We start from the raw sequence: 68,931 nt of genomic DNA, 5'->3' as shown, positions 1-68,931 counted from the left end.
TGGGGCCTGAGTTTTCACAAGTCTCCGATGACGGCTAGGGCTATGTTTAGGGATGCTCGGAAACAGCGAACCCGGAGGGTCCAGTTGCATGTGGGGCTGCGTAAAGGCTCCCCTGGGGAGTTCACTTGTACCCAAAGCCTTCCTTTGGGGGCACTTTTGGATGGGCAAAAAGGGCTTGTAATGCATTTCCTGGGGCCTGATTTTTCAGTTGTCATCGATGCCGGCTAGGGATATGTTTAGGGATGCTCGGAACCAGCGAACCCGGAGGGTCCAGTTGCATGTGGGGCTGCGTAAAGGCTCCCCTGGGGAGTTCTCTTGTACCCAAAGTCTTCCTTTGGTGACACTTTTGGATGGTTCAAAGGGGCTTGTAATGCGTTTCCTGGGGCCTGATTTTTCAGTCGTCTTCGATGCCGGCTAGGGCTATGTTTAGGGATGCTCGGAAACAGCGAACCCGGAGGGTCCAGTTGCATGTGGGGCTGCCTAAAGGCTCCCCTAGGGAGTTCTTTTGTACCCAAAGCCTTCCTTTGGGGGCACTTTTGGATGGGCGAAAAGTGCTCGGAACGCATTTCCTGGGGCCTGATTTTTCAGTCGCCTTCGATGCCGGCTAGGGCTATGTTTAGGGATGCTCGGAACCAGCGAACCCGGAGGGTCCAGTTGCATGTGGGGCTGCGTAAAGGCTCCCCTGGGGAGTTCACTTGTACACAAACCCTTCCTTTGGGGGCACTTTTGGATGGTCCAAAGGGGCTTGCAACGCGTTTTGGGGGGCCCGGGTTTTCAGTCTTCTCCCATGCCGGCTAGGGATATATTTAGGGTTGATCGGAAAAATCGAACCCGGAGGGTCCAGTGTCATGTGGGGCTGCGTAAAGGCTCCCCTGGGGAGTTCACTTGTACCCAAAGCCTTCCTTTGGGGGCACTTTTGGATGGGCAAAAAGGGCTTGTAACGCAATTCCTGGGGCCTGATTTTTCAGTCGTCATCGATGCCGGCTAGGGCTATGTTTAGGGATGCTTGGAAACAGCGAACCCGGAGGGTCCAGTTGCATGTGGGGCTGCGTAAAGGCTCCCCTGGGGAGTTCTCTTGTACCCAAAGCCTTCCTTTGGGGGCTTATTTGGATGGGCGAAAAGGGCTAGTAACGCATTTCTTGGGGCATGATTTTTCAGTCGTCTTTGATGCCGGCAAGGGCTATATTTAGGGATGCTCGGAAACAGCGAACCCGGAGGGTCCAGTTGCATGTGGGGCTGCGTAAAGGCTCCCCTGAAGAGTTCTCTTGTACCCAAAGCCTTCCTTTGGTGACACTTTTGGATGGGCAAAAAGGGCTTGTAATGCATTTCCTGGGGCCTGATTTTTCAGTCGTCATCGATGCCGGCTAGGGCTATGTTTAGGGATGCTCGGAACCAGCGAACCCGGAGGGTCCAGTTGCATGTGGGGCTGCGTAAAGGCTCCCCTGGGGAGTTCTCTTGTACCCAAAGCCTTCCTTTGGGGGCATTTTTGGATGAGCGAAAAGGGCTCGTAACGCATTTCCTGGGGCCTGATTTTTCAATCGTCATCGATGCCGGCTAGGGCTATGTTTAGGGATGCTCGGAACCAGCGAACCCGGAGGGTCCAGTTGCATGTGGGGCTGCGTAAAGGCTCCCCTGCGGAGTTCACTTGTACCCGAAGCCTTCCTTTGGTGACACTTTTGGATGGGCAAAAAGGGCTTGTAATGCATTTCCTGGGGCCTGATTTTTCAGTCGTCATCGATGCCGGCTAGGGCTATGTTTAGGGATGCTCGGAACCAGCGAACCCGGAGGGTCCAGTTGCATGTGGGGCTGCGTAAAGGCTCCCCTGGGGAGTTCTCTTGTACCCAAAGTCTTCCTTTGGTGACACTTTTGGATGGTTCAAAGGGGCTTGTAATGCGTTTCCTGGGGCCTGATTTTTCAGTCGTCTTCGATGCCGGCTAGGGCTATGTTTAGGGATGCTCGGAACCAGCGAACCCGGAGGGTCCAGTTGCATGTGGGGCTGCGTAAAGGCTCCCCTGGTGAGTTCACTTGTACCCAAAGCCTTCCTTTGGTGACACTTTTGGATGGTCCAAAGGGGCTTGCAACGCGTTTTCGGGGGCCCGGGTTTTCAGTCTTCTCCCATGCCGGATGGGATATATTTAGGGTTGATCGGAAAAATCGAACCCGGAGGGTCCAGTTGCATGTGGGGCTGCGTAAAGGCTCCCCTGGGGAGTTCTCTTGTACCCAAAGCCTTCCTTTGGGGGCACTTTTGGATGGGCAAAAAGGGCTTGTAACGCATTTCCTGGGGTCTGATTTTTCAGTCGTCATCGATGCCGGCTAGTGCTATGTTTAGGGATGCTTGGAAACAGCGAACCCGGAGGGTCCAGTTGCATGTGGGGCTGCGTAAAGGCTCCTCTGGGGAGTTCTCTTGTACCCAAAGCCTTCCTTTGGGGGCATATTTGGATGGGCGAAAAGGGCTCGGAACGCATTTCTTGGGGCCTGATTTTTCAGTCGTCTTTGATGCCGGCAAGGGCTATATTTAGGGATGCTCGGAAACAGCGAACCCGGAGGGTCCAGTTGAATGTGGGGCTGCGTAAAGGCTCCCCTGGGGAGTTCTCTTGTACCCAAAGCCTTCCTTTGGGGGCACTTTTGGATGGGTGAGAACGGCTCGCAACTCATTTCCTGGGGCCTGATTTTTCAGTCGCCTTCGATGCCGGCAAGGGCTATGTTTAGGGATGCTCGGAAACAGCGAACCCGGAGGGTCCAGTTGCATGTGGGGCTGCGTAAAGGCTCCCCTGGGGAGTTCTCTTGTACCCAAAGTATTCTTTTGGGGGCACTTTTGGATGGTCCAAAGGGGCTCGGAATGTATTTCCTGGGGCCTGAGTTTTCACTCGTCTCCGATGACGGCTAGGGCTATGTTTAGGGATGCTCGGAAACAGCGAACCCGGAGGGTCCAGTTGCATGTGGGGCTGCGTAAAGGCTCCCCTGGGGAGTTCACTTGTACCCAAAGCCTTCCTTTGGTGACACTTTTGGATGGGCAAAAAGGGCTTGTAATGCATTTCCTGGGGCCTGATTTTTCAGTCGTCATCGATGCCGGCTAGGGCTATGTTTAGGGATGCTCGGAACCAGCGAACCCGGAGGGTCCAGTTGCATGTGGGGCTGCGTAAAGGCTCCCCTGGGGAGTTCTCTTGTACCCAAAGTCTTCCTTTGGTGACACTTTTGGATGGTTCAAAGGGGCTTGTAATGCGTTTCCTGGGGCCTGATTTTTCAGTCGTCTTCGATGCCGGCTAGGGCTATGTTTAGGGATGCTCGGAAACAGCGAACCCGGAGGGTCCAGTTGCATGTGGGGCTGCCTAAAGGCTCCCCTGGGGAGTTCTCTTGTACCCAAAGCCTTCCTTTGGGGGCACTTTTGGATGGGCGAAAAGGGCTCGCAACGCATTTCCTGGGGCCTGATTTTTCAGTCGCCTTCGATGCCGGCTAGGGCTATGTTTAGGGATGCTCGGAACCAGCGAACCCGGAGGGTCCAGTTGCATGTGGGGCTGCGTAAAGGCTCCCCTGGGGAGTTCACTTGTACCCAAAGCCTTCCTTTGGTGACACTTTTGGATGGTCTAAAGGGGATTGCAACGCATTTCCTGGGGCCTGATTTTTCAGTCGTCTTCGATGCCGGCTAGGGCTATGTTTAGGGATGCTCGGAAACAGCGAACCCGGAGGGTCCAGTTGCATGTGGGGCTGCCTAAAGGCTCCCCTGGGGAGTTCTCTTGTACCCAAAGCCTTCCTTTGGGGCACTTTTAGATGTGTGAAAAAGACTCGGAACGCAATGCGTGGGGCCTGATTTTTCAGTCGTCTACGATGACGGCTAGGGCTATGTTTAGGGATGCTCGGATCCAGCGAACCCGGAGGGTCCAGTTGCATGTGGGGCTGCGTAAAGGCTCCCCTGGGGAGTTCTCTTGTACCCAAAGCCTTCCTTTGGGGGCACTTTTGGATGGTCCAAAGGGGCTTGCAACGCGTTTTCGGGGGCCCGGGTTTTCAGTCTTCTCCCATGCCGGCAAGGGATATATTTAGGGTTGATCGGAAAAATCGAACCCGGAGGGTCCAGTTGCATGTGGGGCTGCGTAAATGCTCCCTAGGGGAGTTCACTTGTACCCAAAGCCTTCCTTTGAGGGCACTTTTGGATGGGCAAAAAGGGCTTGTAACGCATTTCCTGGGGCCTGATTTTTCAGTCGTCATCGATGCCGGCTAGGGCTATGTTTAGGGATGCTTGGAAACAGCGAACCCGGAGGGTCCAGTTGCATGTGGGGCTGCGTAAAGGCTCCCCTGGGGAGTTCTCTTGTACCCAAAGACTTCCTTTGGTGACACTTTTGTATGGTTCAAAGGGGCTTGTAATGCGTTTCCTCGGGCCTGATTTTTCAGTTGTCTTCGATGCCGGCTAGGGATATATTTAGGGATGATCGGAAACAGCGAACCCGGAGGGTCCAGTTGCATGTGGGGCTGCGTAAAGGCTCCCCTGGGGAGTTCTCTTGTACCCAAAGCCTTCCTTTGGGGGCACATTTGGATGGGCGAAAAGGGCTCGGAATGCATTTCCTGGGGCCTGATTTTTCAATCGTCTTTGATGCCGGCAAGGGCTATGTTTAGGGATGCTCGGAGACAGCGAAACCGGAGGGTCCAGTTGCATGTTGGGCTGCGTAAAGGCTCCCCTGGGGAGTTCACTTGTACCCAAAGCCTTCCTTTGGTGACACTTTTGGATGGTCCAAAGGGGCTTGCAACGCGTTTCCTGGGGCCTGATTTTTCAGTCGTCTCCGATGACGGCTAGGGCTATGTTTAGGGATGCTCGGAAACAGCGAACCCGGAGGGTCCAGTTGCATGTGGGGCTGCGTAAAGGCTCCCCTGGGGAGTTCTTTTGTACCCAAAGTCTTCCTTTTGGGGCACATTTGGATGGGCGAAAAGTGCTCGGAACGCATTTTTTGGGGCCTGATTTTTCAATCGTCTTTGATGCCGGCAAGGGCTATGTTTAGGGATGCTCGGAACCAGAGAACCCGGAGGGTCCAGTTGCATGTGGGGCTGCGTAAAGGCTCCCCTGTGGAGTTCACTTGTACCCAAAGCCTTCCTTTGGTGACACTTTTGAATGGTCCAAAGGGGCTTGCAACGCGTTTCCTGGGGCCTGATTTTTCAGTCGTCTTCGATGCCGGCTAGGGCTATATTTAGGGATGCTCGGAAACAGCGAACCCGGAGGGTCCAGTTGCATGTGGGGCTGCGTAAAGGCTCCTCTGGTAACTTCAGATGTACCCAAAGTCTTCCTTTGGGGGCACATTTGGATGGGCGAAAAGGGCTAGTAACGCATTTCCTCGGGCCTGAGTTTTCAGTCGTCATCGATGCCGGCTAGGGCTATGTTTAGGGATGCTCGGAAACAGCGAACCCGGAGGGTCCAGTTGCATGTGGGGCTGCGTAAAGGCTCCCCTGGGGAGTTCACTTGTACCCAAAGCCTTCCTTTGGGGGCACTTTTGGATGGTCCAAAGGGGCTTGCAACGCGTTTTCGGGGGCCCGGGTTTTCAGTCTTCTCCCATGCCGGCTAGAGATATATTTAGGGTTGATCGGAATAATCTAACCCGGAGGGTCCAGTTGCATGTGGGGCTGCGTAAAGGCTCCCCTGGGGAGTTCACTTGTACCCAAAGCCTTCCTTTGGTGACACTTTTGGATTGTCCAATGAGGCTTGAAACGCGTTTTCTGGGGCCCGGGTTTTCAGTCTTCTCCCATGCCGGCTAGTGATATATTTAGCGTTGCTCGGAAAAATCGAACCCGGAGGGTCCAGTTGCATGTGGGGCTGCGTAAAGGCTCCCCTGGGGAGTTCACTTGTACCCAAAGCCTTCCTTTGGTGACACTTTTGGATGGGTGAAAAGGGCTCGGAACGCATTTCCTGGGGCCTGGTTTTTCAGTCGTCTTCGATGTTGGCTAGGGATATGTTTAGGGATGCTCGGAAAAATCGAACCCGGAGGGTCCAGTTGCATGTGGGGCTGCGTAAAGGCTCCCCTGGGGAGTTCTCTTGTACCCAAAGTCTTCCTTTGGGGGCACATTTGGATGGGCGAAAAGTGCTCGGAACGCATTTCTTGGGGCCTGATTTTTCAGTCGTCTTTGATGCCGGCAAGGTCTATATTTCGGGACGCTCGGAAACAGCGAACCCGTAGGGTCCAGTTGCATGTGGGGCTGCCTAAAGGCTCCCCTGGGGTGTTCATTGTACCCAAAGCCTTCCTTTGGTGACACTTTTGGATGGTCCAAAGGGGCTTGCAACGCGTTTTCTGGGGCCAGGGTTTTCAGTCTTCTCCCATGCCGGCTAGTGATATATTTAGGGTTGCTCGAAAAAATCGAAACCGGAGGGTCCAGTTGCATGTGGGGCTGCGTAAAGGCTCCCCTGGGGAGTTCACTTGTACCCAAAGCCTTCCTTTGGGGGCACATTTGGATGGGCAAAAAGGTTTCGGAACGCATTTCCTGGAGCCTGATTTTTCAGTCGTCATCGATGCCGGCTAGGGCTATGTTTAGGGATGCTCGGAAACAGCGAACCCGGAGGGTCCAGTTGCATGTGGGGCTGCGTAAAGGCTCCCCTGGGGAGTTCACTTGTACCCAAAGCCTTCCTTTGGTGACACTTTTGGATGATCCAAAGGGGCTTGCAACGTGTTTTCTGGGGCCCGGGTTTTCAGTCTTCTCCCATGCCGGCTAGTGATATATTTAGGGTTGCTCGGAAAAATCGAACCCGGAGGGTCCAGTTGCATGTGGGGCTGCGTAAAGGCTCCCCTGGGGAGTTCACTTGTACCCAAAGCCTTCCTTTGGGGGCACTTTTGGATGGGTGAAAAGGGCTCGCAACGCATTTCCTGGGGCCTGATTTTTCAGTCTTCTTCGATGCCGCCAAGGGCTATATTTCGGGATGCTCGGAAACAGCGAACCCGGAGGGTCCAGTTGCATGTGGGGCTGCGTAAAGGCTCCCCTGGGGAGTTCACTTGTACCCAAAGCCTTCCTTTTGGGGCACTTTTGGAATGGAGAAAATGGGCTCGCAACACCTTTCCTGGGGCCTGATTTTTCAGTCGTCATCGATGCCGGCTAGGGCTATGTTTAGGGATGCTCGGAACCAGCGAACCCGGAGGGTCCAGTTGCATGTGGGGCTGCGTAAAGGCTCCCCTGGGGAGTTCACTTGTACCCAAAAGTCTTTCTTTGGGGGCACATTTGGATGGGCGAAAAGGGCTCGGAACGCATTTCTTGGGGCCTGATTTTTCAGTCGTCATCGATGCCGGCAAGGGCTATATTTCGGGATGCTCGGAAACAGCGAACCCGGAGGGTCCAGTTGCATGTGGGGCTGCGTAAAGGCTCCCCTGGGGAGTTCATTGTACCCAAAGCCTTCCTTTGGTGACACTTTTGGATGGTCCAAAGGGGCTTGCAACGCGTTTTCTGGGGCCAGGGTTTTCAGTCTTCTCCCATGCCGGCTAGTGATATATTTAGGGTTGCTCGGAAAAACCGTACTGGGAGGGTCCAGTTGCATGTGGGGCTGCGTAAAGGCTCCCCTGGGGAGTTCACTTGTACCCAAAGCCTTCCTTTGGGGGCACTTTTGGATGGGCAAAAAGGGCTTGTAACGCATTTCCTGGGGCCTGATTTTTCAGTCGTCATCGATGCCGGCTAGGGCTATGTTTAGGGATGATTGGAAACAGCGAACCCGGAGGGTCCATTTGCATGTGGTGCTGCGTAAAGGCTCCCCTGGGGAGTTCTCTTGTACCCAAAGTCTTCCTTTGGGGGCACATTTGGATGGGCGAAAAGGGCTCAAATCGCATTTCTTGGGGCCTGATTTTTCAATCGTCTTTGATGCCGGCAAGGGTTATGTTTAGGGATGCTCGGAGACAGCGAACCCGGAGGGTCCAGTTGCATGTGGGGCTGCGTAAAGGCTCCCCTGGGGAGTTCACTTGTACCCAAAGCCTTCCTTTGGGGGCACTTTTGGATGGGCAAAAAGGGCTTGTAACGCATTTCCTGGGGCCTGATTTTTCAGTCGTCATCGATGCCGGCTAGGGCTATGTTTAGGGATGATTGGAAACAGCGAACCCGGAGGGTCCATTTGCATGTGGTGCTGCGTAAAGGCTCCCCTGGGGAGTTCTCTTGTACCCAAAGTCTTCCTTTGGGGGCACATTTGGATGGGCGAAAAGGGCTCAAATCGCATTTCTTGGGGCCTGATTTTTCAATCGTCTTTGATGCCGGCAAGGGTTATGTTTAGGGATGCTCGGAGACAGCGAACCCGGAGGGTCCAGTTGCATGTGGGGCTACCTAAAGGCTCCCCTGGGGAGTTCTCTTGTACCCAAAGCCTTCCTTTGGGGGCACATTTGGATGGGCGAAAAGGGCTCGTAACGCATTTCCTGGGGCCTGATTTTTCAGTCGCCTTCGATGCCGGCTAGGGCTATGTTTAGGGATGCTCGGAACCAGCGAACCCGGAGGGTCCAGTTGCATGTGGGGCTGCGTAAAGGCTCCCCTGGGGAGTTCACTTGTACCCAAAGCCTTCCTTTGGGGGCACTTTTGGATGGTCAAAAGGGGCTTGCAACGCGTTTCCTGGGGCCCGGTTTTTCAGTCTTCTCCCATGCCGGCTAGTGATATATTTAGGGTTGATCGGAAAAATCGAACCCGGAGGGTCCAGTTGCATGTGGGGCTGCGTAAAGGCTCCCCTGGGGAGTTCACTTGTACCCAAAGCCTTCGTTTGGGGGCACTTTTGGATGGACGAAAAGGGCTCGGAACGCATTTCCTGGGGCCTGATTTTTCAGTCGTCATCGATGCCGGCAAGGGCTATGTTTAGGGATGCTCGGAATCAGCGAACCCGGAGGGTCCAGTTGCATGTGGGGCTGCCTAAAGGCTCCCCTGGGGAGTTCTCTTGTACCCAAAGCCTTCCTTTGGTGACAGTTTTGGATGGTCCAAAGGGGCTTGCAACGCGTTTTCTGGGGCCCGGGTTTTCAGTCTTCTCCCATGCTGGCTAGTGATATATTTAGGGTTGCTCGGAAAAATTGAACCCGGAGGGTCCAGTTGCATGTGGGGCTGCGTAAAGGCTCCCCTGGGGAGTTCACTTGTACCCAAAGCCTTCCTTTGGTGACACTTTTGGATGGTCCAAAGGGGCTTGAAACGTGTTTTCTGGGGCCCGGGTTTTCAGTCTTCTCCCATGCCGGCTAGTGATATATTTAGCGTTGCTCGGAAAAATCGAACCCGGAGGGTCCAGTTGCATGTGGGGCTGCGTAAAGGCTCCCCTGGGGAGTTCACTTGTACCCAAAGCCTTCCTTTGGTGACACTTTTGAATGGGTGAAAAGGGCTCGGAACGCATTTCCTGGGGCCTGATTTTTCAGTCGTCTTCGATGCCGGCTAGGGATATGTTTAGGGATGCTCGGAAACAGCGAACCCGGAGGGTCCAGTTGCATGTGGGGCTGCGTAAAGGCTCCCCTGGGGAGTTCACTTGTACCCAAAGCCTTCCTTTGGTGGCACTTTTGGATGGTCCAAAGGGGCTTGCAACGCGTTTTCTGGGGCCCGGGTTTTCAGTCTTCTCCCATGCCGGCTAGTGATATATTTAGGGTTGCTCGGAAAAATCGAACCCGGAGGGTCCAGTTGCATGTGGGGCTGCGTAAAGGCTCCCCTGGGGAGTTCTCTTGTACCCAAAGTCTTCCTTTGGGGGCACATTTGGATGGGCGAAAAGTGCTCGGAACGCATTTCTTGGGGCCTGATTTTTCAGTCGTCTTTGATGCCGGCAAGGGCTATATTTCGGGATGCTCGGAAACAGCGAACCCGGAGGGTCCAGTTGCATGTGGGGCTGCCTAAAGGCTCCCCTGGGGAGTTCATTGTACCCAAAGCCTTCCTTTGGTGACACTTTTGGATGGTCCAAAGGGGCTTGCAACGCGTTTTCTGGGGCCAGGGTTTTCAGTCTTCTCCCATGCCGGCTAGTGATATATTTAGGGTTGCTCGAAAAAATCGAAACCGGAGGGTGCAGTTGCATGTGGGGCTGCGTAAAGGCTCCCCTGGGGAGTTCACTTGTACCCAAAGCCTTCCTTTGGGGGCACTTTTGGATGGGTGAAAAGGGCTCGCAACTCATTTCCTGGGGCCTGATTTTTCAGTCTTCTTCGATGCCGCCAAGGGCTATGTTTAGGTATTCTCAGAAACAGCGAACCCGGAGGGTCCAGTTGGATGTGGGGCTGCGTAAAGGCTCCCCTGGGGAGTTCACTTGTACCCAAAGCCTTCCTTTTGGGGCACTTTTGGAATGGAGAAAATGGGTTCGCAACACCTTTCCTGGGGCCTGATCTTTCAGTCGTCATCGATGCCGGCTAGGGCTATGCTTAGGGATGCTCGGAACCAGCGAACCCGGAGGGTCCAGTTGCATGTGGGGCTGCGTAAAGGCTCCCCTGGGGAGTTCTCTTGTACCCAAAGTCTTCCCTTGGGGGCACATTTGGATGGGTGAGAACGGCTCGCAACTCATTTCCTGGGGCCGGTTTTTTAGTCGCCTTCGATGCCGGCTAGGGCTATGTTTAGGGATGCTCGGAAACAGCGAACCCGGAGGGTCCAGTTGCATGTGGGGCTGCGTAAAGGCTCCCCTGGGGAGTTCACTTGTACCCAAAGCCTTCCTTTGGTGACACTCTTGGATGGTCCAAAGGGTCTTGCACCGCGTTTTCTGGTGCACGGGTTTTCAGTCTTCTCCCATGCCGGCTAGTGATATATTTAGGGTTGCTCGGAAAAACCGTACTGGGAGGGTCCAGTTGCATGTGGGGCTGCGTAAAGGCTCCCCTGGGGAGTTCACTTGTACCCAAAGCCTTCCTTTGGGGGCACTTTTGGATGGTCCAAAGGGGCTTGCAACGCGTTTTCTGGGGCCCGGTTTTTCAGTCTTCTCCCATGCCGGCTAGGGATATATTTAGGGTTGATCGGAAAAATCGAACCCTTAGGGTCCAGTTGCATGTGGGGCTGCGTAAAGGCTCCCCTGAAGAATTCTCTTGTTCCCAAAGCCTTCCTTTGGGGGCAATTTTGGATGGGCGAAAAGGGCTCGTAACGCATTTCCTGGGGCCTGATTTTTCAGTCGTCATCGATGCCGGCTAGGGCTATGTTTAGGGATGCTCGGAAACAGCGAACCCGAAGGGTCCAGTTGCATGTGGGGCTGCCTAAAGGCTCCCCTGGGGAGTTCACTTGTACCCAAAGCCTTCCTTTGGTGACACTTTTGGATGGTCCAAAGGGGCTTGCAAAGCGTTTTCTGGGGCCCGGGTTTACAGTCTTCTCCCATGCTGGCTAGTGATATATTTAGGGTTGATCGGAAAAATCGAACCCTTAGGGTCCAGTTGCATGTGGGGCTGCGTAAAGGCTCCCCTGGGGAGTTCACTTGTACCCAAAGCCTTCCTTTGGGGGCACTTTCGATGGGCGAAAAGGGCTCGTAACGCATTTCCTGGGACCTGATTTTTCAGTCGTCATCGATGCCGGCTAGGGCTATGTTTAGGGATGCTCGGAACCAGCGAACCCGGAGGATCCAGTTGCATGTGGGGCTGCGTAAAGGCTCCCCTGGGGAGTTCTCTTGTACCCAAAGTCTTCCTTTGGGGGCACTTTTGGATGGGCGAAAAGGGCTCGGAACGCACTTCTTGGGGCCTGATTTTTCAATCGTCTTTGATGCCGGCAAGGGTTATGTTTAGGGATGCTCGGAAACAGCGAACCCGGAGGGTCCAGTTGCATGTGGGGCTGCCTAAAGGCTCCCCTGGGGAGTTCACTTGTACCCAAAGCCTTGTTTTGGTGACACTTTTGGATGTTTCAAAGCGTCTTGCAACGCGTTTCCTGGGGCCTGATTTTTCAGTCGTCTTCGATGCCGGCTAGGGCTATGTTTAGGGATGCTCGGAAACAGCGAACCCGGAGGGTCCAGTTGCATGTGGGGCTGCGTAAAGGCTCCCCTGGGGAGTTCACTTGTACCCAAAGCCTTCCTTTGGGGGCACTTTTGGATGGTCCAAAGGGCCTTGCAACGCGTTTCCTTGGGCCTGATTTTTCAGTCGTCTTCGATGCCGGCTAGGGCTATGTTTAGGGATGCTCGGAAACAGCGAACCCGGAGGGTCCAGTTGCATGTGGGGCTGCGTAAAGGCTCCCCTGGGGAGTTCTCTTGTACCCAAAGCCTTCCTTTGGGGGCACATTTGGATGGGCGAAAAGGGCTCGTAACGCATTTCCTGGGGCCTGATTTTTCAGTCGTCATCGATGCAGGCTAGGGCTATGTTTAGGGATGCTCGGAAACAGCGAACCCGGAGGGTCCAGTTGCATGTGGGGCTGTGTAAAGGCTCCCCTGGGGAGTTCACTTGTACCCTAAGCCTTCCTTTGGGGGCACTTTTGGATGGGTGAAAACGTCTCACAACTCCTTTCCTGGGGCCTGATTTTTCAGTCGCCTTCGATGCCGGCTAGGGCTATGTTTAGGGATGCTCAGAAACAGCGAACCCGGAGGGTCCAGTTGCATGTGGGGCTGCGTAAAGGCTCCCCTGCAGAGTTCTCTTGTTCCCAAAGCCTTCCTTTGGGGGCAATTTTGGATGGGCGAAAAGGGCTCGTAACGCATTTCCTGGGGCCTGATTTTTCAGTCGTCATCGATGCCGGCTAGGGCTATGTTTAGGGATGCTCGGAAACAGCGAACCCGGAGGGTCCAGTTGCATGTGGGGCTGCGTAAAGGCTCCCCTGGGGAGTTCACTTGTACCCAAAGCCTTCCTTTGGTGACACTTTTGGATGGTCCAAAGAGCCTTGGAACGCGTTTTCTGGGGCCCAGGTTTACAGACTTCTCCCATGCTGGCTAGTGATATATTTAGGGTTGATCGGAAAAATCGAACCCTTAGGGTCCAGTTGCATGTGGGGCTGCGTAAAGGCTCCCCTGGGGACTTCTCTTGTACCCAAAGTCTTCCTTTGGCGGCACATTTGGATGGGCGAAAAGGGCTCGGAATGCATTTCTTGGGGCCTGATTTTTCAGTCGTCTTTGATGCCGGCTAGGGCTATGTTTAGGGATTCTCAGAAACAGCGAACCCGGAGGGTCCAGTTGCATGTGGGGCTGCTTAAAGGCTCCCCTGGGGAGTTCAATTGTACCCAAAGCCTTCCTTTGGGGGCACTTTTGGAATGGAGAAAATGGGCTCGGAACGCATTTCTTGGGGCCTGATTTTTCAATTGTCTTTGTTGCCGGCAAGGGCTATGTTTAGGGATGCTCGGAAACAGCGAACCCGGAGGGTCCAGTTGCATGTGGGGCTGCCTAAAGGCTCCCCTGGGGAGTTCTCTTGTACCCAAAGCCTTCCTTCGGGGGCACTTTTGGATGGGAGAAAAGGGCTCGTAACGCATTTCTTGGGGCCTGATTTTTCACTCTTCATCGATGCCTGCTAGGGCTATGTTTAGGGACGCTCGGAAACAGCGAACCCGGAGGGTCCAGTTGCATGTGGGGCTGCGTAAAGGCTCCCCTGCGGTGTTCACTTGTACCCAAAGCCTTCCTTTGCAGGCACTTTTGGATGGGTGAAAAGGGCTCGGAACGCATTTCCTGGGGCCTGATTTTTCAGTCGTGTTCGATGCCTGCTAGGGATATGTTTAGGGATGCTCGGAAACAGCGAACCCGGAGGGTCCAGTTGCATGTGGGGCTGCCTAAAGGCTCCCCTGGGGAGTTCTCTTGTACCCAAAGTCTTCCTTTGGTGAAACTTTTGGATGGTCCAAAGGGGCTTGCAACGCGTTTTCTGGGGCCCGGGTTTTCAGTCTTCTCCCATGCCGGCTAGTGATATATTTAGGGTTGCTCGGAAAAATCGAACCCGGAGGGTCCAGTTGCATGTGGGGCTGCGTAAAGGCTCCCCTGGGGAGTTCACTTGTACCCAAAGCCTTCCTTTGGGGGCACTTTTGGATGGGTGAAAAGGGCTCGGAACGCATTTCCTGGGGCCTGATTTTTCAGTCGTCTTCGATGCTGGCTAGGGCTATGTTTAGGGATGCTCGGAAACAGCGAACCCGGAGGGTCTAGTTGCATGTGGGGCTGAGTAAAGGCTCCCCTGGGGAGTTCACTTGTACCCAAAGCCTTCCTTTGGTGACACTTTTGGATGGTCCAAAGGGGCTTGCAACGCGTTTCCTGGGGCCTGATTTTTCAGTCGTCTTCGATGCCGGCTAGGGCTATGTTTAGGGATGCTCGGAAACAGCGAACCCGGAGGGTCCAGTTGCATGTGGGGCTGCGTAAAGGCTCCCCTGGGGAGATCACTTGTACCCAAAGCCTTCCTTTGGTGACACTTTTGGATGGTCCAAAGGGACTCGCAACGGTTTTTCCAGGGCCTGATTTTTCAGTCGTCTTTGATGCCGGCTAGTGCTATGTTTAGGGATGCTCGGAAACAGCGAACCCGGAGAGACCAGTTGCATGTGGGGCTGCGTAAAGGCTCCCCTGGGGAGTTCGCTTGTACCTAAAGCCTTCCTTTGGCGGCACTTTTGGATGGTCCAAAGGGGCTTGCAATGCGTTTTCTGGGGCCTGGTTTTTCAGTCTTCTCCCATGCCGGGTAGGGATATATTCAGGGTTGCTAGGAAACAGCGAACCCGGAGGGTCCAGATGCATGTGGGGCTGCGTAAAGGCTCCCCTGGGGAGTTCTCTTGTACCCAATGCCTTCCTTTGGTGACACTTTTGGATGGTCCAAAGGGGCTTGCAATGCGTTTTCTGGGGCCCGTTTTTTCAGTCTTCTCCCATGCCGGCTAGGGATATATTCAGGGTTGCTCGGAAACAGCGAACCCGGAGGGTCCAGTTGCATGTGGGGCTGCGTAAAGGCTCCCCTGGGGAGTTCACTTGTATCCAAAGCCTTCCTTTGGCGGCACTTTTGGATGGTACAAAGGGGCTCGCAACGCATTTCCTGGGGCCTGATTTTTCACTCGTCTCCGATGACGGCTAGGGCTACGTTTAGGGATGCTCGGAAACAGCGAGCCCGGATGGTCCAGTTGCATGTGGGGCTGCGTAAAGGCTCCCCTGGGGAGTTCACTTGTACCCAAAGCCTTCCTTTGGGGGCACTTTTGGATGGTCCAAAGGGGCTTGCAACGTGTTTTCTGGGGCCCGGTTTTTCAGTCTTCTCCCATGCCGGCTAGGGATATATTTAGGGTTGCTCGGAAACAGCGAACCCGGAGGGTCCAGTTGCATGTGGGGCTGCGTAAAGGCTCCCCTGGGGAGTTCTCTTTTATCTAAAGCCTTTCTCGGGGGGCACTTTTGGATGGGCGAAAAGGGCTCGGAACGCATTTCCTGGGGCCTGATTTTTCACTCGTCTCCGATGACGGCTAGGGCTATGTTTAGGGATGCTCGGAAACAGCGAACCCGGAGGGTCCAGTTGCATGTGGGGCTGCGTAAAGGCTCCCCTGGGGAGTTCTCTTTTATCTAAAGCCTTTCTCGGGGGGCACTTTTGGATGGGCGAAAAGGGCTCGCAACGCATTTCCTGGGGCCTGATTTTTCACTCCTCTTCGAAGCCACCTAGGGCTATGTTTAGGGATGCTCGGAAACAGCGAACCCGGAGGGTCCAGTTGCATGTGGGGCTGCGAAAGGCTCCCCTGGGGAGTTCTCTTGTACCCAAAGCCTTTCTCGGGGGGCACTTTTGGATGGGCGAAAAGGGCTCGGAACGCATTTCCTGGGGCCTGATTTTTCACTTGTCTCCGATGACGGCTAGGGCTATGTTTAGCGATGCTCGGAAACAGCGAACCCGGAGGGTCCAGTTGAATGTGGGGCTGCGTAAAGGCTCCCCTGGGGAGTTGACTTGTATACAAAGCCTTCCTTTAGGGGCACATTTGGATGGGCGAAAACGGCTCGGAACGCATTTCCTGGGGCCTGATTTTTCACTTGTCTCCGATGACGGCTATGTCTACGTTTAGGTTTCCTCAGGAACAGCGAACCCGGAGGGTCTAGTTGCATGTGGGGCTGCCTAAAGGATCCCCTGGGGAGTTCACTTGTACCCAAAGCCTTCATTTGGTGACATTTTTGGATGGTCCAAAGGGGCTTGCAACACGTTTTCTGGGGCCCGGGTTTTCAGTTTTCTCCCATGCCGGCTAGTGATATATTTAGGGTTGCTCGGAAAAATCAAACCCGGAGGGTCCAGTTGCATGTGGGGCTGCGTAAAGGCTCCCCTGGGGAGTTCACTTGTACCCAAAGCCTTCCTTTGGGGGCACTTTTGGATGGGTGAAAAGGGCTCGCAACGCATTTCCTGGGGCCTGATTTTTCAGTCGTCTTCGATGCCGGCTAGGGATATGTTTAGGGATGCTCGGAAACAGCGAACCCGGAGGGTCCAGTTGCATGTGGGGCTGCGTAAAGGCTCCCCTGGGGAGTTCACTTGTACCCAAAGCCTTCCTTTGGTGACACTTTTGGATGGTCCAAAGGGGCTTGCAACGCGTTTTCTGGGGCCCGGGTTTTCAGTCTTCTCCCATGCTGGCTAGGGATACATTTAGGGTTGCTCGGAAAAATCGAACCCGGAGGGTCCAGTTGCATGTCGGGCTGCGTAAAGGCTCCCCTGGGGAGTTCTCTTGTACCCAAAGCCTTCCTTTGGGGGCACTTTTGGATGGCCCAAAGGGGCTCGCAACGCATTTCCTGGGGCCTGATTTTTCAGTCGTCTTCGATGCCGGCTAGGGCTATGTTTAGGGATGCTCGGAAACATCGAACCCGGAGGGTCCAGTTGCATGTGGGGCTGCGTCAAGGCTCCCCTGGGGAGTTCTCTTGTACCCAAAGCCTTCCTTTGGTGACCCTTTTGGATGGTCCAAAGAGGCTTGGAACGCGTTTTCTGGGGCCCGGGTTTTCAGTCTTCTCCCATGCCGGCTAGTGATATATTTAGGGTTGCTTGGAAAAATCGAACCCGGAGGGTCCAGTTGCATGTGGGGCTGCGTAAAGGCTCCCCTGGGGAGTTCACTTGTACCCAAAGCCTTCCTTTTGTGACACTTTTGGATAAGCCAAAGAGGCTTGGAACGCGTTTTCTGGGGCCCGGGTTTTCAGTCTTCTCCCATGCCGGCTAGTGATATATTTAGGGTTGCTTGGAAAAATCGAACCCGGAGGGTCCAGTTGCATGTGGGGCTGCGTAAAGGCTCCCCTGGGGAGTTCACTTGTACCCAAAGCCTTCCTTTTGTGACACTTTTGGATGGGCCAAAGAGGCTTGGAACGCGTTTTCTAGGGCCAGGGTTTTCAGTCTTCTCCCATGCCGGCTAGGGATATATTCAGGGTTGCTCAGAAAAATCGAACCCGGAGGGTCCAGTTGCATGTGGGGCTGCGTAAAGGCTCCCCTGGGGAGTTCTCTTGTACCCAACGCCTTCCTTTGGGGGCACTTTGGATGGGCGAAAAGGGCTCGTAACGCATTTCCTGGGGCCTGATTTTTCAGTCGTCATCGATGCCGGCTAGGGCTATGTTTAGGGATGCTCGGAAACAGCGAACCCGGAGGGTCCAGTTGCATGTGGGGCTGCGTAAAGGCTCCCCTGGGGAGTTCTCTTGTACCCAAAGCCTTCCTTTGGGAGCACTTTTGGATGGGCGAAAAGGGCTCGCAACGCATTTCCTGGGGCCTGATTTTTCACTCGTCATCGATGCCGGCTAGGGCTATGTTTAGGGATGCTCAGAAACAGCGAACCCGGAGGGTCCAGTTGCATGTGGGGCTGCGTAAAGGCTCCCCTGAAGAGTTCTCTTGTTCCCAAAGCCTTCCTTTGGGGGCAATTTTGGATGTGCGAAAAGGGCTCGGAACGCATTTCCTGAGGCCTGATTTTTCAGTCGTCACGATGCCGGCTAGGGCTATGTTTAGGGATGCTCAGAAACAGCGAACCCGGAGGGTCCAGTTGCATGTGGGGCTGCCTAAAGGCTCCCATGGGGAGTTCACTTGTACCCAAAGCCTTCCTTTGGCGGCACTTTTGGATGGTCCAAAGGGGCTTGCAACGCATTTCCTGGGGCCTAATTTTTCAGTTTCTCCGATGACGGCTAGGGCTACGTTTAGGTTTGCTCATGAACAGCGAACCCGGAGGGTGCAGTTGCATGTGGGGCTGCGTAAAGGCTCCCCTGGGGAGTTCACTTGTACCTAAAGCCTTCCTTTGGTGACACTTTGGGATGGTCCAAAGGGGCATGTAACGCGTTTTCTGGGGTCCGGTTTTTCAGTCTTCTCCCATGCCGGCTAGGGATATATTTAGGGTTGCTCGGAAACAGCGAACCCAGAGGGTCCAGTTCCATTTGGGGCTGCGTAAAGGCTCCCCTGGGGAGTTCACTTGTACCCAAAGCCTTCCTTTGGTGACACTTTTGGATGGTCCAAAGGGGCTTGCAACGCGTTTTCTGGGGCCCGGGTTTTCAGTCTTCTCCCATGCCGGCTAGGGATATATTTAGGGTTGCTCGGAAACAGCGAACCCGGAGGGTCCAGTTGCATGTGGGGCTGCGTAAAGGCTCCCCTGGGGAGTTCTCTTTTATCTAAAGCCTTCCTTTGGGGGCACTTTTGGATGGGCGAAAAGGGCTCGCAACGCATTTCCTGGGGCCTGATTTTTCACTCCTCTTCGAAGCCACCTAGGGCTATGTTTAGGGATGCTCGGAAACAGCGAACCCGGAGGGTCCAGTTGCATGTGGGGCTGCGAAAGGCTCCCCTGGGGAGTTCTCTTGTACCCAAAGCCTTTCTCGGGGGGCACTTTTGGATGGGCGAAAAGGGCTCGGAACGCATTTCCTGGGGCCTGATTTTTCACTTGTCTCCGATGACGGCTAGGGCTATGTTTAGGGATGCTCGGAAACAGCGAACCCGGAGGGTCCAGTTGAATGTGGGGCTGCGTAAAGGCTCCCCTGGGGAGTTGACTTGTATACAAAGCCTTCCTTTAGGGGCACATTTGGATGGGCGAAAACGGCTCGGAACGCATTTCCTGGGGCCTGATTTTTCACTTGTCTCCGATGACGGCTATGTCTACGTTTAGGTTTCCTCAGGAACAGCGAACCCGGAGGGTCTAGTTGCATGTGGGGCTGCCTAAAGGCTCCCCTGGGGAGTTCTCTTGTACCCAAAGCCTTCATTTGGTGACATTTTTGGATGGTCCAAAGGGGCTTGCAACACGTTTTCTGGGGCCCGGGTTTTCAGTCTTCTCCCATGCCGGCTAGTGATATATTTAGGGTTGCTCGGAAAAATCAAACCCGGAGGGTCCAGTTGCATGTGGGGCTGCGTAAAGGCTCCCCTGGGGAGTTCACTTGTACCCAAAGCCTTCCTTTGGGGGCACTTTTGGATGGGCGAAAAGGGCTCGCAACGCATTTCCTGGGGCCTTATTTTTCAGTCGTCTCAGATGACGGCTAGGGCTAGGTTTAGGTTTGCTCATGAACAGCGAACCCGGAGGGTCCAGTTGCATGTGGGGCTGCATAAAGGCTCCCCTGGGGAGTTGACTTGTATCGATAGCCTTCCTTTGGGGGCACTTTTGGATGGTCCGAAGAGGCTTGGAACGCGTTTTCTGGGGCCCGGGTTTTCAGTCTTCTCCCATGCCGGCTAGTGATATATTTAGGGTTGCTTGGAAAAATCGAACCCGGAGGGTCCAGTTGCATGTGGGGCTGCGTAAAGGCTCCCCTGGGGAGTTCACTTGTACCCAAAGCCTTCCTTTTGTGACACTTTTGGATGGGCCAAAGAGGCTTGGAACGCGTTTTCTAGGGCCAGGATTTTCAGTCTTCTCCCATGCCGGCTAGTGATATATATAGGGTTGCTCGGAAAAAATCGAACCCGGAGGGTCCAGTTGCATGTGGGGCTGCGTATAGGCTCCCCTGGGGAGTTCACTTGTACCCAAAGCCTTCCTTTGGGGGCACTTTTGGATGGGCGAAAAGTGCTCGGAACGCATTTCCTGGGGCCTGATTTTTCACTCCTCTTCGATGCCGGCTAGGGCTATGTTTAGGGATGCTCAGAAACAGCGAACCCGGAGGGTCCAGTTGCATGTGGGGCTGCGTAAAGGCTCCCCTGGGGAGTTCTCTTGTACCCAAAGCCTTCCTTTGGGAGCACTTTTGGATGGGCGAAAAGGGCTCGCAACGCATTTCCTGGGGCCTGATTTTTCACTCGTCTCCGATGACGGCTAGGGCTACGTTTAGGTTTGCTGAGGAACAGCGAACCCGGAGGGTCCAGTTGCATATGGGGCTGCGTAAAGGCTCCCCTGTGAACTTCAGATGTACCCAAAGCCTTCCTTTGGGGGCACTTTTGGATGGTCCAAAGGGGCTTGCAACGCATTTCCTGGGGCCTAATTTTTCAGTTTCTCCGATGACGGCTAGGGCTACGTTTAGGTTTGCTCATGAACAGCGAACCCGGAGGGTGCAGTTGCATGTGGGGCTGCGTAAAGGCTCCCCTGGGGAGTTCACTTGTACCTAAAGCCTTCCTTTGGTGACACTTTGGGATGGTCCAAAGGGGCATGTAACGCGTTTTCTGGGGCCCGGGTTTTCAGTCTTCTCCCATGCCGGCTAGGGATATATTTAGGGTTGCTCGGAAAAATCGAACCCGGAGGGTCCAGTTGCATGTGGGGCTGCGTAAAGGCTCCCCTGGGGAGTTCTCTTGTACCCAAAGTCTTCCTTTGGGGGCACATTTGGATGGGCGAAAAGTGCTCGGAACGCATTTCTTGGGGCCTGATTTTTCAGTCGTCTTTGTTGCCGGCAAGGGCTATGTTTAGGGATGCTCGGAAACAGCGAACCCGGAGGGTCCAGTTGCATGTGGGGCTGTTTAAAGGCTCCCCTGGGGAGTTCACTTGTACCCAAAGCCTTCCTTTGGTGACACTTTTGGATGGTCCAAAGGGGCTTGCAACGCGTTTTCTGGGGCCCGGGTTTTCAGTCTTCTCCCATGCCGGCTAGTGATATATTTAGGGTTGCTCGGAAAAATCGAACCCGGAGGGTCCAGTTGCATGTGGGGCTGCGTAAATGCTCCCCTGGGGAGTTATCTTGTACCCAAAGCCTTCCTTTGGGGGCACATTTGGATGGGCGAAAAGTGCTCGGAACGCATTTCTTGGGGCCTGATTTTTCAGTCGTCTTTGATGCCGGCAAGGGCTATGTTTAGGGATGCTCGGAAACAGCGAACCCGGAGGGTCCAGTTGCATGTGGGGCTGCGTAAAGGCTCCCCTGGGGAGTTCACTTGTACCCAAAGCCTTCCTTTGGGGGCACATTTGGATGGGTGAAAACGGCTCACAACTCCTTTCCTGGGGCCTGATTTTTCAGCCGCCTTCGATGCCGGCTAGGGCTATGTTTAGGGATGCTCAGAAACAGCGAACCCGGAGGGTCCAGTTGCATGTGGGGCTGCGTAAAGGCTCCCCTGAAGAGTTCTCTTGTTCCCAAAGCCTTCCTTTGGGGGCAATTTTGGATGTGCGAAAAGGGCTCGGAACGCATTTCCTGAGGCCTGATTTTTCAGTCGTCACGATGCCGGCTAGGGCTATGTTTAGGGATGCTCAGAAACTGCGAACCCGGAGGGTCCAGTTGCATGTGGGGCTGCGTAAAGGCTCCCCTGGGGAGTTCACTTGTACCCAAAGCCTTCCTTTGGGGGCACTTTTGGATGGGTGAAAACGGCTCGCAACTCATTTCCTGGGGCCTGATTTTTTAGTCGTCTTCGATGCCGGCTAGGGATATGTTTAGGGATGCTCGGCAACAGCGAAACCGGAGGGTCCAGTTGCATGTGGGGCTGCCTAAAGGCTCCCCTGGGGAGTTCTCTTGTACCCAAAGCCTTCCTTTGGGGGCACTTTTGGATGGGCGAAAAGGGCTCGTAACGCATTTCCTGGGGCCTGATTTTTCACTCGTCATCGATGCCAGCTAGGGCTATGTTTAGGGACGCTCGGAAACAGCGAACCCGGAGGGTCCAGTTGCATGTGGGGCTGCGTAAAGGCTCCCCTGCGGTGTTCACTTGTACCCAAAGCCTTCCTTTGCAGGCACTTTTGGATGGGTGAAAAGGGCTCGGAACGCATTTCCTGGGGCCTGATTTTTCAGTCGTGTTCGATGCCTGCTAGGGATATGTTTAGGGATGCTCGGAAACAGCGAACCCGGAGGGTCCAGTTGCATGTGGGGCTGCGTAAAGGCTCCCCTGGGGAGTTCTCTTGTACCCAAAGTCTTCCTTTTTGTGAAACTTTTGGATGGTCCAAAGGGGATTGCAACGCGTTTTCTGGGGCCCGGGTTTTCAGTCTTCTCCCATGCCGGCTAGTGATATATTTAGGGTTGCTCGGAAGAATCGAACCAGGAGGGTCCAGTTGCATGTGGGGCTGCGTAAAGGCTCCCCTGGGGAGTTCACTTGTACCCAAAGCCTTCCTTTGGGGTTACTTTTGGATGGTCCAAAGGGGCTTGCAGCGCGTTTTCTGGGGCCCGCTTCTTCAGTCTTCTCCCATGCCGGCTAGGGCTTTATTTAGGGTTGCTCGGAAACAGCGAACCCGGAGGGTCCAGTTGCATGTGGGGCTGCGTAAAGGCTCCCCTGGGGAGTCCACTTGTACCCAAAGCCTTTCTCGGGGGGCACTTTTGGATGGGCAAAAAGGGCTCGGAACGCATTTCCTGGGGCCTGATTTTTCACTCGTCTCCGATGACGGCTAGGGCTATATATAGGGATGCTCGGAAACACCGAACCCGGAGGGTCCAGTGTCATGTGGGGCTGCGTAAAGGCTCCCGTGGGGAGTTCACTTGTACCCAAAGCCTTCCTTTGGGGGCACTTTTGGATGGTCCAAAGGGGCTCAGAACGCATTTCCTGGGGCCTGATTTTTCACTCATCTCCGATGACGGCTAGGGTTATGTTTAGGGATGCTCGGAAACAGTGAACCCAGAGGGTCCAGTTTCATGTGGGGCTGCGTAAAGGCTCCCCTGGGGAGTTCACTTGTACCCAAAGCCTTCCTTTGGGGGCACTTTTGGATGGTCCAAAGGGGCTCAGAACGCATTTCCTGGGGCCTGATTTTTTACTCATCTCCGATGACGGCTAGGGTTATGTTTAGGGATGCTCGGAAACAGTGAACCCAGAGGGTCCAGTTGCATGTGGGACTGCGTAAAGGCTCCCCTGGGGAGTTCTCTTTTACCCAAAGCCTTCCTTTGGCAGCACTTTTGGATGGGCGAAAGGGGCTCGCAACGCGTTTTCTGGGGCCCGTTTTTTTAGTCTTCTCTCATGCCGGCTAGGCCTATATTTAATCTTAATGTGAAGTAGCGTACACGGATTGTCAAGGTGCATTAGGGTGAGGGTGAGGTTGAGGGTGAGGGTGAGTGTTGTTGGGGTTAGTGTTTAGGGTTTAGGTTTAGCGTTAGCGTTAGCGTTAGGGTTAGGGTTCGGGTTAGGTTTCGGGTTTGGGTTCGAGTTAGGGTTTCGGTTAGGGTTCGGCTTAGGGTTCGGGTTCAGCTTAGGGTTCGCGTTTGGGTTTGTGTTCGGGTTCGGGTTTGTGTTTGGTTTCGGGTTCGTGTTCAGGTTCGTGTTTGGGTTACTGTTAGGGTTCGGTTTCGGGTTAGGTTTAGGGTTCGGGTTCGAGTTACGGTTAGGGTCAGGGATCGGGTTAGGGTCCGGGTTCGGGTTCGGGTGCTGGTTCGGGTTAGGGTTCGGGTTCGGCACCGCCCGGACACATTTAAGCGCAACGCTGCCCGGACACATTTTAGCGCGGCACTGCCTGGACACATTTAAGCGCAATGCCGCCGGACACATTTTAGCGGGTCAGCAGCATTTGCGGGGCTCACCGGGGGGGGGTCCATGGGGCTTGGGGGGACCCCAAGGTGAGGGGGGTGGGGACAAAATGAGCGGGGAACCAAGTGTGCGGGCTGCAGTTTCCGGGGGGACGCATTTGCGGGGCTCACCGGGGGGGGGTCCATGGGGCTTGGGGGGACCCCAAGGGGAGGGGGGGGAACCAAAATGAGGGGGGAACCAAGTGTGCGGGTGCGGTTGCCGGGGGGACGCATTTGCGGTGCGAACCGGGGCGGGGGAACCAAAATGAGGGGGGAACCAAGTGGGCGGGGTGCGCTTGCCGGGGGGACGCATTTGCGGGGTGCACCGTGTGGGGGGGAACCAAAATGAGGGGGTAACCAAGTGTGCGCGGTGCGGTTGCCAGGGGGTTAGGGTTAGGGATAGGGTTAGGCTTAGGGTTCATTAGGGTTAGGGTTAGGGTTAAGGTTAGTGTTAGGGTTAGGGATAGGGTTAGGCTTAGGGTTCATTAGGGTTAGGGTTAGGGCTTAGGGTTATGGTTAGGGGGTTAGGGTTCGGGTTCGGGGTTCCTAAGAGGAGGAAGAGTTCTTCGGGGTTCCTAAGAGGAGGAAGAGTTCTTCGAGGAGGAGGAGGAGGAAGACGAGCTGGAGGAAGAGCTGGGCGAGGAGGACTTCGAGGAGGAGGAGTTCGAGGAGGAGGAAGGCCTCTCGGAGGAGGAGGACGAGGAGGAGGAAGAGGAGGAGGAGGAAGGCGGCAAGGCTGAGGAAGGCGCCCCCCCCACGGCCCCCCCCGCGGTGACGCTGCCGGAGGAGGAGGAGGAGGAGGAGGAGGAGGAAGAAGAGACGGGCGCCCTGCTGATGGAGGTGGATGAAGGCCAGCCCCCCCCCTGCGAGGAGGAGGAGGAGGAGGGGGGGGGCCAGCAGCCCCCAGCGAATCAGGAGGAGGAGGAGGAGATGATGGGGGGGAGGAAGGGCAGCTCCCCCCGGGTAGCCCCCAGCCCCCCCCGCCCCCCCACGAGGGTCCCCCCCCAGCCCTGGAAGCTGCGCCCCCCCCTTGTCCTCCGGAGCCGCCCCCCCCCGAGGGGCCCAAGGGGGACGGGGGCAGCCCCGAACCCCCCCCCTGCACCCCCCCCCGGACCCCCCTCAGCTGCAGGGAGAGGAGGAGGAGGAGGAGGAAGAGCCCCCGCCCCCCCCGGGCAAGGGAGAGGTGAGTGTGGGGGGGTTTGGGGCAAGATTGGGGGGTTTTGGGGCAGTTTGTGTGGAACTGGGGTGGTTTGGGGCAAGATCGAGTGGGTTTGGGACAGTTTTGGGTGTGATTGAGGTGGTTTGGGGCAAGATGGGGTGGTTTTGGGGCACTTGGGGTGAGAAGGGGGTGGTGGGGGTGGGATGGGGTGGGGTCAGGGGTCGGGGGTCAGGCGCTGACCCCGCTGTGCCCCCAGGCCCCCGACCCCACGGCCTCCATGCTGGCTGACTTCATCGACTGCCCCCCCGACGCCGCCCCGTGACCCCGCCGGGACCCCCCCAACCTCAGAGCCCCCCCAGAGCCCCTCCCCTGCCCCTCACCAGACCCCGACCCCCCCAGAACAAAATAAAGTTTCTAGAACCTTCCTCTCGGTGCCTTTGCGTTGGTTTTTGATGGGCGAAAGGGGCTGGGAAGGCTTTGGGTACAAGTGAACTCCCCTGGGGAGCCTTTACGCAGCCCCACATGCAACTGGACTCTCCGGGTTCGCTGTTCCTGAGCAAACCTAAACGTAGCCCTAGCCATCATCGGAGACGAATGAAAAATCAGGCCCCAGGAAATGCGTTCCGATGGGGACGGACATACAGACAGCTGGGGATGGTCATACAGAGAGGAGTGGTTGGAGAGCTGCCAGGCAGAGAAGGACCTGGGAGTGATGGTGGACAGTCGGCTGAATATGAGCCAGCAGTGTGCTCAGGTGGCCAAGAAGGCCAACGGCATCCTGGCTTGTATCAGAAACAGTGTGACCAGCAGGGCTAGGGAGGTGATTGTCCCCCTGTACTCGGCTCTGGTGAGGCCGCACCTCGAGTACTGTGTTCAGTTTTGGGCCCCTCGCTACAAGAAGGACATCGAGGTGCTTGAGCGGGTCCAAAGAAGGGCGACGAAGCTGGTGAGGGGCCTGGAGAACAAGTCCTACAAGGATCGGCTGAGAGAGCTGGGCTTGTTCAGCCTGGAGAAGACGAGGCTCAGGGGTGACCTTATTGCTCTCTACAGATACCTTAAAGGAGGCTGTAGCGAGGTGGGAGTTGGTCTGTTCTCCCACATGCCTGGTGACAGGACGGGGGGGAATGGGCTAAAATTGTGCCAGGGGAGTTTTAGGTTAGACGTTAGGAAGAATTTCTTTACCGAAAGGGTTGTTAGGCACTGGAACGGGCTGCCCAGGGAAGTGGTGGAGTCACCATCCCTGGAAGTCTTCAAAAGACGTTTAGATGTAGAGCTTAGGGATATGGTTTAGTGGGGACTGTTAGTGTTAGGTCAGAGGTTGGACTCGATAATCTTGAGGTCTCTTCCAACCTAGAAATTCTGTGATTCTGTGGATGAGCCTGTTGAAACTAATTCCAGTTGAGAAAGTTTCAGTTACTAGCTTGGTGATATTGTCAGTTCAATATTCAAAGCTGCAGCAAAAGCGAAAGGGGATTTTTGCTTCTAGAAACACCCCAGGTCTCCTGCCTGCACTCTGCGTGCTGTTGAGCTAAGCCATAAAAATAAGTAAATAAAGCACAGCTGCTGCTCCTCTTTCTGATGTCCTGTGCTTTGCCCCTCCCCTTTCCCAGGTGATTGGGTTTGGGTGCTGGGGGCGGGGGCAAAAGGTATATGAGCCCCAGGCATGCCACCAGAGAGCTCCTTCTGCCTGGGCTGCTCTTTGGGGTAAGTGCTTTGTGTTTCCTTCAGTCAGTTGCAGGGTTCTTTAGGTGGGTCAAAGTCTATGGATTTCTGGATTTTAAGTGCTTGGAATTCACTTAATAGAGCTCTATTTAGCAGAGGCCGCTGGCTCACTGTTTTTTGGGGTGGTGGGACACTCTTCTGGTTTTGACCTATACTTCAATCTCTAAATGTATAAACCCACCTGTGTAACTCTCCTGAGGACTAAAAGCAGCTTGATTGCATGGTACCTGTGGCTCGGCAGCATAGATACGCAGCATTGCCAAGAGACTGAGCAGGGTTGTATCAAAGTCTCCTCTTTCATCTGCCAAGGGTGAGTCTGTGATTACCCCTGCCGGGGCTGCTGTGTGTGCATGTCTTTTTGGCATTTATGGAGCTCAGTCGTTTTTTTTTTCTGTCTATGTTCTAACTTTTTGGTTTTTTGAGGGGCGCATAGCGTGTGTGCTGAGAGTGGGTGGCAGGAGGAGGTGGGGAGCTGCTCAGGACTGGAAGGTTTGGTTTCTAGGAGTACGCGGCATCCTTCCTGTGCGACGTGACTAATTGTTGGGCTGGAACGTTCCAGCTTTTGTGTGTCTTAAGCAACGTAGCTTGTGCAGTGTGTTGTGTGGCCCGGGCAGAGTTTGCCGTGGCGCTGTGAGCGAAGATTCTGAGTTAGAGCTGGTGAGCAGCTGAAGAACTGGAGCTGGGAAGAGAGAGGCATTGCAGCAGGTACGCTGTGGCTGTGAGGTTAGGGTTAGATCCAGGGTTCGGGTTAGGCTTTGGGTTCGGGTTAGGGTTAGGGTTCGGTCTCCCATGGGCGATGTTTCGGCTTGCTCAGGAACAGCGAACCCGGAGGGTCCAGTGTCATGTGGGGCTGCGTAAAGGCTCCCCTGGGGAGTTCACTTGTACCCAAAGCCTTCCTTTGGTGACACTTTTGGATGGTCCAAAGGGACTCGCAACGCTTTTTCTGGGGCCTGATTTTTCAGTCGTCTTCGATGCCGGCTAGGGCTATGTTTAGGGATGCTCGGAAACAGCGAACCCGGAGGGTCCAGTTGCATGTGGGGCTGCATAAAGGCTCCCCTGGGGAGATCACTTGTATCCAAAGCCTTCCTTTGGTGACACTTTTGGATGGGCGAAAAGGGCTTGGAACACATTTCCTGGGGCCCGATTTTTCATTCGTCTTCGATGACGGCTAGGGCTACGTTTAGGTTTGCTCAGGAACAACGAACCCGGAGGGTCCAGTTGCATGTGGGGCTGCGTAAAGGCTCCCCTGGGGAGTTCACTTGTACCCAAAGCCTTCCTTTGGTGACACTTTTGGATGGTCCAAAGGGGCTTTCAACGCGTTTTCTGGGGCCCGTTTTTTCAGTCGTCTCCGATGCCGGCTAGGGATATATTCAGGGTTGCTCAGGAACAGCGAACCCGGAGGGTCCAGTTGCATGTGGGGCTGCGTAAAGGCTCCCCTGGGGAGTTCTCTTGTACCCAAAGCCTTCCTTTGGTGACACTTTGGGATGGTCCAAAGGGGCTTTCAACGCGTTTTCTGGGGCCCGTTTTTTCAGTCGTCTCCAATGCCGGCTAGGGCTATGTTTAGGGATGCTCGGAAACAGCGAACCCGGAGGGTCCAGTTGCATGTGGGGCTGCGTAAAGGCTCCCCTGGGGAGTTCACTTGTACCCAAAGCCTTCCTTTGGTGACACTTTTGGATGGGCGAAAAGGGCTCGCAACGCATTTCATGGGGCCTGATTTTTCACTCGTCTCCGATGACGGCTAGGGCTATGTTTAGGGATGCTCGGAACCAGCGAACCCGGAGGGTGCAGTTGCATGTGGGGCTGCGTAAAGGCTCCCCTGGGGAGTTCACTTGTACCCAAAGCCTTCCTTTGGTGACACTTTTGGATGGTCCAAAGGGGCTTGCAACGCTTTTCTGGAGCCCGGTTTTTCAGTCTTCTCCCATGACGGCTAGGGATATATTTAGGGTTGCTCGGAAAGAGTGAACCCGGAGGGTCCAGTTGCATGTGGGGCTGCGTAAAGGCTCCCCTGGGGAGTTCACTTGTACCCAAAGCCTTCCTTTGGTGACACGTTTGGATGGTCCAAAGGGGCTTGCAACGCGTTTCGCTGGGCCTGATTTTTCAGGTGTCTTCGATGCTGGCTAGGGCTATGTTTAGGGATGCTCGGAAACAGCGAACCCGGAGGGTCCAGTTGCATGGGGGGCTGCGTAAAGGCTCCCCTGGGGAGTTCACTTGTACCCAAAGCCTTCCTTTCGTGACACGTTTGGATGGTCCAAAGGGGCTTGCAACGCGTTTCGCTGGGCCTGATATTTCAGTCGTCATCAATGCCGGTTAGGGATATATTTAGGGTTGCTCGGAAAAATCGAACCCGAAGGGTCCAGTTGCATGTGGGGCTGCGTAAAGGCTCCCCTGGGGAGTTCACTTGTATCCAAAGCCTTCCTTTGGGGGCACTTTTGGATGGTCCAAATGGGCTCGCAACACATTTCCTGGGGCCTGATTTTTCACTCGTCATCGATACCGGCTAGGGCTATATTTAGGGATGCTCGGAAACAGCGAACCCGGAGGTCCAGGTGCATGTGGGGCTGCGTAAAGGCTCCCCTGGGGAGTTCACTTGTATCCAAAGCCTTCCTTTGGGGGCACTTTTGGATGGGCGAAAAGGGCTCACAACGCATTTCCTGGGGCCTGATTTTTCAGTCGTCTTCGATGCCGGCTAGGGCTATGTTTAGGGTTGCTCGGAAACAGCGAACCCGGAGGTCCAGTTGCATGTGGGGCTGCGTAAAGGCTCCCGTGGGGAGTTTACTTGTACCCAAAGCCTTCCTTTGGTGACACTTTTGGATGGTCCAAAGTGGCTTGCAACGCGTTTTCTGGGGCCTGATTTTTCAGTCGTCATCGATGCCGGCTAGGGTTATATTTAGGGATGCTCGGAACAGCGAACCCGGAGGGTCCAGTTGCATGTGGGGCTGCGTAAAGTCTCCCCTGGGGAGTTCACTTGTACCCAAAGCCTTCCTTTGGGGGCACTTTTGGATGGGCGAAATGGGCTCGCAATGCATTTCCTGGGGCCTGATTTTTAACTCTTCTTCGATGCCGCCTAGGGCTATGTTTAGGGATGCTCGGAACCAGCGAACCCGGAGGGTCCAGTTGCATGTGGGGCTGCGTAAAGGCTCCCCTGGGGAGTTCACTTGTACCCAAAGCCTTCCTTTGGTGACACTTTTGGATGGTCCAAAGGGGCTTGCAACGCATTTCCTGGGGCCTGATTTTTCAGTCGTCTCTGATGCCGGCTAGGGCTATGTTTAGGGATGCTCGGAAACAGCGAACCCGGAGGGTCCAGTTCCATATGGGGCTGCGTAAAGGCTCCCCTGGGGAGTTCACTTGTACCCAAAGCCTTCCTATAGGGGCACTTTTGGATTGGCGAAAAGGGCTGGGAATGCATTTCCTGGGGCCTGATTTTTCAGTCTTCTCCCATGCCGGCTAGGGATATATTTAGGGTTGCTTGGAAACAGCGAACTCGGAGGGTCCAGTTGCATGTGGGGCTGCGTAAAGGCTCCCCTGGGGAGTTCTCTTGTACCCAAAGCCTTCCTTAGGGGGCACTTTTGGATGGGCGAAAAGGGCACGGAACGCATTTCCTGGGGCTTGATTTTTCAGTCGTCTCCGATGACGGCTAGGGCTAGGTTTAGGTTTGCTCAGGAACAGCGAACCCGGAGAGTCCAGTTGCATGTGGGGCTGCGTAAAGGCTCTTCTGGGGAGATCACTTTTACCCAAAGCCTTCCTTTGGGGGCACTTTTGGATGGTCCAAAGGGGCTCGCAACGCATTTCCTGGGGCCTGATTTTTCACTCGTCTCCGATGATGGCTAGGGCTACGTTTACGTTTGTTCAGGAACAGCGAACCCGGAGGGTGCAGTTGCATGTGGGGCTGCATAAAGGCTCCCCTGGGGAGTTCTCTTGTACCCAAAGCCTTCCTTTGGGGGCACTTTTGGATGGGCGAAAAGGGCTCGCAACGCATTTCCTGGGGCCTGTTTTTTCATTCGTCTTCGATGCCGGCTAGGGTTATGTTTAGGGATGCTCAGGAACAGCGAAACTGGAGGGTGCAGTTGGATGTGGGGCTGCGTAAAGCTCCCCTGGGGAGTTCTCTTGTACCCAAAGCCTTCCTTTGGGGGCACTTTTGGATGGTCCAAAGGGGCTCAGAACGCATTTCCTGGGGCCTGATTTTTTACTCATCTCCGATGACGGCTAGGGTTATGTTTAGGGATGCTCGGAAACAGTGAACCCAGAGGGTCCAGTTGCATGTGGGACTGCGTAAAGGCTCCCCTGGGGAGTTCTCTTTTACCCAAAGCCTTCCTTTGGCAGCACTTTTGGATGGGCGAAAGGGGCTCGCAACGCGTTTTCTGGGGCCCGTTTTTTTAGTCTTCTCTCATGCCGGCTAGGCCTATATTTAATCTTAATGTGAAGTAGCGTACACGGATTGTCAAGGTGCATTAGGGTGAGGGTGAGGTTGAGGGTGAGGGTGAGTGTTGTTGGGGTTAGTGTTTAGGGTTTAGGTTTAGCGTTAGCGTTAGCGTTAGGGTTAGGGTTCGGGTTAGGTTTCGGGTTTGGGTTCGAGTTAGGGTTTCGGTTAGGGTTCGGCTTAGGGTTCGGGTTCAGCTTAGGGTTCGCGTTTGGGTTTGTGTTCGGGTTCGGGTTTGTGTTTGGTTTCGGGTTCGTGTTCAGGTTCGTGTTTGGGTTACTGTTAGGGTTCGGTTTCGGGTTAGGTTTAGGGTTCGGGTTCGAGTTACGGTTAGGGTCAGGGATCGGGTTAGGGTCCGGGTTCGGGTTCGGGTGCTGGTTCGGGTTAGGGTTCGGGTTCGGCACCGCCCGGACACATTTAAGCGCAACGCTGCCCGGACACATTTTAGCGCGGCACTGCCTGGACACATTTAAGCGCAATGCCGCCGGACACATTTTAGCGGGTCAGCAGCATTTGCGGGGCTCACCGGGGGGGGGTCCATGGGGCTTGGGGGGACCCCAAGGTGAGGGGGGTGGGGACAAAATGAGCGGGGAACCAAGTGTGCGGGCTGCAGTTTCCGGGGGGACGCATTTGCGGGGCTCACCGGGGGGGGGTCCATGGGGCTTGGGGGGACCCCAAGGGGAGGGGGGGGAACCAAAATGAGGGGGGAACCAAGTGTGCGGGTGCGGTTGCCGGGGGGACGCATTTGCGGTGCGAACCGGGGCGGGGGAACCAAAATGAGGGGGGAACCAAGTGGGCGGGGTGCGCTTGCCGGGGGGACGCATTTGCGGGGTGCACCGTGTGGGGGGGAACCAAAATGAGGGGGTAACCAAGTGTGCGCGGTGCGGTTGCCAGGGGGTTAGGGTTAGGGATAGGGTTAGGCTTAGGGTTCATTAGGGTTAGGGTTAGGGTTAAGGTTAGTGTTAGGGTTAGGGATAGGGTTAGGCTTAGGGTTCATTAGGGTTAGGGTTAGGGCTTAGGGTTATGGTTAGGGGGTTAGGGTTCGGGTTCGGGGTTCCTAAGAGGAGGAAGAGTTCTTCGGGGTTCCTAAGAGGAGGAAGAGTTCTTCGAGGAGGAGGAGGAGGAAGACGAGCTGGAGGAAGAGCTGGGCGAGGAGGACTTCGAGGAGGAGGAGTTCGAGGAGGAGGAAGGCCTCTCGGAGGAGGAGGACGAGGAGGAGGAAGAGGAGGAGGAGGAAGGCGGCAAGGCTGAGGAAGGCGCCCCCCCCACGGCCCCCCCCGCGGTGACGCTGCCGGAGGAGGAGGAGGAGGAGGAGGAGGAGGAAGAAGAGACGGGCGCCCTGCTGATGGAGGTGGATGAAGGCCAGCCCCCCCCCTGCGAGGAGGAGGAGGAGGAGGGGGGGGGCCAGCAGCCCCCAGCGAATCAGGAGGAGGAGGAGGAGATGATGGGGGGGAGGAAGGGCAGCTCCCCCCGGGTAGCCCCCAGCCCCCCCCGCCCCCCCACGAGGGTCCCCCCCCAGCCCTGGAAGCTGCGCCCCCCCCTTGTCCTCCGGAGCCGCCCCCCCCCGAGGGGCCCAAGGGGGACGGGGGCAGCCCCGAACCCCCCCCCTGCACCCCCCCCCGGACCCCCCTCAGCTGCAGGGAGAGGAGGAGGAGGAGGAGGAAGAGCCCCCGCCCCCCCCGGGCAAGGGAGAGGTGAGTGTGGGGGGGTTTGGGGCAAGATTGGGGGGTTTTGGGGCAGTTTGTGTGGAACTGGGGTGGTTTGGGGCAAGATCGAGTGGGTTTGGGACAGTTTTGGGTGTGATTGAGGTGGTTTGGGGCAAGATGGGGTGGTTTTGGGGCACTTGGGGTGAGAAGGGGGTGGTGGGGGTGGGATGGGGTGGGGTCAGGGGTCGGGGGTCAGGCGCTGACCCCGCTGTGCCCCCAGGCCCCCGACCCCACGGCCTCCATGCTGGCTGACTTCATCGACTGCCCCCCCGACGCCGCCCCGTGACCCCGCCGGGACCCCCCCAACCTCAGAGCCCCCCCAGAGCCCCTCCCCTGCCCCTCACCAGACCCCGACCCCCCCAGAACAAAATAAAGTTTCTAGAACCTTCCTCTCGGTGCCTTTGCGTTGGTTTTTGATGGGCGAAAGGGGCTGGGAAGGCTTTGGGTACAAGTGAACTCCCCTGGGGAGCCTTTACGCAGCCCCACATGCAACTGGACTCTCCGGGTTCGCTGTTCCTGAGCAAACCTAAACGTAGCCCTAGCCATCATCGGAGACGAATGAAAAATCAGGCCCCAGGAAATGCGTTCCGATGGGGACGGACATACAGACAGCTGGGGATGGTCATACAGAGAGGAGTGGTTGGAGAGCTGCCAGGCAGAGAAGGACCTGGGAGTGATGGTGGACAGTCGGCTGAATATGAGCCAGCAGTGTGCTCAGGTGGCCAAGAAGGCCAACGGCATCCTGGCTTGTATCAGAAACAGTGTGACCAGCAGGGCTAGGGAGGTGATTGTCCCCCTGTACTCGGCTCTGGTGAGGCCGCACCTCGAGTACTGTGTTCAGTTTTGGGCCCCTCGCTACAAGAAGGACATCGAGGTGCTTGAGCGGGTCCAAAGAAGGGCGACGAAGCTGGTGAGGGGCCTGGAGAACAAGTCCTACAAGGATCGGCTGAGAGAGCTGGGCTTGTTCAGCCTGGAGAAGACGAGGCTCAGGGGTGACCTTATTGCTCTCTACAGATACCTTAAAGGAGGCTGTAGCGAGGTGGGAGTTGGTCTGTTCTCCCACATGCCTGGTGACAGGACGGGGGGGAATGGGCTAAAATTGTGCCAGGGGAGTTTTAGGTTAGACGTTAGGAAGAATTTCTTTACCGAAAGGGTTGTTAGGCACTGGAACGGGCTGCCCAGGGAAGTGGTGGAGTCACCATCCCTGGAAGTCTTCAAAAGACGTTTAGATGTAGAGCTTAGGGATATGGTTTAGTGGGGACTGTTAGTGTTAGGTCAGAGGTTGGACTCGATAATCTTGAGGTCTCTTCCAACCTAGAAATTCTGTGATTCTGTGGATGAGCCTGTTGAAACTAATTCCAGTTGAGAAAGTTTCAGTTACTAGCTTGGTGATATTGTCAGTTCAATATTCAAAGCTGCAGCAAAAGCGAAAGGGGATTTTTGCTTCTAGAAACACCCCAGGTCTCCTGCCTGCACTCTGCGTGCTGTTGAGCTAAGCCATAAAAATAAGTAAATAAAGCACAGCTGCTGCTCCTCTTTCTGATGTCCTGTGCTTTGCCCCTCCCCTTTCCCAGGTGATTGGGTTTGGGTGCTGGGGGCGGGGGCAAAAGGTATATGAGCCCCAGGCATGCCACCAGAGAGCTCCTTCTGCCTGGGCTGCTCTTTGGGGTAAGTGCTTTGTGTTTCCTTCAGTCAGTTGCAGGGTTCTTTAGGTGGGTCAAAGTCTATGGATTTCTGGATTTTAAGTGCTTGGAATTCACTTAATAGAGCTCTATTTAGCAGAGGCCGCTGGCTCACTGTTTTTTGGGGTGGTGGGACACTCTTCTGGTTTTGACCTATACTTCAATCTCTAAATGTATAAACCCACCTGTGTAACTCTCCTGAGGACTAAAAGCAGCTTGATTGCATGGTACCTGTGGCTCGGCAGCATAGATACGCAGCATTGCCAAGAGACTGAGCAGGGTTGTATCAAAGTCTCCTCTTTCATCTGCCAAGGGTGAGTCTGTGATTACCCCTGCCGGGGCTGCTGTGTGTGCATGTCTTTTTGGCATTTATGGAGCTCAGTCGTTTTTTTTTTCTGTCTATGTTCTAACTTTTTGGTTTTTTGAGGGGCGCATAGCGTGTGTGCTGAGAGTGGGTGGCAGGAGGAGGTGGGGAGCTGCTCAGGACTGGAAGGTTTGGTTTCTAGGAGTACGCGGCATCCTTCCTGTGCGACGTGACTAATTGTTGGGCTGGAACGTTCCAGCTTTTGTGTGTCTGAAGCAACGTAGCTTGTGCAGTGTGTTGTGTGGCCCGGGCAGAGTTTGCCGTGGCGCTGTGAGCGAAGATTCTGAGTTAGAGCTGGTGAGCAGCTGAAGAACTGGAGCTGGGAAGAGAGAGGCATTGCAGCAGGTACGCTGTGGCTGTGAGGTTAGGGTTAGATCCAGGGTTCGGGTTAGGCTTTGGGTTCGGGTTAGGGTTAGGGTTCGGTCTCCCATGGGCGATGTTTCGGCTTGCTCAGGAACAGCGAACCCGGAGGGTCCAGTGTCATGTGGGGCTGCGTAAAGGCTCCCCTGGGGAGTTCACTTGTACCCAAAGCCTTCCTTTGGTGACACTTTTGGATGGTCCAAAGGGACTCGCAACGCTTTTTCTGGGGCCTGATTTTTCAGTCGTCTTCGATGCCGGCTAGGGCTATGTTTAGGGATGCTCGGAAACAGCGAACCCGGAGGGTCCAGTTGCATGTGGGGCTGCATAAAGGCTCCCCTGGGGAGATCACTTGTATCCAAAGCCTTCCTTTGGTGACACTTTTGGATGGGCGAAAAGGGCTTGGAACACATTTCCTGGGGCCCGATTTTTCATTCGTCTTCGATGACGGCTAGGGCTACGTTTAGGTTTGCTCAGGAACAACGAACCCGGAGGGTCCAGTTGCATGTGGGGCTGCGTAAAGGCTCCCCTGGGGAGTTCACTTGTACCCAAAGCCTTCCTTTGGTGACACTTTTGGATGGTCCAAAGGGGCTTTCAACGCGTTTTCTGGGGCCCGTTTTTTCAGTCGTCTCCGATGCCGGCTAGGGATATATTCAGGGTTGCTCAGGAACAGCGAACCCGGAGGGTCCAGTTGCATGTGGGGCTGCGTAAAGGCTCCCCTGGGGAGTTCTCTTGTACCCAAAGCCTTCCTTTGGTGACACTTTGGGATGGTCCAAAGGGGCTTTCAACGCGTTTTCTGGGGCCCGTTTTTTCAGTCGTCTCCAATGCCGGCTAGGGCTATGTTTAGGGATGCTCGGAAACAGCGAACCCGGAGGGTCCAGTTGCATGTGGGGCTGCGTAAAGGCTCCCCTGGGGAGTTCACTTGTACCCAAAGCCTTCCTTTGGTGACACTTTTGGATGGGCGAAAAGGGCTCGCAACGCATTTCATGGGGCCTGATTTTTCACTCGTCTCCGATGACGGCTAGGGCTATGTTTAGGGATGCTCGGAACCAGCGAACCCGGAGGGTGCAGTTGCATGTGGGGCTGCGTAAAGGCTCCCCTGGGGAGTTCACTTGTACCCAAAGCCTTCCTTTGGTGACACTTTTGGATGGTCCAAAGGGGCTTGCAACGCGTTTTCTGGAGCCCGGTTTTTCAGTCTTCTCCCATGACGGCTAGGGATATATTTAGGGTTGCTCGGAAACAGTGAACCCGGAGGGTCCAGTTGCATGTGGGGCTGCGTAAAGGCTCCCCTGGGGAGTTCACTTGTACCCAAAGCCTTCCTTTGGTGACACGTTTGGATGGTCCAAAGGGGCTTGCAACGCGTTTCGCTGGGCCTGATTTTTCAGGTGTCTTCGATGCTGGCTAGGGCTATGTTTAGGGATGCTCGGAAACAGCGAACCCGGAGGGTCCAGTTGCATGGGTGGCTGCGTAAAGGCTCCCCTGGGGAGTTCACTTGTACCCAAAGCCTTCCTTTCGTGACACGTTTGGATGGTCCAAAGGGGCTTGCAACGCGTTTCGCTGGGCCTGATATTTCAGTCGTCATCAATGCCGGTTAGGGATATATTTAGGGTTGCTCGGAAAAATCGAACCCGAAGGGTCCAGTTGCATGTGGGGCTGCGTAAAGGCTCCCCTGGGGAGTTCACTTGTATCCAAAGCCTTCCTTTGGGGGCACTTTTGGATGGTCCAAATGGGCTCGCAACACATTTCCTGGGGCCTGATTTTTCACTCGTCATCGATACCGGCTAGGGCTATATTTAGGGATGCTCGGAAACAGCGAACCCGGAGGTCCAGGTGCATGTGGGGCTGCGTAAAGGCTCCCGTGGGGAGTTCACTTGTATCCAAAGCCTTCCTTTGGGGGCACTTTTGGATGGGCGAAAAGGGCTCACAACGCATTTCCTGGGGCCTGATTTTTCAGTCGTCTTCGATGCCGGCTAGGGCTATGTTTAGGGTTGCTCGGAAACAGCGAACCCGGAGGTCCAGTTGCATGTGGGGCTGCGTAAAGGCTCCCGTGGGGAGTTTACTTGTACCCAAAGCCTTCCTTTGGTGACACTTTTGGATGGTCCAAAGTGGCTTGCAACGCGTTTTCTGGGGCCTGATTTTTCAGTCGTCATCGATGCCGGCTAGGGTTATATTTAGGGATGCTCGGAACAGCGAACCCGGAGGGTCCAGTTGCATGTGGGGCTGCGTAAAGTCTCCCCTGGGGAGTTCACTTGTACCCAAAGCCTTCCTTTGGGGGCACTTTTGGATGGGCGAAATGGGCTCGCAATGCATTTCCTGGGGCCTGATTTTTAACTCTTCTTCGATGCCGCCTAGGGCTATGTTTAGGGATGCTCGGAACCAGCGAACCCGGAGGGTCCAGTTGCATGTGGGGCTGCGTAAAGGCTCCCCTGGGGAGTTCACTTGTACCCAAAGCCTTCCTTTGGTGACACTTTTGGATGGTCCAAAGGGGCTTGCAACGCATTTCCTGGGGCCTGATTTTTCAGTCGTCTCTGATGCCGGCTAGGGCTATGTTTAGGGATGCTCGGAAACAGCGAACCCGGAGGGTCCAGTTCCATATGGGGCTGCGTAAAGGCTCCCCTGGGGAGTTCACTTGTACCCAAAGCCTTCCTATAGGGGCACTTTTGGATTGGCGAAAAGGGCTGGGAATGCATTTCCTGGGGCCTGATTTTTCAGTCTTCTCCCATGCCGGCTAGGGATATATTTAGGGTTGCTTGGAAACAGCGAACTCGGAGGGTCCAGTTGCATGTGGGGCTGCGTAAAGGCTCCCCTGGGGAGTTCTCTTGTACCCAAAGCCTTCCTTAGGGGGCACTTTTGGATGGGCGAAAAGGGCACGGAACGCATTTCCTGGGGCTTGATTTTTCAGTCGTCTCCGATGACGGCTAGGGCTAGGTTTAGGTTTGCTCAGGAACAGCGAACCCGGAGAGTCCAGTTGCATGTGGGGCTGCGTAAAGGCTCCTCTGGGGAGATCACTTTTACCCAAAGCCTTCCTTTGGGGGCACTTTTGGATGGTCCAAAGGGGCTCGCAACGCATTTCCTGGGGCCTGATTTTTCACTCGTCTCCGATGATGGCTAGGGCTACGTTTACGTTTGTTCAGGAACAGCGAACCCGGAGGGTGCAGTTGCATGTGGGGCTGCATAAAGGCTCCCCTGGGGAGTTCTCTTGTACCCAAAGCCTTCCTTTGGGGGCACTTTTGGATGGGCGAAAAGGGCTCGCAACGCATTTCCTGGGGCCTGTTTTTTCATTCGTCTTCGATGCCGGCTAGGGTTATGTTTAGGGATGCTCAGGAACAGCGAAACTGGAGGGTGCAGTTGGATGTGGGGCTGCGTAAAGCTCCCCTGGGGAGTTCTCTTGTACTCAAAGCCTTTCTTTGGGGGCACTTTTGGATGGGCGAAAAGGGCTCGCAACGCATTTCCTGGGGCCTGATTTTTCACTCATCTCCGATGACAGCTAAGGCTACGTTTAGGTTTGCTCAGGAACAGCGAACCCGGAGGGTCCAGTTGCATGTGGGGCTGCGTAAAGGCTCCCCTGGGGAGATCACTTGTACTCAAAGCCTTCCTTTGGGGGCACTTTTGGATGGGCGAAAGGGTCTTGCAACGCGTTTTCTGGGGCCCGGTTTTTCAGTCTGCTCCCATTCCGGCTAGGGATATATTTAACCTTAATGTGAAAGTGCGTACACGGTGTGTCAAGGTGCATGTGGGGCTGCGTAAAGGCTCCCCTGGGGATTTCAGTTGTGCCCAAAGCCTTCCTTTGGGGGCACTTTTGGATGGGCGAAAGGGGCTCGCAACGCGTTTTCTGGGGCCCGGTTGTTTAGTCTTCTCCCATGCCGGCTAGTCCTATATTTAATCTTAATGTGAAGTAGCGTACACGGAGTGTCAAGGTGCATTAGTGTGAGGGTGAGGTTGAGGGTGAGGGTGAGTGTTGTTAGGGTTAGGGGTTGGGGGTTGAGGTTAGGGTTAGCGTTAGCGTTAGGGTTAGGGTTCGGGTTCAGGTTAGGTTTCGGGTTTGGGTTCGAGTTAGGGTTTCGGTTAGGGTTCGGCTTAGGGTTCGGGTTTGGGTTTGTGTTCGGGTTCGGGTTAGGGTTCGGGTTTGTGTTTGGTTTCGGGGTCGTGTTCAGGTTCGTGTTTGGGTTACTGTTAGGGTTCGGTTTCGGGTTAGGTTTAGGGTTCGGGTTCGAGTTAGGGTTAGGGTCAGGGATCGGGTTAGGGTCCGGGTTCGGGTTCGGGTGCTGGTTCGGGTTAGGGTTCGGGTTCGGCACCGCCCGGACTCATTTAAGCGCAACGCTGCCCGGACACATTTTAGCGGGTCAGCGGCGTTTGTGGGGCTCACCGGGGGGGGGGGTCCATGGGGCTTGGGGGGACCCCAAGGTGAGGGGGGGGACCAAAATGAGGGGGGAACCAAGTGTGCGGGCTGTGGTTTCCGGGGGGACGCATTTGCGGGGCTCACCGGGGGGGGGAACCAAAATGAGGGGGGAACCAAGTGGGCGGGGTGCGCTTGCCGGGGGGACGCATTTGCGGGGTGCACCGTGTGGGGGGGAACCAAAATGAGGGGGTAACCAAGTGTGCGCGGTGCGGTTGCCAGGGGGTTAGGGTTAGGGATAGGGTTAGGCTTAGGGTTCATTAGGGTTAGGGTTAGGGATAGGGTTAGGCTTAGGGTTCATTAGGGTTAGGGTTAGGGCTTAGGGTTATGGTTAGGGGGTTAGGGTTCGGGTTCGGGGTTCCTAAGAGGAGGAAGAGTTCTTCGGGGTTCCTAAGAGGAGGAAGAGTTCTTCGAGGAGGAGGAGGAGGAAGACGAGCTGGAGGAAGAGCTGGGCGAGGAGGACTTCGAGGAGGAGGAGGAGGAGTTCGAGGAGGAGGAAGGCCTCTCGGAGGAGGAGGACGAGGAGGAGGAAGAGGAGGAGGAGGAAGGCGGCAAGGCTGAGGAAGGCGCCCCCCCCACTGCCCCCCCCCGCGGTGACGCTGCCGGAGGAGGAGGAGGAGGAGGAGGAAGAGGAGACGGGCGCCCTGCTGATGGAGGTGGATGAAGGCCAGCCCCCCCCTGCGAGGAGGAGGAGGAGGAAGGGGGGGGGCCAGCAGCCCCCAGCGAATCAGGAGGAGGAGGAGGAGATGATGGGGGGGAGGAAGGGCAGCTCCCCCCGGGTAGCCCCCAGCCCCCCCCGCCCCCCCACGAAGGTCCCCCCCCAGCCCTGGAAGCTGCACCCCCCACCCACCCTCCGGAGCCGCCCCCCCCCGAGGGGCCCAAGGGGGACGGGGGAAGCACCAAACCCCACCCCGCACCCCCCCCGCACCCCCCTCAGCTGCAGGGAGAGGAGGAGGAGGAGGAGGAAGAGCCCCCGCCCCCCCCGGGCAAGGGAGAGGTGAGTGTGGGGGGGTTTGGGGCAAGATTGGGGGGTTTTGGGGCAGTTTGTGTGGAACTGGGGTGGTTTGGGGCAAGATCGAGTGGGTTTGGGACAGTTTTGGGTGTGATTGAGGTGGTTTGGGGCAAGATGGGGTGGTTTTGGGGCACTTGGGGTGAGAAGGGGGTGGTGGGGGTGGGATGGGGTGGGGTCAGGGGTCGGGGGTCAGGCGCTGACCCCGCTGTGCCCCCAGGCCCCCGACCCCACGGCCTCCATGCTGGCTGACTTCATCGACTGCCCCCCCGACGCCGCCCCGTGACCCCGCCGGGACCCCCCCAACCTCAGAGCCCCCCCAGAGCCCCTCCCCTGCCCCTCACCAGACCCCGACCCCCCCAGAACAAAATAAAGTTTCTAGAACCTTCCTCTCGGTGCCTTTGCGTTGGTTTTTGATGGGCGAAAGGGGCTGGGAAGGCTTTGGGTACAAGTGAACTCCCCTGGGGAGCCTTTACGCAGCCCCACATGCAACTGGACTCTCCGGGTTCGCTGTTCCTGAGCAAACCTAAACGTAGCCCTAGCCATCATCGGAGACGAATGAAAAATCAGGCCCCAGGAAATGCGTTCCGATGGGGACAGACATACAGACAGCTGGGGATGGTCATACAGAGAGGAGTGGTTGGAGAGCTGCCAGGCAGAGAAGGACCTGGGAGTGATGGTGGACAGTCGGCTGAATATGAGCCAGCAGTGTGCTCAGGTGGCCAAGAAGGCCAACGGCATCCTGGCTTGTATCAGAAACAGTGTGACCAGCAGGGCTAGGGAGGTGATTGTCCCCCTGTACTCGGCTCTGGTGAGGCCGCACCTCGAGTACTGTGTTCAGTTTTGGGCCCCTCGCTACAAGAAGGACATCGAGGTGCTTGAGCGGGTCCAAAGAAGGGCGACGAAGCTGGTGAGGGGCCTGGAGAACAAGTCCTACAAGGATCGGCTGAGAGAGCTGGGCTTGTTCAGCCTGGAGAAGACGAGGCTCAGGGGTGACCTTATTGCTCTCTACAGATACCTTAAAGGAGGCTGTAGCGAGGTGGGGGTTGGTCTGTTCTCCCACATGCCTGGTGACAGGACGGGGGGGAATGGGCTAAAATTGTGCCAGGGGAGTTTTAGGTTAGACGTTAGGAAGAATTTCTTTACCGAAAGGGTTGTTAGGCACTGGAACGGGCTGCCCAGGGAAGTGGTGGAGTCACCATCCCTGGAAGTCTTCAAAAGACGTTTAGATGTAGAGCTTAGGGATATGGTTTAGTGGGGACTGTTAGTGTTAGGTCAGAGGTTGGACTCGATAATCTTGAGGTCTCTTCCAACCTAGAAATTCTGTGATTCTGTGGATGAGCCTGTTGAAACTAATTCCAGTTGAGAAAGTTTCAGTTACTAGCTTGGTGATATTGTCAGTTCAATATTCAAAGCTGCAGCAAAAGCGAAAGGGGATTTTTGCTTCTAGAAACACCCCAGGTCTCCTGCCTGCACTCTGCGTGCTGTTGAGCTAAGCCATAAAAATAAGTAAATAAAGCACAGCTGCTGCTCCTCTTTCTGATGTCCTGTGCTTTGCCCCTCCCCTTTCCCAGGTGATTGGGTTTGGGTGCTGGGGGCGGGGGCAAAAGGTATATGAGCCCCAGGCATGCCACCAGAGAGCTCCTTCTGCCTGGGCTGCTCTTTGGGGTAAGTGCTTTGTGTTTCCTTCAGTCAGTTGCAGGGTTCTTTAGGTGGGTCAAAGTCTATGGATTTCTGGATTTTAAGTGCTTGGAATTCACTTAATAGAGCTCTATTTAGCAGAGGCCGCTGGCTCACTGTTTTTTGGGGTGGTGGGACACTCTTCTGGTTTTGACCTATACTTCAATCTCTAAATGTATAAACCCACCTGTGTAACTCTCCTGAGGACTAAAAGCAGCTTGATTGCATGGTACCTGTGGCTCGGCAGCGTAGATACGCAGCATTGCCAAGAGACTGAGCAGGGTTGTATCAAAGTCTCCTCTTTCATCTGCCAAGGGTGAGTCTGTGATTACCCCTGCCGGGGCTGCTGTGTGTGCATGTCTTTTTGGCATTTATGGAGCTCAGTTGTTTTTTTTTTCTGTCTGTTTATGTTCTAACTTTTTGGTTTTTTGAGGGGCGCATAGCGTGTGTGCTGAGTGTGGGTGGCAGGAGGAGGTGGGGAACTGCTCAGGACTGGAAGGTTTGGTTTCTAGGAGTACGCGGCATCCTTCCTGTGCGACGTGACTAATTGTTGGGCTGGAACGTTCCAGCTTTTGTGTGTATGAAGCAACGTAGCTTGTGCAGTGTGTTGTGTGGCCCGGGCAGAGTTTGCCGTGGCGCTGTAAGCGAAGATTCTGAGTTAGAGCTGGTGAGCAGCTGAAGAACTGGAGCTGGGAAGAGAGAGGCATTGCAGCAGGTACGCTGTGGCTGTGAGGTTAGGGTTAGATCCAGGGTTCGGGTTAGGCTTTGGGTTCGGGTTAGGGTTAGGGTTCGGTCTCCCATGGGCGATGTTTCGGCTTGCTCAGGAACAGCGAACCCGGAGGGTCCAGTGTCATGTGGGGCTGCGTAAAGGCTCCCCTGGGGAGTTCACTTGTACCCAAAGCCTTCCTTTGGTGACACTTTTGGATGGTCCAAAGGGACTCGCAACGCTTTTTCTGGGGCCTGATTTTTCAGTCGTCTTCGATGCCGGCTAGGGCTATGTTTAGGGATGCTCGGAAACAGCGAACCCGGAGGGTCCAGTTGCATGTGGGGCTGCGTAAAGGCTCCCCTGGGGAGTTCACTTGTACCCAAAGCCTTCCTTTGGGGACACTTTGGGATGGTCCAAAGGGGCTTTCAACGCGTTTTATGGGGCCCGTTTTTTCAGTCGTCTCCGATGCCGGCTAGGGCTATGTTTAGGGATGCTCGGAAACAGCGAACCCGGAGGGTCCAGTTGCATGTGGGGCTGCATAAAGGCTCCCCTGGGGAGTTCTCTTGTACCCAAAGCCTTCCTTTAGGGGCACATTTGGATGGGCGAAAACGGCTCGGAACGCATTTCTTGGGGCCTCATTTTTCAGTCGTCTCCGATGCCGGCTAGGGCTATGTGTAGAGATGCTCGGAAAGAGTGAACCCGGAGGGTCTAGTTGCATGTGGGGCTGCGTAAAGGCTCCCCTGGGGAGTTCACTTGTACCCAAAGCCTTCCTTTGGTGACACTTTGGGATGGTCCAAAGGGGCTTTCAACGCGTTTTATGGGGCCCGTTTTTTCAGTCGTCTCCGATGCCGGCTAGGGCTACGTTTAGGTTTGCTCGGAAACAGCGAACCCGGAGGGTCCAGTTGCATGTGGGGCTGCGTAAAGGCTCCCCTGGGGAGTTCTCTTGTACCCAAAGCCTTCCATTGGTGACAGTTTTGGATGGTCCAAAGGGGCTTGCAACGCGTTTTTTGGGGCCCTGTTTTTCAGTCTTCTCCCATGCCGGCTAGGGATATACTTATCGTTGCTCGGAAAAATCGAACCCGGAGGGTCCAGTTGCATGTGGGGCTGCGTAAGGGCTCCCCTGGGGAGTTCACTTGTACCCAAAGCCTTCCTTTGGGGGCACATTTGGATGGGCGAAAAGGGCTCGCAACGCATTTCCTTGGGCCTGATTTTTCAGTTGTCTTCGATGCCGGCTAGGGCTATGTTTAGGGATGCTCGGAAACAGCGAACCCGGAGGTCCAGTTTCATGTGGGGCTGCGTAAAGGCTCCCCTGGGGAGTTCTCTTGTACCCAATGCCTTCCTTTGGTGACACTTTTGGATGGTCCAAAGGGGCTTGCAACGCGTTTTCTAGGGCCTGGTTTTTCAGTCTTCTCCCATGCCGGCTAGGGATATATATAGGGTTGCTCGGAAACAGCGAGCCCGGAGGGTCCAGTTGCATGTGGGGCTGCGTAAAGGCTCCCCTGGGGAGTTCTCTTGTACCCAAAGCCTTCCTATGGGGGCACTTTTGGAATGGGAAAACGGGGCTCGCAACGCATTTCCTGGGGCCTCATATTTCATTCGTCTTCGATGCCGGCTATGGCTATGTTTAGGGTTGCTTGGAAACAGCGAACCCGGATGGTCCAGTGTCATGTGGGGCTACGTAAATGCTCCCCTGGGGAGTTCTCTTGTACCCAAAGCCTTCCTTTGGTGACACTTTTGGATGGGCGAAAAGGGCTGGGAATGCATTTCCTGGGGCCTGATTTTTCAGTCGTCTTCGATGCCGGCTAGGGATATATTTAGGGTTGCTCGGAAACATCGCACCCGGAGGGTCCAGTTGCATGTGGGGCTGCGTAAAGGCTCCCCTGGGGAGTTCTCTTGTACCCAAAGCCTTCCTTTGGGGGTACTTTTGGATGGTCCAAAGGGGCTTGCAAGGCGTTTTCTGGGGCCTGGGTTTTCAGTCTTCTCCGATGACGGCTAGGACTACGTTTAGGTTAGCTCAGGAAGAGCGAACCCGGAGGGTCCAGTTGCATGTGGGGCTGCGTAAAGGCTCCCCTGGGGAGTTCTCTTGTACCCAAAGCCTTCCTTTGGGGGTACGTTTGGATGGTCCAAAGGGGCTTGCAACGCGTTTTCTGGGGCCTGGGTTTTCAGTCTTCTCCGATGACGGCTAGTGCTACGTTTATGTTTGCTGAGGAACAGAGAACCCGGAGGGTCCAGTTGCATGTGGGGCTACGTAAAGGCTCCCCTGGGGAGTTCACTTGTACCCAAAGCCTTCCTTTGGTGACACTTTGGGATGGTCCAAAGGGGCTTTCAACGCGTTTTATGGGGCCCTTTTTTTCAGTCGTCTCCGATGCCGGCTAGGGCTATGTTTAGGGATGCTCGGAAAAATCGAACCCGGAGGGTCCAGTTGCATGTGGGGCTGCGTAAAGGCTCCCCTGGGGAGTTCTCTTGTACCCAAAGCCTTCCATTGGTGACAGTTTTGGATGGTCCAAAGGGGCTTGCAACGCGTTTTCTGGGTCCCGGTTTTTCAGTCTTCTCCCATGCCGGCTAGGGATATATTTAGGGTTGCTCGGAAACAGCGAACCCGGAGGGTCCAGTTGCATGTGGGGCTGCGTAAAGGCTCCCCTGGGGAGTTCACTTGTACCCAAAGCCTTCCTTTGGGGGCACTTTTGGATGGGCGAAAAGGGCTCGCAACGCATTTCCTTGGGCCTGATTTTTCAGTTGTCTTCGATGCCGGCTAGGGCTATGTTTAGGGATGCTCGGAAACAGCGAACCCGGAGGTCCAGTTTCATGTGGGGCTGCGTAAAGGCTCCCCTGGGGAGTTCACTTGTACCCAAAGCCTTCCTTTGGTGACACTTTTAGATGGTCCAAAGGGACTCGCAACGCTTTTTCTAGGGTCTGATTTTTCAGTCGTCTTTGATGCCGGCTAGGGCTACGTTTAGGTTTCCTGAGGAACAGCGAACCCGGAGAGTCCAGTTGCATGTGGGGCTGCGTAAAGGCTCCCCTGGGGAGTTCACTTGTACCTAATGCCTTCCTTTGGTGACACTTTGGGATGGTCCAAAGGGGCTTCCAACGCGTTTTCTGGGGCCCGGTTTTTCAGTCTTCTCCCATGCCGGCTAGGGATATATTCAGGGTTGCTCGGAAACAGCGAACCCGGAGGGTCCAGTTGCATGTGGGGCTGCGTAAAGGCTCCCCTGGGGAGTTCTCTTGTACTCAAAGCCTTCCTATGGGGGCACTTTTGGAATGGGAAAACGGGGCTCGCAACGCATTTCCTGGGGCCTCATATTTCATTCGTCTTCGATGCCGGCTATGGCTATGTTTAAGGTTGCTCGGAAACAGCGAACCCGGATGGTCCATTGTCATGTGGGGCTACGTAAAGGCTCCCCTGGGGAGTTCTCTTGTACCCAAAGCCTTCCTTTGGTGACACTTTTGGATGGGCGAAAAGGGCTGGGAATGCATTTCCTGGGGCCTGATTTTTCAGTCGTCTTCGATGCCGGCTAGGGATATATTTAGGGTTGCTCGGAAACAGCGAACCCGGAGGGTCCAGTTGCATGTGGGGCTGCGTAAAGGCTCCCCTGGTGAGTTCTCTTGTACCCAAAGCCTTCCTTTGGGGGTACTTTTGGATGGTCCAAAGGGGCTTGAAACGCGTTTTCTGGGGCCTGGTTTTTCAGTCTTCTCCGATGACGGCTAGGGCTACGTTTAGGTTAGCTCAGGAAGAGCGAACCCGGAGGGTCCAGTTGCATGTGGGGCTGCGTAAAGGCTCCCCTGGGGAGTTCTCTTGTACCCAAAGCCTTCGTTTGGGGGTACTTTTGGATGGTCCAAAGGGGCTTGCAACGCGTTTTCTGGGGCCTGGGTTTTCAGTCTTCTCCGATGACGGCTAGGGCTACGTTTATGTTTGCTGAGAAACAGCGAACCCGGAGGGTCCAGTTGCATGTGGGGCTGCGTAAAGGCTCCCCTGGGGAGTTCACTTGTACCCAAAGCCTACCTTTGGGGGCACTTTTGGATGGTCCAAAGGGGCTTGCAGCGCGTTTTCTGGGGCCCTCTTCTTCAGTCTTCTCCCATGCCGGCTAGGGCTATATTTAGGGTTGCTCGGAAACATCGAACCCGGAGGGTCCAGTTGCATGTGGGGCTGCGTAAAGGCTCCCCTGGGGAGTTCACTTGTACCCAAAGCCTTCCTCTGGGGTCACTTTTGGATGAGCGAAAAGGGCTTGCAACGCATTTCCTGGGGCCTGATTTTTCAGTCGTCTTCGATGCCGGCTAGGGCTATGTTTAGGGATGCTCGGAAACAGCGAACCCGGAGGGTCCAGTTGCATGTGGGGCTGCGTAAAGGCTCCCCTGGGGAGTTCACTTGTACCCAAAGCCTTCCTTTGGGGGCACTTTTGGATGGGCGAAAAGGGCTCGCAACGCATTTCCTGGGGCCTGATTTTTCAGTCGTCTTCGATGCCGGCTAGGGCTATGTTTAGGGATGCTCGGAAACAGCGAACCCGGAGGGTCCAGTTGCATGTGGGGCTGCGTAAAGGCTCCCCTGGGGAGTTCACTTGTACCCAAAGCCTTCCTTTGGGGGCACTTTTGGATGGGCGAAAAGGGCTCGCAACGCATTTCCTGGGGCCTGATTTTTCACTCGTCTCCGATGACGGCTAGGGCTACGTTTAGGTTTGCTGAGGAACATCGAACCCGGAGGTCCAGTTGCATGTGGGGCTGCGTAAAGGCTCCCCTGGGGAGTTCACTTGTACCCAAAGCCTTCCTTTGGTGACACTTTTGGATGGTCCAAAGGGGCTTACAATACGTTTCCCTGGGGCTGATTTTTAAGTCGTCTTCGATGCTGGCTAATGCTATGTTTAGGGATGCTCGGAAACAGCGAACCCGGAGGGTCCAGTTCATTGTAGGGCTGCGTAAAGGCTCCCCTGGGGAGTTCATTTGTACCCAAAGCCTTCCTTTGGTGAAACTTTTGGATGGTCCAAAGGGACTCGAAAAGCTTTTTCTGGGGCCTTATTTTTCAGTCGTCTTCGATGCCGGCTAGGGCTATGTTTAGGGATGCTCGGAAACAGCGAACCTGGAGGGTCCAGTTGCATGTGGGGCTGCGTAAAGGCTTCCCTGGGGAGTTCACTTGTATCCAACGCCTTCCTTTGGGGGCAATTTTGGATGGGCGAAAAGGGCTCGCAACGCATTTCCTGGGGCCTGATTTTTCAGACGTCTTCGATGCCGGCTAGGGCTATGTTTAGGGATGCTCGGAAACAGCGAACCTGGAGGGTCCAGTTGCATGTGGGGCTGCGTGAAGGCTTCCCTGGTGAGTTCTCTTGTACCCAAAGCCGTTCTTTGGTGACACTTTTGGATGGTCCAAAGGGACTCGAAACGCTTTTTCTGGGGCCTGATTTTTCAGTCTTCTTCGATGCCGGCTAGGGTTATGTTTAGGGATGCTCGGAAACAGCGAACCCGGAGGGTCCAGTTGCATGTGGGGCTGCGTAAAGGCTCCCCTGGGGAGTTCTCTTGTACCCAAAGACTTCCTTTGGGGGCACTTTTGGATAGGCGAAAAGGGCTCGCAACGCATTTCCTGGGGCCTGATTTTTCAGTGGTCTTCGATGCCGGCTAGGGCTATGTTTAGAGATGCTCGGAAACAGCGAACCTGGAGGGTCCAGTTCCATATGGGGCTGCGCATAGGCTCCCCTGGGGAGTTGACTTGTACACAAAGCCTTCCTTTAGGGGCACTTTTGGATGGGCGAAAAGGGCTCGGAACGCATTTCCTGGGGCCTGATTTTTCACTTGTCTCTGATGACGGCTAGGGCTATGTTTAGGTTTGCTCAGGAACAGCGAACCCGGAGGGTCCAGTTGCATGTGGGGCTGCGTAAAGGCTCCCCTGGGGAGTTCTCTTGTACCCAAAGCCTTCCTTTGGGGGCACTTTGGGATGGGCAAAAAGGGCTCGCAACGCATTTCCTGGGGCCTGATTTTTCAGTCTTCTCCCATGCCGGCTAGGGATATGTTTAGGGATGCTCGGAAACAGCGAACACGGAGGGTCCAGTTGCATGTGGGGCTGCGTAAAGGCTCCCCTGGGGAGTTCTCTTGTACCCAAAGCCTTCCTTTGGTGACACTTTTGGATGGTCCAAAGGGGCTTGCAACACGTTTTGTGGGGCCCGGTTTTTCAGTCTTCTCCGATGCCAGCTAGGGATATATTTAGGGATGCTCGGAAACAGCGAACCCGGAGGGTCCAGTTGCATGTGGGGCTGCGTAAAGGCTCCCCTGCGGAGTTCTCTTGTACCCAAAGCCTTCCTATGGTGACTCTTTTGGATGGTCCAAAGGGGCTTGCAACGCGTTTTCTGGGGCCCGGTTTTTCAGTCTTCTGCCATGCCGCCTATGGATATACTTAGGGTTGCTCAGAAAAATCGATCCCAGAGGGTCCAGTTGCATGTGGGGCTGCGTAAAGGCTCCCCTGGGGAGTTCACTTGTATCCAAAGCCTTCCTTTGGGGGCACTTTTGGATGGTCCAAAGGGGCTCGCAACGCATTTCCTGGGGCCTGATTTTTCAGTCATCTCCGATGCGGGCTAGGGTTACGTTTAGGTTTGCTCAGAAAAATCGAACCCGGAGGGTCCAGTTGCATGTGGGGCTGCGTAAAGGCTCCCCTGGGGAGTTGACTTGTACACAAAGCCTTCCTTTAGGGGCACTTTTGGATGGGCCAAAACGGCTCGGAACGCATTTCCTGGGGCCTGATTTTTCACTTGTCTCCGATGACGGCTAGGGCTACGTTTAGGTTTGCTCAGGAACAGCGAACCCAGAGGGTCCAGTTGCATGTGGGGCTGTGTAAAGGCTCCCCTGGGGAGTTTTCTTGTACCAAATGCCTTCCTTTGGGGGCACTTTTGGATGATCCAAAGGTGCTCGGAATGCATTTCCTGGGGCCTGAGTTTTCACTCGCCTCCGATGACGGATAGGTCTACGTTTAGGTTTGCTGAGGAACAGCGAACCCGGAGAGTCCAGTGGAATGTGGGGCTGCGTAAAGGCTCCCCTGGGGAGTTCACTTGTACCCAAAGCCTTCCTTTGGTGACACTTTTGGATGGTCCAAAGGGGCTTGCAACGCGTTTTCTGGGGCCCGGTTTTTCAGTCTTCTCCCATGCCGGCTAGGGATATACTTATCGTTGCTCGGAAAAATCGAACCCGGAGGGTCCAGTTGCATGTGGTGCTGCGTAAAGGCTCCCCTGGGGATTTCACTTGTACCCAAAGCCTTCCTTTGGGGGCACTTTTGGATGGTCCAAAGGGGCTCGGAACACATTTCCTGGGGCCTGATTTTTCACTCGTCTCCGATGACGGCTAGGGCTACGTTTAGGTTTGCTGAGGAAAAGCTAACCCGGAGAGTCCAGTTGCATGTGGGGCTGCGTAAAGGCTCCCCTGGGGAGTTCACTTGTACCCAAAGCCTTCCTTTGGTGACACTTTTGGATGGTCCAAAGGGGCTTGCAACGCGTTTTCTGGGGCCCTGTTTTTCAGTCTTCACCCATGCCGGCTAGGGATATACTTATCGTTGCTCGGAAAAATCGAACCCGGAGGGTCCAGTTGCATGTGGGGCTGCGTAAAGGCTCCCCTGGGGAGTTCACTTGTACCCAAAGCCTTCCTTTGGTTACACTTTTGGATGGTCCAAAGCGGCTTGCAACGCGTTTTCTGGGGCCCGGTTTTTCAGTCTTCTCCCATGCCAGCTAGGGATATACTTAGGGATGCTCGGAAAAATCGAACCTGGAGGGTCCAGTTGCATGTGGGGCTGCGTAAAGGCTCCCCTGGGGAGTTCTCTTGTACCCAAAGCCTTCCTTTGGGGGCACTTTTGGATGGCAGAAAAGGGCTCGGAACGCATTTTCTGGGGCCTGATTTTTCACTCGTCTCCGATGATGGCTAGGGCTATGTTTAGGGATGCTCGGAAACAGCAAAACCGGAGGGTCCAGTTGCATGTGGGGCTGCGTAAAGGCTCCCCTGGGGAGTTCACTTGTATCCAAAGCCTTCCTTTAGGGACACTTTTTGATGGGCGAAAACGGCTCGGAACGCATTTCCTGGGGCCTCATTTTTCAGTCGTCTCCGATGATGGCTAGGGCTACGTTTAGGTTTGCTCAGGAACAGCGAACCCGGAGGGTCCAGTTGCATGTGGGGCTGCGTATAGGCTCCCCTGGGGAGTTCTCTTGTACCCAAAGCCTTCCTTTGGTGGCACTTTTGGATGGTCCAAAAGGGCTTGAAACGTGTTTAATGGGGCCCGGTTTTTCAGTCTTCTCCCATGCCGGCTAGGGATATATTTAGTGTTGCTCGGAAACATCGCACCCGGAGGGTCCAGTTGCATGTGGGGCTGCGTAAAGGCTCCCCTGGGGAGTTCACTTGTACCCAAAGCCTTCCTTTGGGGGCACTTTTGGATGGTCCAAAGGGGCTCGGAACGCATTACCTGGGGCCTGATTTTTCAGTCGTCTCCGATGATGGCTAGGGCTACGTTTAGGTTTGCTCAGGAACAGCGAACCCGGAAGATCTTGTTGCATGTGGGGCTGCGTAAAGGCTCCCCTGGGGAGTTGACTTGTACCCAAAGCCTTCCTTTGGTGACAGTTTTGGATGGTCAAAAGGGGCTTGCAACGCGTTTTTTGGGGCCCTGTTTTTCAGTCTTCTCCCATGCCGGCTAGGGATATACTTATCGTTGCTCGGAAAAATCGAACCCGGAGGGTCCAGTTGCATGTGGGGCTGCGTAAGGGCTCCCCTGGGGAGTTCACTTGTACCCAAAGCCTTCCTTTGGGGGCACTTTTGGATGGTCCAAACGGGCTCGGAATGCATTTCCTGGGCCTGAGTTTTCACTCGTCTCCAATGACGGATAGGGCTACTTTTAGGTTTGCTGAGGAACAGCGAACCCGGAGAGTCCAGTTGCATGTGGGGCTGCGTAAAGGCTCCCCTGGGGAGTTCTATTGTACCCAAAGCCTTCCTTTGGTGGCACTTTTTGATGGTCCAAAAGGGCTTGAAACGCGTTTAATGGGGCCCGGTTTTTCAGTCTTCTCCCATGCCGGCTAAGGATATATTTATTGTTGCTCGGAAACATCGCACCCGGAGGGTGCAGTTGCATGTGGGGCTGCGTAAAGGCTCCCCTGGGGAGTTCACTTGTACCCAAAGCCTTCCTTTGGGGGCACTTTTGGATGGTCCAAAGGGGCTCGGAACGCATTACCTGGGGCCTGATTTTTCAGTTGTCTCCGATGATGGCTAGGGCTACGTTTAGGTTTGCTCAGGAACAGCGAACCCGGAGGGTCTTGTTGCATGTGGGGCTGCGTAAAGGCTCCCCTAGGGAGTTCATTTGTACCCAAAGCCTTCCTTTGGTTACAGTTTTGGATGGTCCAAAGGGGCTTGCAACGCGTTTTTTGGGGCCCTGTTTTTCAGTCTTCTCCCATGCCGGCTAGGGATATACTTATCGTTGCTCGGAAAAATCGAACCCGGAGGGTCCAGTTGCATGTGGGGCTGCGTAAGGGCTCCCCTGGGGAGTTCACTTGTACCCAAAGCCTTCCTTTGCGGGCACTTTTGGATGGTCCAAACGGGCTCGGAATGCATTTCCTGGGCCTGAGTTTTCACTCGTCTCCAAGGACGGATAGGGCTACGTTTAGGTTTGCTGAGGAACAGCGAACCCGGAGAGTCCAGTTGCATGTGGGGCTGCGTAAAGGCTCCCCTGGGGAGTTCACTTGTACCCAAAGCCTTCCTTTGGGGGCGCTTTTGGATGGTCCAAAGGGGCTCGCAACACATTTCCTGGGGCCTGATTTTTCACTCGTCTCCGATGACGGCTAGGGCTACGTTTAGGTTTGCTGAGGAAAAGCGAACCCGGAGACTCCAGTTGCATGTGGGGCTGCGTAAAGGCTCCACTGGGGAGTTCACTTGTACCCAAAGCCTTCCTTTGGTGACACTTTTGGATGGTCCAAAGGGGCTTGCAACGCGTTTTTTGGGGCCCTGTTTTTCAGTCTTCTCCCATGCCGGCTAGGGATATACTTATCGTTGCTCTGAAAAATCGAACCCGGAGGGTCCAGTTGCATGTGGGGCTGCGTAAAGGCTCCCCTGGGGAGTTCACTTGTACCCAAAGCCTTCCTTTGGTGACACTTTTGGATGGTCCAAAGCGGCTTGCAACGCGTTTTCTGGGGCCCGGTTTTTCAGTCTTCTCCCATGCCTGCTAGGGATATTCTTAGGGATGCTCGGAAAAATCGAACCTGGAGGGTCCAGTTGCATGTGGGGCTGCGTAAAGGCTCCCCTGGGGAGTTCACTTGTACCCAAAGCCTTCCTTTGGGGGCACTTTTGGATGGTCCAAAAGGGCTTGAAACGCATTTCCTGGGGCCTCATTTTTCAGTCCTCTTCCTTGACGGCTATGGATACGTTTAAGTTTGCTCAGGAACAGCGAACCTGGAGGGTCCAGTTGCATGTGGGGCTGCGTAAAGGCTCCCCTGGGGAGTTCTCTTGTACCCAAAGCCTTCCTTTGGTGACACTTTTGGATGGTCCAAAGGGGCTTGCAACGCGTTTTCTGGGGCCCTGTTTTTCAGTCTTCTCCCATGCCGGCTAGGGATATACTTATCGTTGCTCTGAAAAATCGAACCCGGAGGGTCCAGTTGCATGTGGGGCTGCGTAAAGGCTCCCCTGGGGAGTTCACTTGTACCCAAAGCCTTCCTTTGGTTACACTTTTGGATGGTCCAAAGCGGCTTGCAACGCGTTTTCTGGGGCCCGGTTTTTAAGTCTTCTCCCATGCCTGCTAGGGATATTCTTAGGGATGCTCGGAAAAATCGAACCTGGAGGGTCCAGTTGCATGTGGGGCTGCGTAAAGGCTCCCCTGGGGAGTTCACTTGTACCCAAAGCCTTCCTTTAGGGGCACTTTTGGATGGGCGAAAACGGCTCGGAACGCATTTCCTGGGGCCTCATTTTTCAGTCCTCTTCCTTGACGGCTATGGATACGTTTAAGTTTGCTCAGGAACAGCGAACCCGGAGGGTCCAGTTGCATGTGGGGCTGCGTAAAGGCTCCCCTGGGGAGTTCTCTTGTACCCAAAGCCTTCCTTTGGTGGCACTTTTGGATGGTCCAAAAGGGCTTGAAACGCGTTTAATGGGGCCCGGTTTTTCAGTCTTCTCCCATGCCGGCTAGGGATATATATATTGTTGCTCGGAAACATCGCACCCGGAGGGTCCAGTTGCATGTGGGGCTGCGTAAAGGCTCCCCTGGGGAGTTCACTTGTACCCAAAGCCTTCCTTTGGGGGCACTTTTGGATGGTCCAAACGGGCTCGGAATGCATTTCCTGGGCCTGAGTTTTCACTCGTCTCCAATGACGGATAGGGCTACTTTTAGGTTTGCTGAGGAACAGCGAACCCGGAGAGTCCAGTTGCATGTGGGGCTGCGTAAAGGCTCCCCTGGGGAGTTCTATTGTACCCAAAGCCTTCCTTTGGGGGTACTTTTGGATGGTCCAAAGGGGCTCGCAACGCATTTCCTGGGGCCTGATTTTTCAGTCGTCTCCGATGCCGGCTAGGGATACGTTTAGGGATGCTCGGAAAAATTGAACCCGAAGGGTCCAGTTGCATGTGGGGCTGTGTAAAGGCTCCCCTGGGGAGTTCACTTGTACCCAAAGCCTTCCTTTAGGGGCACTTTTGGATGGGCGAAAACGGCTCGGAACGCATTTCCTGCGGCCTGATTTTTCAGTCCTCTTCGTTGACGGCTATGGATACGTTTAAGTTTGCTCAGGAACAGCGAACCCGGAGGGTCCAGTTGCATGTGGGGCTGCGTAAAGCCTCCCCTGGGGAGTTCTCTTGTACCCAAAGCCTTCCTTTGGTGGCACTGTTGGGTGGTCCAAAGGGTCTTGAGACGCGTTTAATGGGGCCCGGTTTTTCAGTCTTCTCCCATGCCGGCTAGGGATATATTTAGTGTTGCTCGGAAACATCGAACCCGGAGGGTCCAGTTGCATGTGGGGCTGCGTAAAGGCTCCCCTGGGGAGTTCACTTGTACCCAAAGCCTTCCTTTGGGGGCACTTTTGGATGGTCCAAAGGGGCTCGCAACGCATTTCCTGGGGCCTGATTTTTCAGTCGTCTCCGATGCCGGCTAGCGTTACGTTTAGGTTTGCTCAGGAACAGCGAACCCGGAGGGTCCAGTTGCATGTGGGGCTGCGTAAAAGCTCCCCTGGGGAGTTGACTTGTACCCAAAGACTTCCTTTGGGGGCACTTTTGGATAGGCGAAAAGGGCTCGGAACGCATTTCCTGTGGCCTGATTTTTCAGTCGTCTTCGATGCCGGCTAGGGCTATGTTTAAGGATGCTCGGAAACAGCGAACCTGTATGGTCCAGTTCCATATGGGGCTGCGTATAGGCTCCCGTGGGGAGTTGACTTGTACACAAAGCATTCCTTTAGGGGCACTTTTGGATGGGCGAAAACGGCTCGGAACGCATTTCCTGGGGCCTGATTTTTCACTCGTCTCCGATGACGGCTAGGGCTACGTTTAGTTTTGCTCAGGAACAGCGAACCCGGAGGGTCCAGTTGCATGTGGGGCTGTGTAAAGGCTCCCCTGGGGAGTTTTCTTGTACCCAATGCCTTCCTTTGGGGGCACTTTTGGATGATACAAAGGTGCTCGGAATGCATTTCCTGGGGCCTGAGTTTTCACTCGTCTCCGATGACGGATAGGGCTACGTTTAGGTTTGCTGAGGAAAAGCGAACCCGGAGAGTCCAGTTGCATGTGGGGCTGCGTAAAGGCTCCCCTGGGGAGTTCTCTTGTACCCAAAGCCTTCCGTTAGGGGCACTTTTGGATGGGCGAAAAGGGCTCGCAACGCATTTCCTGGGGCCTGATTTTTCAATCGTCTTCGTTGACGGCTAGGGCTACGTTTAAGTTTGCTCAGGAACACTGAACCCGGAGGGTGCAGTTGCATGTGGGGCTGCGTAAAGGCTCCACTGAGGAGTTCACTTATATCCAAAGCCTTCCTTTGGGGGCACTTTCGGATGGTCCAAACGGGCTCGGAATGCATTTCCTGGGCCTGAGTTTTCACTCGTCTCCAATGACTGATATGGATACTTTTAGGTTTGCTGAGGAACAGCGAACCCGGAGAGTCCAGTTGCATGTCGGGCTGCGTAAAGGCTTCCCTGGGGAGTTCACTTGTACCCAAAGCCTTCCTTTGGTGACACTTTTGGATGGTCCAAAGGGGCTTGCAACGCGTTTTTTGGGGCCCTGTTTTTCAGTCTTCTCCCATACCGGCTAGGGATATACTTATTGTTGCTCGGAAAAATCGAACCCGGAGGGTCCAGTTGCATGTGGGGCTGCGTAAAGGCTCCCCTGGGGAGTTCACTTGTACCCAAAGCCTTCCTTTGCGGGCACTTTTGGATGGTCCAAAGGGGCTCGCAACGCATTTCCTGGGACGTGATTTTTCACTTGTCTCCGATGAGGGCTAGGGCTACGTTTAGGTTTGCTCACGAACAGCGAACCCGGAGGGTCCAGTTGCATGTGGGGCTGCGTAAAGGCTCCCCTGGGGAGTTCTCTTGTACCCAAAGCCTTCCTTTGGGGGCACTTTTGGATGGGCGAAAAGGGCTCGCAACGCATTTCCTGGAGCCTGATTTTTCAGGCATCTTCGATGCCGGCTACGGCTATGTTTAGGAATGCTCGGAAACAGCAAACTCGGAGGGTCCAGTTGCATGTGGGGCTGCGTAAAGGCTCCCCTGGGGAGTTCACTTGTACCCAAAGCCTTCTTTTGGGGGCACGTTTGGATGGTCCAAAGGGGCTCGCAACGCATTTCCTGGGGCCTGATTTTTCACTCGTCTCCGATGATGGCTAGGGATAGGTTTAGGTTTGCTCAGGAACAGCGAACCCGGAGGGTCCAGTTGCATGTGGGGCTGCATAAAGGCTCCCCTGGGGAGTTCACTTGTACCCAATGCCTTCCTTTTGGGGCACTTTTGGATGGGCGAAAAGGACTCGCAACGCATTTCCTGGGGCCTGATTTTTCACTCGTCTCCGATGATGGCTAGGGATAGGTTTAGGTTTGCTCAGGAACAGCGAACCCAGAGGGTCCAGTTGCATGTGGGGCTGCATAAAGGCTCCCCTGGGGAGTTCACTTATATCCAAAGCCTTCCTTTGGGGGCACTTTTGGATGGTCCAAACGGGCTCGGAATGCATTTCCTGGGCCTGAGTTTTCACTCGTCTACAATGACGGATAGGGCTACTTTCAGGTTTGCTGAGGAACAGCGAACCCAGAGGGTCCAGTTGCATGTGGGGCTGCCTAAAGGCTCCCCTGGGGAGTTCATTTGTACCCAAAGCCTTCCTTTGGTGACACTTTTGGATGGTCCAAAGGGGCTTGCAGCGCGTTTTCTGGGGCCCTGTTTTTCAGACTTCTCCCATGCCGGCTATGGATATACTTAGGGTTGCTCAGAAAAATCGAACCCAGAGGGTCCAGTTGCATGTGGGGCTGCGTAAAGGCTCCCCTGGGGAGTTCACTTGTATCCAAAGCCTTCCTTTGCGGGCACTTTTGGATGGTCCAAAGGGGCTCGCAACGCATTTCCTGGGACGTGATTTTTCACTTGTCTCCGATGAGGGCTAGGGCTACGTTTAGGTTTGCTCAGGAACAGCGAACCCGGAGGGTCCAGTTGCATGTGGGGCTGCGTAAAGGCTCCCCTGGGGAGTTCTCTTGTACCCAAAGCCTTCCTTTGGGGGCACTTTTGGATGGTCCAAAGGGGCTCGCAACGCATTAGCTGGAGCCTGATTTTTCAGGCATCTTCGATGCCGGCTAGGGCTATGTTTAGGAATGCTCGGAAACAGCAAACTCGGAGGGTCCAGTTGCATGTGGGGCTGCGTAAAGGCTCCCCTGGGGAATTCACTTGTACCCAAAGCCTTCTTTTGGGGGCACGTTTGGATGGTCCAAAGGGGCTCGCAACGCATTTCCTGGGGCCTGATTTTTCACTCGTCTCCGATGATGGCTAGGGATAGGTTTAGGTTTGCTCAGGAACAGCGAACCCGGAGGGTCCAGTTGCATGTGGGGCTGCATAAAGGCTCCCCTGGGGAGTTCACTTGTACCCAATGCCTTCCTTTTGGGGCACTTTTGGATGGGCGAAAAGGACTCGCAACGCATTTCCTGGGGCCTGATTTTTCACTCGTCTCCGATGATGGCTAGGGATAGGTTTAGGTTTGCTCAGGAACAGCGAACCCAGAGGGTCCAGTTGCATGTGGGGCTGCATAAAGGCTCCCCTGGGGAGTTCACTTATATCCAAAGCCTTCCTTTGGGGGCACTTTTGGATGGTCCAAACGGGCTCGGAATGCATTTCCTGGGCCTGAGTTTTCACTCGTCTACAATGACGGATAGGGCTACTTTCAGGTTTGCTGAGGAACAGCGAACCCAGAGGGTCCAGTTGCATGTGGGGCTGCCTAAAGGCTCCCCTGGGGAGTTCATTTGTACCCAAAGCCTTCCTTTGGTGACACTTTTGGATGGTCCAAAGGGGCTTGCAGCGCGTTTTCTGGGGCCCTGTTTTTCAGACTTCTCCCATGCCGGCTATGGATATACTTAGGGTTGCTCAGAAAAATCGAACCCAGAGGGTCCAGTTGCATGTGGGGCTGCGTAAAGGCTCCCCTGGGGAGTTCACTTGTACCCAAAGCCTTCCTTTGCGGGCACTTTTGGATGGTCCAAAGGGGCTCGCAACGCATTTCCTGGGACGTGATTTTTCACTTGTCTCCGATGAGGGCTAGGGCTACGTTTAGGTTTGCTCAGGAACAGCGAACCCGGAGGGTCCAGTTGCATGTGGGGCTGCGTAAAGGCTCCCCTGGGGAGGTCTCTTGTACCCAAAGCCTTCCTTTGGGGGCACTTTTGGATGGGCGAAAAGGGCTCGCAACGCATTTCCTGGGGCCTGATTTTTCAATCGTCTTCGTTGACGGGTAGGGCTACGTTTAAGTTTGCTCAGGAACACTGAACCAGGAGGGTCCAGTTGCATGTGGGGCTGCGTAAAGGCTCCCCTGGGGAGTTCACTTATATCCAAAGCCTTCCTTTGGTGGCACTTTTGGATGGTCCAAAGGGGCTCGGAACGCATTTCCTGGGGCCTGATTTTTCACTCGTCTCCGATGACGGCTAGGGCTTTGTTTAAGGATGCTCGGAAACAGCGAACCTGGAGGGTCCAGTTCCATATGGGGCTGCGTATAGGCTCCCTTGGGGAGTTCACTTGTACCGAAAGCCTTCCTTTGGTGACACTTTTGGATGGTCCAATGAGGCTTGCAACGAGTTTTCTGGGGCCCGGTTTTTCAGTCTTCTCCCATGCCGGCTAGGGATATTTTTAGGGTTGCTCGGAAAAATCGAACCCGAAGGGTCCAGTTGCATATGGGGCTGCGTAGTGGCTCCCCTGGGGATTTCACTTGTACCCAAAGCCTTCCGTTGGGGGCACTTTTGGATGGTCCAAAGGGGCTTGCAACGCGTTTTATGGGGTTCGGTTTTTCAGTCTTCTCCCATGCCGGCTAGGGATATATTTAGGTTTGCTCAGGAATATCGAAACCGGAGGGTCCAGTTGCATGTGGGGCTGCGTAAAGGCTCCCTGCGGGAGTTTTCTTGTACCCAAAGCCTTCCTTTGGGGGCACTTGTGGATGGTCCAAGGGGCTCCCAACGCATTTCCTGTGGCCTGATTTTTCACTCGTCTCCGATGACGGCTAGGGCTATGTTTAGGGATGCTCGGAAACAGCGAACCCGGAGGGTCCAGTTGCATGTAGGGCTGCGTAAAGGCTCCCCTGGGGAGTTCACTTGCACCCAAAGCCTTCGTTTTGGGGGTACTTTTGGATGGGCGAAAGGGGCTCGCAACGCATTTCCTGGGGCCTGATTTTTCACTTTTCTCCGATGATGGATAGGGCTATATTTAGGTTTGCTCAGGAACAGCGAATCCCCAGTTGCATGTGGGGCTGCGTAAAGACTCCCCTGGGGAGTTTTCTTGTACCCAAAGCCTTCCTTTGGGGGCACTTTTGGATGGTCCAATGCGGCTTGGAATGCGTTTTCTGGGGCCCGGTTTTTCAGTCTTCTCCCATGCCGGCTACGGATATATTTAGGGTTGCTCGCAAAAATCGAACCCGAAGGGTCCAGTTGCATATGGGGCTGCGTAAAGGCTCCCCTGAGGATTTCACTTGTACCCAAAGCCTTCCTTTGGGGGCACTTTTGGATGGTCCAAAGGGGCTCGGAACGCATTTCCTGGGGCCTGATTTTTCACTCGTCTCCGATGACGGCTAGGGCTAGTTTTAGGTTTGCTCTGGAACAGCGAACTTGGAGAGTCCAGTTGCATGTGGGGCTGCGTAAAGGCTCCCCTGGGGAGTTCACTTGTACATAAAGCCTTCCTTTAGGGGCACTTTTGGATAGGCGAAAAGGACTCGGAACGCATTGCCAGGGGCCTGATTTTTCAGTCGTCTCCGATGACAGCTAGGGCTACGTTAAAGTTTGCTCAGGAACACCGAACCCGGAGGGTACAGTTGCATGTGGGGCTGCGTAAAGGCTCCCCTGGGGAGTTCACTTGTACCCAAAGCCTTCCTTTGGTGACACTTTTCGATGGTCCAAAGGGGCTTGCAACACGATTTCTGGAGCCCGGGATTTCAGTCTTCTCCCATGCCGGCTAGGGATATATTTAGGGTTGCTCGGAAAAATCGAATCCGGAGCGTCCAGTTGCATGTGGGGCTGCGTAAAGGCTCCCCTGGGGAGTTCACTTGTACCCAAAGCCTTCCTTTGGTGACACTTTTCGATGGTCCAAAGGGGCTCGCAACGCATTTCCTGGGGCCTGATTTTTCAGTCGTATTCAATGCCGGCTAGGGCTTTGTTTAAGGATGCTCGGAAACAGCGAACCTGGAGGGTCCAGTTCCATATGGGGCTGCGTATAGGCTCCCCTGGGGAGTTGACTTGTACACAAAGCCTTCCTTTAGGGGCACTTTTGGATGGGCGAAAACGGCTCGGAACGCATTTCCTGGGGCCTGATTTTTCAGTCGTCTTCGATGCCGGCTAGGGCTATGTTTAGGGATGCTCGGAAACACTAACCCGGAGGGTCCAGTTGCATGTGGGGCTGCGTAAAGGCTCCCCTGGGGAGTTCACTTATACCCAAAGCCTTCCTTTGGTGACTCTTTTGGATGGTCCAAAGGGGCTTGGAACGCGTTTTCTGGGGCCCGGTTTTTCAGTCTTCTCCCATGCCGGCTAGGGATATGTTTAGGGTTGCTCGGAAAAATCGAACCCGGAGGGTCCAGTTGCATGTGGGGCTGCGTAAAGGCTCCCCTGGGGAGTTCTCTTGTACCCAAAGCCTTCCTTTTGGGGCACTTTGGATAGGAGAAAAGGACTCGGAACGCATTGCCTTGGTCCTGATTTTTCAGTCGTCTTCGATGCTGGCTTGTGCTATGTTTAGGGATGCTCGGAAACACTAACCCGAAGGGTCCAGTTGCATGTGGGGCTGCGTAAAGGCTCCCCTGGGGAGTTCACTTGTACCCAAAGCCTTCCTTTGGGGGCACTTGGGGTTTGGCGAAAAGGGCTCGGAACGCATTTTCTAGGGCCTGATTTTTCACTAGTCTCCGATTACGGCTAGGGCTACGTTTAGGTTTGCTCAGAAACTGCGAACCCGGAGGGTCCAGTTACATGTGGGGCTGCCTAAAGGCTCCCCTGGGGAGTTCACTTGTACCCAACCCCTTTCGCTGGGGGCACTTTTTGATGGGCGAAAGGGGCTCGCAATGCATTTCCTGGAGTCTTATTTTTCACTCGTCTCTGATGACGGCTAGGGCTACGTTTAGGTTTGCTCAGGAACAGCGAACCCGGAGGGTCCAGTTGCATGTGGGGCTGCGTAAAGGTTCCCCTGGGGAGTTCACTTGTACCCAAAGCCTTCATTTAGGGGCACTTTTGGATGGTCCAAAGGGGCTCGCAACGCATTTCCTGGGGCCTGATTTTTCAGTCGTCTTCGGTGCCGGCTAGGGCTATGTTTAGGGATGCTTGGAAACACTAACCCGGAGGGTCCAGTTGCATGTGGGGCTGCGTAAAGGCTCCCCTGGGGAGTTCACTTGTACCCAAAGCCTTCCTTTGGTGACACTTTTGGATGGTCCAAAGGGGCTTGCAACGCTTTTTCTGGGGTTCGTTTTTTCAGTCTTCTCCCATGCAAGCTAGGGATATATTTAGGTTTGCTCAGGAACATCGAAACCGGAGGGTCCAGTTGCATGTGGGGCTGCGTAAAGGCTCCCCTGGGGAGTTTTCTTGTACCAACTGCCTTCCTATGGGGGCACTTTTCGATGGTCCAATGAGGCTTGCAACGAGTTTTCTGGGGCCCGGTTTTTCAGTCTTCTCCCATGCTGGCAACGGATATATTTAGGGTTGCTCGCAAAAATCGAACCCGAAGGGTCCAGTTGCATATGGGGCTGCGTAAAGGCTCCCCTGAGGATTTCACTTGTACCCAAAGCCTTCCTTTGGGGGCAATTTTGGATGGTCCAAAGGGGCTCGGAACGCATTTCCTGGGGCCTGATTTTTCACTCGTCTCCGATGACGGCTAGGGCTACGTTTAGGTTTGCTCTGGAACAGCGAACCTGGAGAGTCCAGTTGCCTGTGGGGCTGCGTAAAGGCTCCCCTGGGGAGTTCACTTGTACATAAAGCCTTCCTTTAGGGGCACTTTTGGATAGGCGAAAAGGACTCGGAACGCATTGCCTGGGGCCTGATTTTTCAGTCGTCTTCGATGCCTGCTAGGGCTATGTTTAGGGTTGCTCGGAAACAGAGAACCCGGATTGTCCAGTTCCATATGGGGCTGCGTAAAGGCTCCCCTGGGTAGTTGACTTGTACATAAAGCCTTCCTTTAGGGGCACTTTTGGATGGGCGAAAACGGCTCGGAACGCATTGCCTCTGGCCTGATTTTTCACTCGTCTCCGATGACGGCTAGGGCTACGTTAAAGTTTGCTCAGGAACAGCGAACCCGGAGGGTCCAGTTGCATGTGGGGATGCGTAAAGGCTCCCCTGGGGAGTTCTCTTGTACACAAAGCCTTCTTTTGGGGGTACTTTTGGATGCTCCAAAGGGGCTCGGAACGCATTTCCTGGGGCCTGATTTTTCATTCGTCTTCGATGCCGGCTAGGGCTATGTTTAGGGATGCTCGGAAACAGCGAATCCGGAGGGTGCAGTGTCATGTGGGGCTGCGTAAAGGCTCCCCTGGGGAGTTCACTTGTACCCAAAGCCTTCCTTTGGTGACACTTTTGGATGGTCCAAAGGGGCTTGCAACACGATTTCTGGAGCCCGGGATTTCAGTCTTCTCCCATGCCGGCTAGGGATATATTTAGGGTTGCTCGGAAAAATCGAATCCGGAGGGTCCAGTTGCATGTGGGGCTGCGTAAAGGCTCCCCTGGGGAGTTTTCTTACACCCAATGCCTTCCTTTGGGGGCACTTTTGGATGGTCCAAAGGGGCTCGCAACGCATTTCTTGGGGCCTGATTTTTCAGTCGTCTTCGATGCCGGCTAGGGCTATGTTTAGGGATGCTCGGAAACAGCAAAACCTGAGGGTCCAGTTGCATGTGGGGCTGCGTAAAGGCTCCCCTGGGGAGTTTTCTTGTACCAAATGCCTTCCTTTGGGGGCACTTTTGGATGGTCCAAGGGGGCTCCCAACGCATTTCCTGGGGCCTGATTTTTCAGTCGTCTTCGATGCCGGCTAGGGCTATGTTTAGGGATACTCGGAACCAGCGAGCCCGGAGGGTCCAGTTGCATGTGGGGCTGCGTAAAGTCTCCCCTGGGGAGTTCACTTGTACCCAAAGCCTTCCTTTAGGGGCACTTTTGGATGGGCGAAAAGGTCTCGCAACGCATTTCCTGGGGCCTGATTTTTCAGTCGTCTTCGGTGCCGGCTAGGGCTATGTTTAGGGATGCTTGGAAACACTAACCCGGAGGGTCCAGTTGCATGTGGGGCTGCGTAAAGTCTCCCCTGGGGAGTTCACTTGTACCCAAAGCCTTCCTTTGGTGACACTTTTGGATGGTCCAAAGGGGCTTGCAACGCTTTTTCTGGGGTTCGTTTTTTCAGTCTTCTCCCATGCAAGCTAGGGATATATTTAGGTTTGCTCAGGAATATCGAACCCGGAGGGTCCAGTTGCATGTGGGGCTGCGTAAAGGCTCCCCTGGGGAGTTTTCTTGTACCAAATGCCTTCCTATGGGGGCACTTTTCGATGGTCCATAGTGGCTCGCAACCCATTTTCTGGGGCCTGATTTTTCAGTCGTCTTCGATGCCGGCTAGGGCTATGTTTAGGGATGCTCGGAAACACTAACCCGGAGGGTCCAGTTGCATGTGGGGCTGCGTAAAGGCTCCCCTGGGGAGTTCACTTGTACCTTAAGCCTTCCTTTGGTGACACTTTTGGATGGTCCAATGAGGCTTGCAACGAGTTTTCTGGGGCCCGGTTTTTCAGTCTTCTCCCATGCCGGCTAGGGATATGTTTAGGGTTGCTCGGAAAAATCGAACCCGGAGGGCCCAGTTGCATGTGGGGCTGCGTAAAGGCTCCCCGGGGGAGTTCTCTTGTACCCAAAGCCTTCCTTTGGGGGCACTTTTGGATGGGCGAAAAGGGCTCGCAACGCATTTCCTGGGGCCTGATTTTTCACTCGTTTCCGATGCCGGCTAGGGCTATGTTTAGGGATGCTCGGTAACAGCGAACCCGGAGGGTCCAGTTGCATGTGGGGCTGCGTAAAGGCTCCCCTGGGGAGTTCACTTGTACCCAAAGCCTTCCTTTGGGGGCACTTTTGGATGGTCCAAAGGGGATTGCATCGCGTTTTATGGGGTTCGGTTTTTCAGTCTTCTCCCATGCCGGCTAGGGATATATTTAGGGTTGCTCAGGAACATCGAAACCGGAGGGTCCAGTTGCATGTGGGGCTGCGTAAAGGCTCCCCTGTGGAGTTTTCTTGTATCCAATGCCTTCCTTTGGGGGCACTTTTGGATGGTCCAAAGGGGCTCGCAACGCATTTTCTGGGGCCTGATTTTTCAGTCGTCTTCGATGCCGGCTAGGGCTATGTTTAGGGATGCTCGGAAACACTAACCCGAAGGGTCCAGTTGCATGTGGGGCTGCCTAAAGGCTCCGCTGGGGAGTTCTCTTGTACCCAAATCCTTCCTTTGGGGGCACTTTTGGATGGGCGAAAAGGGCTCGGAACGCATTTCCTGGGGCCTGATTTTTCACTAGTCTCTGATTACGGCAAGTGTAATAATTAGGGTTGCTCGGAAAAATCGAACCCGAAGGGTCCAGTTGCATATGGGGCTGCGTAAAGGCTCCCCTGGGGAGTTCTCTTGTACCCAACGTCTTCCTTTGGGGGCACTTTTGGATGGTCCAAAGGGGCTCGCAACGCATTTCCTGGGGCCTGATTTTTCACTCGTCTCGATGCCGACTAGGGTTATATTTAGGGTTGCTCGGAGAAATCGAACCCACAGGGTCCAGTTGCATGTGGGGCTGCGTAAAGGCTCCCCTGGGAACTTCATATGTACCCAAAGTCTTCCTTTGGGGGCACTTTTGGATGGGCGAAAAGGGGCTCGCAACGCATTTCCTGGGGCCTGATTTTTCAGTCGTCTTCGATGCCTGCTAGGGCTATGTTTAAGGATGCTCGGAAACAGCGAACCCGGAGGGTCCAGTTGCATGTGGGGCTGCGTAAAGGCTCCCCTGGGGAGTTCACTTGTATCCAAAGCCTTCCTGTGGGGGCACTTTTGGATGGGCAAAAAGGGGCTCGCAACGCATTTCCTGGGGCCTGATTTTTCACTCGTCTCCGATGACGGCTAGGGCTACGTTTAGGTTTGCTCAGGAACAGCGAACCCGGAGAGTCCAGTTGCATGTGGGGCTGCGTAAAAGCTCCCCTGGGGAGATCTCTTGTACCCAAAGCCTTCCTTTGGGGGCACTTTTGGATAGGCGAAAAGGACTCGGAACGCATTGCCTGGGGCCTGATTTTTCATTCGTCTTCGATGCCGGCTAGGGCTATGTTTAGGGATGCTCGGAAACAGCGAACCCGGAGGGTCCAGTTGAATGTGGGGCTGCGTAAAGGCTCCCCTGGGGAGTTCTCTTGTACCCAAATCCTTCCTTTGGGGGCACTTTTGGATGGGCGAAAAGGGCTCGCAACGCATTTCCTGGGGCCTGATTTTTCACTCGTCTCCGATGACGGCTAGGGCTATGTTTAGGGATGCTTGGAAACAGCGAAACCGGAGGGTCCAGTTGCATGTGGGGCTGTGTAAAGGCTCCCCTGGGGAGTTGACTTATACCCAAAGCCTTCCTTTGGTGACACATTTGGATAGTCCAATGGGGCTTGCAACTCATTTTCTGGGGCCTGGTTTGTCAGTCTTCTCCAATGCCGACTAGGGTTATATTTAGGGTTGCTCGGAAAAATCGAACCCGGAGGGTCCAGTTGCATGTGGGGCTGCGTAAAGGCTCCCCTGGGGAGTTCTCTTGTACCCAAAGCCTTCCTTTGGCGGCACTTTTGGATGGGCGAAAAGGGCTCGCAACGCATTTCCTGGGGCCTGATTTTTCAGTCGTCTTCGATGCCGACTAGGGCTATGTTTAAGGATGCTCGGAACCAGCGAACCCAGAGGGTCCAGTTGCATGTGGGGCTGCGTAAAGGCTTCCCTGGGGAATTCTCTTGTACCCAAAGCCTTCCTTTGGAGACACTTTTGGATGGTCCAAAGGGGCTTGCAACGCGTTTTCTGGGTCCCGGATTTTCAGTCTGCTCCCATGCCGGCTAGGGATATATTTAGGGTTGCTCGGAAAAATCGAACCCGAAGGGTCCAGTTGCATATGGGGCTGCGTAAAGGCTCCCCTGGGGATTTCACTTGGACCCAAAGCCTTCCTTTGGGGGCACTTTTGGATGGTCCAAAGGGGCTCGCCACGCATTTCCTGGGGCCTGATTTTTCACTCGTCTCCCATGACGGCTAGGGCTATGTTTAGGGATGCTCGGAAACAGCGAACCCGGAGGGTCCAGTTGCATGTGGGGCTGCGTAAAGGCTCCCCTGGGGAGTTCACTTGTACCCAAAGCCTTCCTTTGGGGGCACTTTTGGATGGGCGAAAAGGGGCTCGCAACACCTTTCCTGGGGCCTGATTTTTCAGTCGTCATCGATGCTGGCTAGGGCTATGTTTAGGGATGCTCGGAAACAGCGAACCTGGAGGGTCAGGTTGCATGTGGGGCTGCGTAAAGGCTCCCCTGGGGAGTTCACTTTTACCCAAAGCCTTCCTTTGGGGGCACTTTTGGATGGTCCAAAGGGGCTCGGAACGCATTTCCTGGGGCCTGATTTTTCACTCGTCTGCGATGACGGCTAGGGCTACGTTTAGGTTTGCTCAGGAACAGCGAACCCGGAGAGTCCAGTTGCATGTGGGGCTGCGTAAAAGCTCCCCTGGGGAGTTCTCTTGTACCCAAAGCCTTCCTTTGGGGGCACTTTTGGATAGGCGAAAAGGACTCGGAACGCATTGCCTGGGGCTTGATTTTTCATTCGTCTTCGATGCCTGCTAGGGCTATGTTTAGGGATGCTCGGAAACAGCGAACCCGGAGGGTCCAGTTGCATGTGGGGCTGTGTAAAGGCTCCCCTGGTGAGTTCACTTATACCTAAAGCCTTCCTTTGGTGACACATTTGAATAGTCCAATGGGGCTTGCAACGCGTTTTCTGGGGCCTGGTTTGTCAGTCTTCTCCAATGCCGACTAGGGTTATATTTAGGGTTGCTCGGAAAAATCGAACCCTTAGGGTCCAGTTGCATGTGGGGCTGCGTAAAGGCTCCCCTGGGGAGTTCACTTGTATCCAAAGCCTTCCTTTGGCGGCACTTTTGGATGGGCGAAAAGGGCTCGCAACGCATTTCCTGGGGCCTGATTTTTCACTCTTCTCCAATGCCGACTAGGGCTATGTTTAGGGATGCTCGGAAACAGCGAACCTGGAGGGTCCAGTTGCATGTGGGGCTGCGTAAAGGCTCCCCTGGGGATTTCACTTTTACCCAAAGCCTTCCTTTGGGGGCACTTTTGGATGGTCCAAAGGGGCTCGCCACGCATTTCCTGGGGCCTGATTTTTCACTCGTCTCCGATGACGGCTAGGGCTACGTTTAGGTATGCTCAGGAACAGCGAACCCGGAGGGTCCAGTTGCATGTGGGGCTGCGTAAAGTCTCCCCTGGGGAGTTCTCTTCTACCCAAACCCTTCCTTTGGGGGCACTTTTGGATGGGCGAAAAGGGCTCCGAACGCATTTCCTGGGGCCTGAATTTTCAGTCATCTTCGATGCCTGCTAGGGCTGTGTTTAGGGATGCTCGGAAACAGCGAATCCGGATTGTCCCGTTCCTTATGGGGCTGCGTATAGGCTCCCATGGGGAGTTTACTTGTACCCAAAGCCTTCCTTTAGGGGCACTTTTGGATGGGCTAAAAGGCCTTGTAACGCATTTCCTGGTGCCTGATTTTTCACTCGTCTCCGATGACGGCTAGGGCTACGTTTAGGTTTGCTCAGGAACAGCGAACCCGGAGGGTCCAGTTGCATGTGGGGCTGCATAAAGGCTCCCCATGGGAGTTCACTTGTATCCAAAGCCTTCCTTTGGGGGCACTTTTGGATGGGCGAAAAGGGCTCGCAAGGCATTACCTGGGGCCTGATTTTTCAGTCGTCTCCAATGCCGGCTAGGGTTATATTTAGGGTTGCTCGGAAAAAACGAACCCTTAGGATCCAGTTGCATGTGGGGCTGCGTAAAGGCTCCCCTGGGGTGTTCACTTGTACCCAAAGACTTCCTTTGGTGACACTTTTGGATGGTTCATAAGGGCTTGCAACGCGTTTTCTGGGGTTCGGTTTTTCATTCTTCTCCCATGCCGGCTAGGGATATATTTAGGGTTGCTCGGAAACAGCGAACCCGGAGGGTGCAGTTGCATGTGGGGCTGCGTAAAGGCTCCCCTGGGGAGTTCTCTCATACCCAAAGCCTTTCTCTGGGGGCACTTTTGGATGGGCGAAAGGGGCTCGCAACGCATTACCTGGGGCCTGATTTTTCAATCGTCTCCCATGCTGACTAGGGTTATATTTAGGGTTGCTCGGAAACAGCGAAACCGGAGGGTCCAGTTGCATGTGGGGCTGCGTAAAGGCTCCCCTGGGAACTTCAGATGTACCCAAAGCCTTCCTTTAGGGGCACTTTTGGATGGGCGAAAAGGGCTCGCAACGCATTTCCTGGGGCCTGATTTTTCACTCTTCTCCAATGCCGACTAGGGTTATATTTAGGGTTGCTCGGAGAAATCGAACCCAGAGGGTCCAGAGCATGTGGGGCTGCGTAAAGGCTCCCCT

At 54.9% G+C, this 68,931-nt stretch overlaps 2 long non-coding RNA genes across 2 annotated transcripts; both read left to right on the top strand.

Moving 5' to 3' along the window:
• The first annotated feature begins 23,891 nt into the window (after positions 1–23,891).
• LOC119714966 (uncharacterized) lies at positions 23,892–25,135 on the top strand. Its single transcript, XR_005262213.2, has 2 exons — positions 23,892–24,734; positions 24,967–25,135. It is a non-coding gene; the product is annotated as an uncharacterized lncRNA (long non-coding RNA).
• A 6,565-nt stretch (positions 25,136–31,700) lies between these two features.
• LOC119714964 (uncharacterized) lies at positions 31,701–32,944 on the top strand. Its single transcript, XR_005262211.2, has 2 exons — positions 31,701–32,543; positions 32,776–32,944. It is a non-coding gene; the product is annotated as an uncharacterized lncRNA (long non-coding RNA).
• The last annotated feature ends 35,987 nt before the right edge of the window (positions 32,945–68,931 follow it).

Source organism: Anas platyrhynchos, chromosome 17, assembly GCF_047663525.1.
Source record: "Anas platyrhynchos isolate ZD024472 breed Pekin duck chromosome 17, IASCAAS_PekinDuck_T2T, whole genome shotgun sequence".
In the NCBI taxonomy this organism is placed as follows: Eukaryota; Metazoa; Chordata; class Aves; order Anseriformes; family Anatidae; genus Anas; species Anas platyrhynchos.
This window is presented reverse-complemented; position numbering and strand designations above follow the sequence as displayed.